General features: G+C 32.1%; 2 protein-coding genes and 1 long non-coding RNA gene across 3 annotated transcripts; all 3 read right to left on the reverse strand.

The window, feature by feature from the left end:
- Nucleotides 1-3,001: 3,001 nt before the first annotated feature.
- Nucleotides 3,002-40,807, reverse strand: LOC111629265 (integrin alpha-PS2-like). Its single transcript, XM_023373148.1, has 30 exons — nt 40,506-40,807; nt 39,565-39,686; nt 38,549-38,655; nt 38,330-38,450; nt 35,046-35,107; nt 34,921-34,969; nt 31,825-31,908; nt 31,663-31,751; nt 31,476-31,582; nt 14,596-14,719; nt 14,450-14,531; nt 14,284-14,381; nt 14,121-14,211; nt 14,005-14,050; nt 13,831-13,935; nt 13,691-13,746; nt 13,460-13,605; nt 13,252-13,380; nt 12,915-12,982; nt 12,694-12,841; nt 12,516-12,611; nt 12,354-12,433; nt 12,199-12,288; nt 12,026-12,128; nt 11,800-11,964; nt 11,597-11,725; nt 3,907-4,020; nt 3,611-3,712; nt 3,411-3,536; nt 3,002-3,312 (listed from the first exon to the last, which is right to left on the reverse strand). Exons 1-30 carry the CDS (start codon nt 40,670-40,672, stop codon nt 3,202-3,204), a joined length of 3,117 nt encoding a protein of 1,038 aa, XP_023228916.1. The 5' UTR covers nt 40,673-40,807; the 3' UTR covers nt 3,002-3,201.
- Nucleotides 33,541-33,906, reverse strand: LOC111629266. Its single transcript, XR_002757305.1, has 2 exons — nt 33,836-33,906; nt 33,541-33,755 (listed from the first exon to the last, which is right to left on the reverse strand). It is a non-coding gene; the product is annotated as an uncharacterized LOC111629266 (long non-coding RNA).
- A 316-nt stretch (nt 40,808-41,123) lies between the features above and the next one.
- LOC111629260 lies at nt 41,124-54,141 on the reverse strand. Its single transcript, XM_023373143.1, has 7 exons — nt 54,044-54,141; nt 53,562-53,686; nt 48,599-48,660; nt 47,117-47,136; nt 44,364-44,578; nt 43,617-44,070; nt 41,124-41,324 (listed from the first exon to the last, which is right to left on the reverse strand). The coding sequence occupies exons 1-7, from the start codon at nt 54,139-54,141 to the stop codon at nt 41,192-41,194; spliced, it is 1,107 nt and encodes a 368-aa protein (XP_023228911.1). The 3' UTR covers nt 41,124-41,191.
- Between the last annotated feature and the right edge of the window lie 17,948 nt (nt 54,142-72,089).

Here is a 72,089-nt window from a genome sequence, read left to right on the forward strand (position 1 = left end):
TTTATCTTTTCAGCTGTATTGATTATCTATTCGTTTGTATTATATTTAATAATACATTTTTGTTATTAATTTGACTTAAGCACCATTAAACGCCAATTCTTGGGTGCCATTTAGGCTATGTGACGCCAGTGTCAATTAATCGCGGCAATCCCTTTATATGGGCGGCAGAAGTTTCAATTTACCCGGCTTTACAGGCTGTCCTTACTTAATCGCTGTAATCGCATGATTAACCGCGTTAATCATGGCATACATGTACAGTACTGTATTATAAAATGGCAAAAAGCTTATTTTGAGAGTAGAGATGAGTTTTATAAAAAATTGTAATTGGTAATAACGAGTAAAATCGTCATTAAGTTCGACCATACAGGAGATACACTCGAGATCCTTTATCTCCACCCCTCTACGTTTAATCGTCAATATTTAATAGCATCGTCCCCCTAATAAACTTTCTTGCAAAATTTCAAAAATTTTTGACAAAAAGCACTGGAGTTATTAAGTTTCAAAGTAGGTGTACAAAACTGTGTCCTCCACACACACAAACATCCATACATACAGAAAAAAATCCCTAAAATTTTTGCATTTCTCGATTAACCCGAAAATAGAAATCTTGGAGGTCATTTTTTGACCGATGGCCATACTTTCTCTTTTATATATGTTCCCAGGAAAGGAAAAAGTGTTTCCCTCAAGCACGTGGAAATCTAATTTAAATAGCAAGGCCATGGTCGATTCTTTTGGCGACTTATAATAACGCCAGGCCATGTCGGCGCCACCGACTTTCTTTAACTTCTTTGTAATCTGTGTCAGACTCTTGCCCAGTCGCTTGTTCTGCAACCGGTGCAGTTATCAGTTGGAAATTCCGATTTGTGCGAAAACCGAGGTTTGTCTGTAATATAAAATTCATTTTTTAGTGATTTTTTCGACGTAGGTTTTTTCATTACGTTGACTACTTGTCTTAGTATCGTTTTCCCTACCGACCACCAGTGTCGGATTTGTGTAAAGCGAAGCCAAGGATTATAAAAGGAAACGAAAAGCTTTAGAATTATAATTTACATGTATTGTTTTTACAATTGTAATAAAATCTGTCTTATATAAACTTACTTTACAACCGAAATTTTGTCCACAGTATCCACGTACGGGAATGGACGAGTCGTTATTACTGTATAGGCTACGGTATATTCGCGGTAACGGATCCGTCGAAACCATGAACAAATACGTGGATTTGGTATCCAGATACAAAGGAAGCATCCGCCGACTGCAGATATTTTCTTCGGTCTCCTGGCGGCCCGTTATATCCAGCTTTTAATGTATATCGATACAAAAAATTATACTCTTAATTATGTAGTGTATAAAGAAACAAAACAGTCGTTATCACCAGGTATTAATGTTCGACCGAGACATATAGTAACAGATGTCGATATTTCTCTGTACTGTAGTTACAATTTTCTCCCGTAGATGGCGGACGTATTCCTATTATAGAATATTTTCTGATTTATAAATTTAATTTTTTTTCTTTATTTAGTTTTTGTTTCAATTTTTAATAAAAAAAATAAATAATTATTTAATAATTTTTTTTATTAAATTTAATTTATTTTTACACGAGACGAATTTAACTGCGTAACATCATTTCTGTTCGGACACGATTCCGAAAGAAAGTGTCTTAAATAAAGTGGCATTAACTTAATTAAATAATTTTATATAATTAATTAATCGGCTAAATGAGCGACATTTGTATTTTTATTTTGTTTTTTCGCCAGTTGTGGAGAGACCGAAAGAAAAGCCGGCCAGGGTTTCTTTAGTAGTCGCTTCTTTATCGTCATCTCCCGCAGTCTATTAATACAAAGACAGAAATACGGAGCTGCTTTCCTTTATATTTCCTCTATTCTAACCGTTATGTTTCTTTTGGCCCCTCTAACTTAACATTTACAACCCTGGTATGCTTTATTGATGATGCCGACGTTAGATCTTAATAAATCAAACTTTTGTTAGAGAAGTATGTCTATTCAGAAATCAGTTTTCTGGGTGACATGTTCAAGAGTTTTCCCATCCCTTCCGTTCTCTTTTTCTTTGGCTCGATTCCGTACGTGTCCATACAAACTGCTTCTTAGTTCGCCTTCCACACAAGCCCACTGTTTTCTACGTTAAGAATATCCAAAGACATATTTTTTTATCAGAAACACGCGCCGAATGGTTAAAAAACCATTTTTTTGTTATTTATTACGGGAATTTGATTTCATCCGAATGAATTCTAAATTAGATGATAAAGCGTCCTAATAATTCTTAAATGGTAATTAGTAATACATTTCTTATTGTAATTTATTTTTTAAGTAATTATGATAATTTTTTACTTTGGTAAGCAATAAAAATATTTAATTAAATAGACAATAGAAATAACTTTAAATTAGAATTTAAAATTTTTGACGCTTCCGACGGTAAGAATTTATTTAACTTGGCGTATAATTAGGGGTGTAGCGCGGTACGTAATGCTTAAAACAGAAGAAACCACAGTCTCGTATAACAGTTTGGAAGTTTTCTTGCACGGCCGATTACTCGGGCAAACAGGAAGAACATCCGGATATCTGATTCTGTTATCTAACGTCATTATCGCTTTTCGAATCCAAAAGGAGTCGCTTCTCCTGTTTTGTGCCGTGGTGTTTGTACCGATATCGATCTATCCGGACGCCAGAGAACACAAGGTCGAGTATACGGGTTAACAAAGAATACGCTTCGTCGTTTCTACCTTTAAACGTAAATTATAGACTACCAATTACTAAATAACACGGCGTTTAATTTGAGTTTTGGGGTTTTAAATTTCTGGTATACGGTAGGCCTTTTTAATTCTTCCAAGATAAATAGGATATTCATTTTTGGAATTTGATTTCCGTTTCCAGTACCCTGCCAGGATGCAATTACGTTATGGGAATTTATTAGAAATCATATTTTTGTATCGTGGAGAATTAATTATAAAACGTTTAGAAACGTAGGGGGATAAGCACACCACTCGGTAAAAAACAAAAAATTATTTATTGATTATTTTCGTCGGGATAAGTTAACTTCGTGGGACGGTACGGATTCTCTTCTGCGGTAAAGTGTTCCGATGGAGCATTTATCACATAATCTCAAAAATAGATTCGATTTAAATTACCGGGAATGTTTAAATCGACGGCGGAGAACTTTCACCCGTTCTGACACATCCTTCGTATTTTACAACATAACGTCTTCGGCCGACCACACGTAACCGTTCTTTTCGTACCTCCTCAAGGGCTCTTCGTCTAATAATTCGTTTCGAGGTCTTCTTCGTCGAAAGAATCCGAACTACAGAAACACGCGACAAGACTTTAGTAAATCTGGCTTTTAAAATGGAAAATTAACGTCAAAATTTAATTTTAATTGTTAATTGGCAGGTGTTTTACCTTCCACAGTAGTAGAGCTAATAAACCCAGTAGTAATAAACCGGATGTCACGGCTAAGATGAAAATCCATAGGGGTACAGGCCTTAACGATACGTCGCTCTCTTCGGAATTTAATCTGGTATATATCTGGATAATTAAAGTGTAAATTAATGTTAAACCAGGCATTAAATTTAATTGTTTCGAAGGAGAAGTGTACTTACGGAATACACTTTATAAGGATACGAAGACGTCTCCACGTCGTACGGTAAGGACGTTATTCTGGTCACTAATTTGGACGAAATTTGCACATCGCTAAAACCTAGCTGTAATATTTAATTATTATTAATTAATAAGTAGTTCGAAAATAATGGTATTTATTCTCGATTGGATTAATTCCCTACGACTACGACACTCGACTTACTTTTCGAAAATTCCATTTTCGCGGCTTTGCAAACAGATTTATTTAAAATTAAAGAAGTTTTATTAGATTTTAATTGTTAGATAATTGTTTTGTTACCTGATCGATGGTATCTTTCCACAGTCTCGAACGAATAACGAAGATGACGTGTTCGTTTTCGGCCAGTTCGTAGATCGTGCATCGAAAACGTGTGCAGAGTGTCGGCTCACAGATCTGTTCCACAATTTTTTAATTAATAAGTTGAATGTTAGACAGAATTTTAATTTAAGAAACTTTAATGAAATGGTAGGGGTTGTCTAGTTAGCGAGTCGTGGGGTAAGAACGGACATAAAAAGTACAGAGAGGTAAGGAGTTGCCCGGATAGCAAAGTTGTTACAAAGTATTTTAATTCTTTATCTTATATGTATTACTTTAGGACAATGCTGCAGAATTTACGAAAGGTTTTTTCCCATTTATTCCGTGTATAATATATAGAAGAATATTTTATGTGTGCAAAAGACAATTTCTAAAACAGATGTTAATAAGCGAACGAAAAAAGAATCGGTGGGAAAAAACCAGAGTTAATTAAAGTAAAGTATTCATCGAATGAAAATATTAATAATATTACAAAGATCCATAATCGGATGAAAAATGAGAAGAGAATTATGAAAAAAAAACTCTGATACGACGAAACAGGAAGAGGGAGAAACTCGGAGGAGGAGAATAAAAAATTTAAAAAAAAAGAAAAACTTAAGAGAAATTGATGAGGAAAGAATAAAAAAGAATTTGAGTGGGTAAAATGAAAACAGAGAGAAATTTGATGACAGAAATAATAAACAAAATTAACAAAAATAACTAACATACAAGCTTACTAATAAACATTTTTAAATGCATTAGAATGAATAAATACATTAATTTATAATTAATTAAAGCAAGTAGTTTAGATGTGTATAAATAATATAGTGTTACGTAGAGCTTAAACTTATGTACTGTATATGTGAACAGTATATAAGTTGTACAGTATATAAATACACTAGCAACGTGTTGCCCGGAGTTTTCCGGGATGTTTTAGATGTGAAATTGAGAGAGAGTGATAAAAACAACGGTCCTAGTAATTAAAATAGTAGTATTTATAATAATGAGACTGCAAAAAACAAAAAATTGCTCATGATTGCGGGAGAAAAATGAAAAATCATTCTCGTCCCATTGCATAACTTTGGTGATCTAAATTTCGCAAAAACATTACTGATGCTTCCACCTATAGCTCTAGGTTATGAAGAGGTAATCCAGCTGGTTCCATGGAGTTTAAAAACTCCACAGAGTACCATAGGTAACGCATTTTTTTAGATGCCAAATATTGCTTTTTCCTATATACATTTGTGGTTTATGTAATGTGTTATCAAATTAATATCTGGATCTTGGGTGAATTTGCCATCACCCAGACGCAAAAGTTATTTGGCAAAATTCTCTGCAGATTTGTCCCCTATTAAATGGACTCTGGTATTTGTTGAATGAAACAACTTTTTAACGTGATTCGACAGTGCCGATGCCTTTAGGCGGACATTAAACTAGTCGGCAGGCAAACCAACAATCAGCAATCCAAAAACCGACAATCTGTTATCATAATTCAAAGAATCAATTGTTTTTGGTGATCAGCAAACCAGCAACAATTAGCATTTATTTATTTTTGACAACAGATGGCGGCGGTACATTTAAAGGATGTAGAACTTATATACTCCCTAGTATTTTGGGGTAATATATAGCTTAGCGTCGATTCTACCGTGTTTCCCCGAAAATAAGACATCCTCTGAAACCACATTCCCCCGAAAGTAAGACCTAGCAAAGTTTTTTTTAGTCGTAACTGTCATCGACAGATGGTTGAAAGTGGCCGTTGGTTTTTTGAAAGTAGGCCTACAGCCACTGATTGGTTAGCAGACAATACACCAAACGGCATGATTTGCATAAAACTATGGCTTGGGAATCACAGATTTGCATAACGTTACGGCTGGTGATGGCTAATTGGTTGGTCGGGAATCACGCCACATGACATTTGCATAGTGCTACGGTTCAGTAAGCACTAATTGGTCATCGAGTCCGATGTTGACGCTATAAAAAGGCGACAGTTCGACACGACCGGATATACGTCACTCTCGTCCAAGTTCGACTTAGGAAATTTTTTGTTCAATAATAAATGTGAATTCTTCTTCGTGGAAAAAATAAGACCTAGCGCATCTTTCAGAGCAAAAATTAATATAAGACACTGTCTTATTTTCGGGGAAACACGGTAGGAGCTAAGTAATACTCATACAAACTTTGGCCCAGATCGGTTTAAGAATAGAGATTGTATAAAGGACGCACCAACAAGAATTGACTTTATATATATATATGTTACAGTCAAAACCCGTTTTTAGTTAGAACGCGTTTTAACTAGTTGAAACTAGTTTATACTAAATGTCTTTGTTAAAACCCGTTTTGTCTAGTTGAAACTAGTTTATACTAAATGTCTTTGTTAAAACCCGTTTTGTCTAGTTGAAACTAGTTTATACTGAATGTCTTTGTTAAAACCCGTTTTGTCTAGTTAAAACTAGAGCTGCATTATTGACAGTAAAAAAAAAGAAATTATACTCACACAAAATAAAAATAAATTCAATGCGATTTTGATATTGCCTTCCTTTTATAATATTGTCGATATCTACTTTTATGGTACTAGTATTAATTCTAAGAATCTTAGTTAAATGGGAATCACTCGACTTATTTCTTTCAGTAATTTTGATGTTTTTCATGCACGAAAAGAATTGTTCACAACAGTATGTACTACTCCTCGTGCATAACAGTTCTCTAGATCAGTGGTCTCCAAAGTAGGGTGCGCGTACCCAAGAGGGTACGGAAAGTGATACTTGGGGGTACGCCAAGTTTCCCTTCAAAATACTGTAATTCTAATTCAAAATGTAAATTTGTAATTTAATTAATGTATGTACTACGTATATTGTTTAAAATAAATAATAAATAATTTGATTTTTGACTATACACACATATAGGCCTATATTATATTATATTATATTATATTATAGGCCATAGGGGATACAACTTATAATTATTTTTGTCTTAGAGGTATGCAATGAAAACAAAGTTTGGAGATCACTGCTCTACATAAAACAGTTTTCTAACACCNGTACGCAAAGTGATACTTGGGGACACGCCAAGTTTCCCTTCAAAATACTGTATGCGTGTCCTATACAGTCAAAATACTGTAATTCTAATTCAAAATGTAAATTTGTAATTTAATTAATGTATGTACTACGTATATTGTTTAAAATAAATAATAACTATTTTGTTTTAATTAAAATGCGTTAAAATACTTATAAGGTACTGGATGAATTTGAGTACTTAGATGGAACGTCTTCGATAGGAATCAAATTGTCAATCGGAGTTGACTTACCCCGCGATCTGGACTCCGTCTCGTTACAATTCGTAACGAGGAGGGGGACCAATTAGAGAGCGGAGGCAGATCGGCATCGTCCTATCGGAATGTTCGATCTGGGACCCAGAAAAAACTTATAAAAACCGCGCAAAAAAAGAATGTGACGTTCTTGGTTCGTAGTTCTTGGCCTTTGGTTCGCAGTGCTCCTCTCCAGGATTCTTGTCATCTAGACATTCTCCCACGAGAACTTGTCAGATATTCGGAGAACTTGTCTTCACCCTCCCGTGCCATCAAGATCGCTAAAGTCCACCTTGTAGATAGAAGACCTCGGTTCAAATAGTATTGTGCAGCCCGGAGTCGACGTCTTCACGCCTCCATCGCCGGAAGAAAAACTATCGTCAGAACAGTTAAACTTTTAGTGTTACGAACTTGTTGCTCGACTTTGGATAGGTGTTACGCCGTTTTAAGAACTTGTTGTAAGAAAAATTTTTATATTTATTAAACGGTATACGATGGAGAACCTGTCTCAGTAAGTTTTTCAGTCCCACACGACAGTGCTGACCACTCGACTGTCGCGACACTTTCTCCCCAATCGGCAAACCTCACATATTACCCCAAATATTGAGGGTATACAAATAGCATACAGATTCCTTTATACTTAGCGCTATCTGTTGGCAAAAATAATAAATAAATGTTAATTGTTGTTGGTTTGTTGATCACCAACAACAATTGATTGCTTGAATGATGATAACAGATTTTCGGTTTTTGGATTGCTGATAATAGATTGTTGATTTTCCTGCCGACTAGCGTAATGCCTGCCCTAAAGACATCGTCACTGTCGAATCACGTTAAAAAGTTGTTTCATTCAACAAATACGAGAGTCCATTTATTAGGGGACAAATCTGTAGAGAATTTTGCTAAACAACTTTTGCGTTTCGGTGATGGTAAATTCACCCAAGATAATACTAATTTGATAACACATTACATAAACCACAAATATATATAGGAAAAAAAGCAATATTTGGCATCTAAAAAATGCGTTGCCGTATACAAATTCAATTTCTTTGTATATCCAAGCATAAATTACAGGAACTCGCATAACGTAGATTGATTCCGTTTTCGAAATAGAACAGGCAGTAATGTACTCTGTGGCGTTTTTAAACTTTGGAAGCAACTGGATTACCCCCTCATTACCTACAGCTATAGTTTGGAGCAGCAGTAATGCTTTTGAGAAATTTGGATCACAAAGTTATGCAATGGGACGCTCCCTCAGACCCGAGCATTTTTTTTTTTGTTTTTTGCAGTCTCATTATTATAAATACTACTATTTTAATTACTAGGACCGTTGTTTTTATCACTCTCTCTCAATTTCACATCTAAAACATCCCGGAAAACTCCGGGCAACACGTTGCTAGTGTATTTATATACTGTACAACTTATATACTGTTCACATATACAGTACATAAGTTTAAGCTCTACGTAACACTATATTATTTATACACATCTAAACTACTTGCTTTAATTAATTATAAATTAATGTATTTATTCATTCTAATGCATTTAAAAATGTTTATTAGTAAGCTTGTATGTTAGTTATTTTTGTTAATTTTGTTTATTATTTCTGTCATCAAATTTCTCTCTGTTTTCATTTTACCCACTCAAATTCTTTTTTATTCTTTCCTCATCAATTTCTCTTAAGTTTTTCTTTTTTTTTAAATTTTTTATTCTCCNAAAGAAGTGATGGAAATCTAAATATATCTAATTCTTATAATCTAGAGATTCTATAATATTTAATTGATTTTATTTATATTTAATTTTTTCATTTGCATTGCAATAATTATTTGCCACTGATCATTCATATCTTTTATCCCGAACATTTAAAAACAGATTTTATTTGAATAACAAAGTATTTTTTCTGGAGAGAAAAAATATAAGAATCAGATGCTTTAAAATGCTTCTGTGTTCGTACATTCATTTTCAAAATACTAGTAAAAATAATTTAGCCGAATTGTGCATTTGATACATTTATCTGGTATGGATTTATAGTGTAATGATTTAATATTTTTCTCGCATTTAAATATATCAAATATAATACAAAAGACTTAATATTTTTACAGTAGTTTTAATAGTAAACTTTAAATTTTATTATTAATGCGGAACATGTAAACAAAAAATTATGCACAAAAACATTAAATTGATATTTTTTGTTTTATTTAATTAAAGTAAAATTGACTATTAAATTGTAAAAAGAAAATTTTAGCATTATTTTGCTATGGCAACAAATATTCATATTTTGTTTGAATACATTGTATTCTATTCAAGTATTATTTGTCAGTTTCATGTTAAATAATTTAATTTAAAATTTTATTTTTGGAATTTTTTGAAAGCTATTTATAAATTAAAAATCTATTATTTATTATAAAATGAGCATTACGTTGACAACATTTATTAATAATACTATTGAATTTCATCTTAATTTTATAACCGATCGTGCTTTAAAAAAATTATAAATTTGTTATATTATATTATTATATTCTTTATTACTGTATACTTAAAAATTTTTTTTGATGTTATTGCATCACTTTACGAAGTGCCTATATACTTAATTGCATCAGTTTTAGCACCTATTTAATTAATTTCAATCACGACAGCTAATGATATGGATGATTGTTTCTTTTAAACTATTTGATGAAAACATTACATAAAATTGGGGTCGCGTAATCATCCTAAATTATTATTATATTTTTGACTGGAAATCACTGGATTTATACAATTTTAGTTTAATTAATGTCGTATAAAACTGACTATTCGTGCAAGTTTGCTTAAAACATGCGACTCAAAAGGCCCCAAAATGGCGGCTTAAGAAGTAGGTCACGCGTGTCCTGACCTTCTTATATAGACCTTGATATATGAGATAGCCCGGGACGCCCCCTAGTGGGCGTTCTAGCAGCAGCGGTGTCATTCCGTGGTATAAATAATAAATTCCTATTACAAATAAAAATAATAATANTCCTCTCCAGGATTCTTGTCATCTAGACATTCTCCCACGAGAACTTGTCAGATATTCGGAGAACTTGTCTTCACCCTCCCGTGCCATCAAGATCGCTAAAGTCCACCTTGTAGATAGAAGACCTCGGTTCAAATAGTATTGTGCAGCCCGGAGTCGACGTCTTCACGCCTCCATCGCCGGAAGAAAAACTATCGTCAGAACAGTTAAACTTTTAGTGTTACGAACTTGTTGCTCGACTTTGGATAGGTGTTACGCCGTTTTAAGAACTTGTTGTAAGAAAAATTTTTATATTTATTAAACGGTATACGATGGAGAACCTGTCTCAGTAAGTTTTTCAGTCCCACACGACAGTGCTGACCACTCGACTGTCGCGACACTTTCTCCCCAATCGGCAAACCTCACATATTACCCCAAATATTGAGGGTATACAAATAGCATACAGATTCCTTTATACTTAGCGCTATCTGTTGGCAAAAATAATAAATAAATGTTAATTGTTGTTGGTTTGTTGATCACCAACAACAATTGATTGTTTGAATGATGATAACAGATTTTCGGTTTTTGGATTGCTGATAATAGATTGTTGATTTTCCTGCCGACTAGCGTAATGCCTGCCCTAAAGACATCGTCACTGTCGAATCACGTTAAAAAGTTGTTTCATTCAACAAATACGAGAGTCCATTTATTAGGGGACAAATCTGTAGAGAATTTTGCTAAACAACTTTTGCGTTTCGGTGATGGTAAATTCACCCAAGATAATACTAATTTGATAACACATTACATAAACCACAAATATATATAGGAAAAAAAGCAATATTTGGCATCTAAAAAATGCGTTGCCGTATACAAATTCAATTTCTTTGTATATCCAAGCATAAATTACAGGAACTCGCATAACGTAGATTGATTCCGTTTTCGAAATAGAACAGGCAGTAATGTACTCTGTGGCGTTTTTAAACTTTGGAAGCAACTGGATTACCCCCTCATTACCTACAGCTATAGTTTGGAGCAGCAGTAATGCTTTTGAGAAATTTGGATCACAAAGTTATGCAATGGGACGCTCCCTCAGACCCGAGCATTTTTTTTTTTTTGTTTTTTGCAGTCTCATTATTATAAATACTCGGGTCAATAACTGCACCTTTTAATTACTAGTACCGTTGTTTTTATCACCCTCTCTCAATTCCACATCCCAAAAAGCCGAGTAACGCCGGGCATACATCGCTAGTATTAAATAAATTATTAATTAAATGAGTTATATAAAATAATTAAGTTCGCTAAGTATTCGGAGGTATTTGAGTATTCGAAATCCGGTTAATATTCGAATTCGTGATATTCGTCCATTTCCAATAAATTTTCGACTTATCCATTACATTGCTTACCAATTCTTTAATGTAAGGATCCTCCCCCCGTTGATCGGCTGTTTCTCTCTTCTGTTTCCATTGTATTAACTCTTGTTTGATGCTGGATTCGTTACCGGATTTTACATCTTTTGCTTTTTTACTTTCACTCTATTGGAAAATACGTTTAACGCAATTACTGTTATTATACGAGAAAGAAAAATGACGTCAAAAATAAAATTCACTTGTAGAGAAAGTGGATTAATGTCTGGCACTTGTTGACATTTTCCGTTTCCTTTCACTTGGGGCTGTTCCATCAGATACAGCAAGTGTTTTCCGTACAGTGTATAAGTTGGCCATAATATGTTTACTTCCGCTTCTTGTATAGTGCTCGGGCCGCGATTTCCAAACTGTGGTCGAAAAGAATTAGACTCGAAATGTTTTAAACAAGTAACTACAGCAGTTACTTACGGCATATATATGCGTGACTTCGGGTCCTGCATCGCTTTCGGTAATTTTATCGACTGGTGTTATCTCCGAACTATTATATTGGATCACTTTAGGGTCCGAAATGCTACAAGAAATTCGTTAAATTATTAATTAATGTCTTGCCGTTTACAATTTATTCCAAAAGATACACTTACCCGTTCAAAGTAACTTCTACTTTAACTTGAAGTGGAATCTTTAATTCTTCTCGATTGTCCATTATTGTTTCCTCTAATTCTTCGTTTGTACTGTAAAATATAATGTTAATTATCCAGAAAGTTAAGTTTGGAAGTAACGTAATTCGATATATTACCTGTTGACAATAAACAAGAAAACAAAATCTGATAAGCTGGTGATGATGCGCGATGGCTTGAGTAAAACTGTAAAGTGAACCTGGTTTTAAGGATAGGAAATATATATATATATATAATATTATATTATAATGATTGTAATAATAAATAGTATTGATATTTACTGTATTATTAGCAGGTAGAGGGTTACCGATATCGCATAGTATGTCATTAGTTGTCGTTAGATCCGTTTGAGCATCTGTACAGCTGACATAATTGGCCTGAAATTTTTGGAGAAAAGTCAAAATAAAATGTGATAAATTTCGAATAAAAACTAAAATATTTGAAATAAAGTTGACTTACATTTCTATTTTTATTGATATTTATATAATTTATGTCTAAAGGCATGAGCAGATACATTGTAGTTTCGAAGGCATCTTCACCGGTATTTACAATCGTAACATCTAAATCAATTCTTTTCCTACTTCCGATCATGTATACATCCGTGTTTCTAGATTATTTCAGTAATTTATTAAATAAATTTTCTCGTCAACGTATTTAATCGTTAATAAAAACATACTCACGCTGACACGGAAATCTGTAAGTCTGGTATGCAGACGTTATCTTTTCCGCAGTTCTTCCTTATCGACGTCTATAAAATTTAACCATCGATTATCATGTAAAATTCTCCCTTGAAAATTTGATACTCTCGATATATTTTAACAACAAATAATTATAAAAAAGGAGATTCTTTAGACAATGTCTTTCTTGTCGATTGCAAACTTTTTTCCATCATTAAATTATGTTTACTCAACGAAAAAGTTACAAGCGCTCAAAGTAGATAGGTCAAGCATTCACTGGAGTTCGATTACGTTTTCTGTACAAAGTACTGTGTATCGCGATAAAGAAAACAGAATCTACCTGTTTGGTCAAGACAGAGGGAATGGCCAGGTTTAAAACGGGCGCTATCTCTTCTCTATAGGGCGGTTGTTGTAGTAAGCCGTATTTAACTCGAACCGTAATGGGTATTAATTTATCTCTAATATCCGTCTGGAAAATATAATCACTTTTATTATTTTTCACCTCTTTTTTTTCTAGAAAAATAGGTCAATTTTCACGTTATACTTACCTCGACGTAGGCGTATATGCTCTTACAGTATAGAGAATTCTTCCTTAATCTGACGGAAACATTCTGTTGGCTGTAATTTTCGTTATCCAGAAAGTAAACGCGGGGAACCTCCTTATAAGCATCCAGTTGCATCTCGTATAGGAAACCTGTACCGGGTAAAATACGTACGATCCGTCAAAATTAACGATTTACGTAAAGCCTAGACGTATATAAACGCACAAAATTCCCTACCCAAATTAGGATTTACGTTTATCCCCGTGAATTCTAGACAGAAAGAGACCACCATACTAGAAATTTAAACGTCATTTGAATATTTATTGAGTCACACCGGTCGTCAAATTGTTTTTTAATTAGGAAGGAAAATCCCTCACCAAGACACCAAACTCCTGTCCTTCAGGCTACATCGTTTTTCTTCTAAATTAATATTTTCCGGATCGATTTTTAGACTGGCGTCCACCGAGACAATGGGACGAGATCTAGCAGACACAATATTTAAATACTAGAAGGGGAAGAGATTTGCTTTAGATCAAATCTCTTCCCCTTACCTTAAATACAAAACTGAGTCGGATTCGTAGGCTCCTATTAACAGATCTGCAAGGAGAAATTGTCATTTTATACTCTTCCGGGTAATTTATCCGGGAGATCCACAATAGCCACTTACCGGGATAACCGTTATTGTCTAAATCCATTCCACCGGACAAAGAAAATCCCAAGGTAGAAAGCGGGAAGGGGAAGCGCTGGGCGGCAATGATCTGAGAAATAAAAAAGTACGACTAAGTTTTGAAAATTTCCCAAACACAGACAGAGGGCCTGTCTGTGTTTACCTGTGACGGTTCCTTTACTATTCCTTCTTTACTTCCGTGATAGACGTAAACCACGCCGGCGCCGTCCGGGCCGCCGTATGGGGCACCCACCGCCAGGTCTGCAAAAGTATTCGGCAGGGCTATTTAACAAATAAAGGGATAGCGAAAGTCGCCGAGGATTTCTTACCTTGATAGGAATCCATATTCAAGTCGCCGGCGGAAGCCAGGGCCAGACCGAATCGTCCTCTGGAATATTCGCCATCCACCACCTGGTACTTCTCCCACGCGTACTACAAGAACGGCGCCGTTCATACCAATTACGTAATAATTGACCCGGTGTAGAAAGGAATTACGTACCCGTTGGCCCAGGTAGACGTAGACCCGGCCGTTTTCGTAGTCGCCGACTTTCGACGTCATATCCGAGTAGAGAGGAGCTCCCACCGCCACGTCGTCGTACCTGCAACACATCTTAAGTCTAAACGTGGCCAGCACCGTAACCCCCCGCAAACACCCGTAGATCCGGTAAATCGCTGCCTCCGCCGGGCCGTTTTACCGAATCCGCTTCTTCCTAGATAATTTTTCCCGTTTGCAGTACAAACGTCACTCCGCGGCCACCAAACCTAAATCTAAAAATCCAGCAACCGGTCCCGGCGACATTTGGTAGCGCCATATGTTACGATATTTTATTAAAGAGAAGTTTTTATATTTTTATTTATTATAAAATGGCAAAAACTTAATTTCGAAGGTAGGGACAGATTTTATAAAATATCGTAAATGCTAATAACCATTAAAATCGTCATTAAGTCCGACTCCACTCGAATACGACGCAGGACACCCGTTGACTTTTAACCACCAAAATTTAATAGCATCTCTAATACACAAATCTCCCTGCAAAATTTCAGAAAATTTCGACAAAAAGCACGGGAGCTATTAAACTTCGAAGAAAGTGAACAAAATCGTGTCCCTCCCCCCACACGCACTAACATCCATACATACAGATCCCCCTCCCCGATTTGTTTGCATTTTTCGACGTTTCGTGGTCGGGAGTCGAAAAAATGTAGAAATACGGAAGAGTCATTTTTTGGAGCGGACCAAGACGATTTTTTGATTTGTCACCGGCCGCGGCCAAACGACGGATCGCTCCAGACAAAAATTTGTATTCGGTAACGGTATAAATGTTGGAGAGAGAAGAGGTCCGAGGACTTTAGCCTCGGTCATCGGTAGGGTTTCTGGTGCGGGTGACCGTAACCTAACTGCCACGAATTTAAACTGTGAGTGTTTTAAGTAGGTCCCTTTTTCGGGGCCCTTCTTAACTATAACGAGACGTAGAAAATTTAAAATTTGGCCTTCTCGGTCCCAAATCGGAGTGGCTGTTCCCACGTGTCCTTAGCAGGATGTGGATAAGAGCGTCCGGGCCGAGAAGCAGGCCTTTTCTCCTCCCCTCCACGCGTCTCTCTTTCCCAAAATTTTCCTAACAAATGTCGTGGGGCTTTAGACATGGTCTCCGCCATTTTACGGCGTGACTCTCAAGTAGCCTCTCTCCGTATAGTTGTATTACGGCTCAAACGAGTTCGACCGCCGTACCGTTAGGTCGGTAGATCATCCCTCTGGCTCTCCCGTACTTCCCCAGTTATCCCCCGTGATACAAAGCTACCGGTGCTCTTTACCGGGAAAACACATCGATTGTAATAAAAGGGTGCTCGATAATCGAGAAAATCTCCAAGCGATTAAGATAGATTCGCGTAGACGTGTTGTTGTGTTGTCGTTGGTAATTTCGTGCCACGAAATAAACGCTCGAAGCAATGACGAGCGGTGCTGTCTTATCCATTAGACACGGCGCCTAGGGCATACAAACAATTAAGGACCTACGAAATTAAAAGTCGAGAGAATAATACAAGTTTTGGGAATTAAAATAAAATATTAAATTTTTGCTAAGTAAGTTTATATTTTATTCACTTTTTGCCTGCAAAACCTTTAATAATTTCCTCAACTGACAACTGTTTTAATATTTCAAGTACGGCTAAATATGATAATTTTGTTTGAGACATATTAAATCTTAAATCATTTTTAATGCGATTTAATGTTGAAAAATATCGTTCTCCTTCAGAATCGATCCTAAGATTGACGTGTACTGTACATTCTAAGAGCAATATTAGTATTAGGAAAGTTGGATACTAAATTCTGCTCCTTTTGCAGCAACAATAATTCTTGTACTGTTTTGCAATCCGGAAATAATTTTTTGAAAATAGTAAAAATTTATCCAGAAACACTTAAACCATTATTATATATTTATACTAAAATCTTTGCCTACTAATCACTTATCTAATCTAATTAGGCTAATATATCAATAGAATCTTTTTAAATAACTAACTCTTAAAACAACGCCTTTGTTGGTCACACACTATTAAACACACCAAGCTGTGCATATTTGATAACGTTATACGTAAGCACAAGACGACAGGATGCGTGACTCTAATCAACCAAATACTAGCCGTATAAAACAAAACCAAAACAAAACTTATCCCGAACGATCTTGACTCACGACGCGCGATAAAATACGATTCACCTTCTTTATATCATATTATAATTTATTGTTTAACTTAAAAATTGATGTTACGTATTCTATGTTGTATTCGTATCTAAATTATAAAATAAATAATAACTATTTTGTTTTAATTAAAATGCGTTAAAATACTTATAAGGTACTTATAAACGTTAACTTAAAGATTATATTTAAAAAATTAAAATGTGTCCGGGGCCTACGAAAAATTTAATGCGGCTCTGGTGAAAATCACTGTTGTAATTACAATCGATGCATTATATTCGATTTAAGCCTATACGAGTATCGTTTTTAAACTAGCATTTAACTAAAATTAGTAATTATTACTTAACTTTCTCTTCTGTTACGTTTAACAGAGGGAAGGTATGACGGTCGGTCAAAAAATGACTTCTCAAGATTTTTACATTTTCAGACTAGGAAGCTCGAAACACAGAGGAATGCAAAAAAAAGTTTGTTTTTTCCTGTATGTATGGGTATTATGTATGGGTATTATATGTATGGGTATTATATGGAAGGCATGGTTGTTTACACTCACTCACTTTGAAGCTTAATAACTCTCCTGTTCCTTTCGTCAAAATTTTATGAAAGTTTTCAGGGAGGTTTATGTATTAGAGGAAAATGTTTCTAGAAATTTTCAGAAAAATCGGATCATCGGTTAGGGAGATATTGAGGGGAAGGGGCCGTATCTCAAAAAGCTTAAGAGTTAGGACATTTGTACTTTACCGAAAAAATATGTAACTTATTTAACATTTTTAAAAGATCACCTCCATTCCCAATATTAACATATTTCTGGTTGCTTTTATAACTTTTAATAGAATAAATCGATTCAGTTCTTTTTTCCAATATGTATATACAGCATTGATAGAATAGTCGAAATAAATTGATATTTCCCCAACTCCAAACTCTAGATCTGGGTAATTTTATGGAATTCTTTGAGATAAGTCTATATATGTTAAATAATGTGTAAGTCCGGTAACTCATAAATTACCGGTAAATGTTCGGATTTACCGGTATTGCTTGGTAAAAGTCCGAAATCCCTGATGAAATGTTCACATTTCGAGCATTCAGGTTTCACATTATTTACGTGGCATGTGAGCTGATATAAAGATAGTTCGTGGAAAACAGAGGCATGACAGTCTCAGGGTCAGTCAAAGTTGCAAAACCAGGACATTGGAATTATGTCATAAACTTGGATAGAAATAAGTTAAACTTCAAAATGATCCGAAGACTTGAAATTTGTGCGTGCAAGAATAGAGCTTATCATAAGGGGATCAAATGTTTACCATATGAACCTATCTTTGGTGTTCCAATGAAAATGAGTACTTCCATCTCAGTTGTTCCACATGATTTAGTAAACAACGTATACACTGAAGAAGATTTTGAAAAAATGTTAAACGCCGGAAATGGAGGAACGCAGCTAGAAAGTACAATTGCAGCAGAGAACAAAACTACAGGAGGTCGGCAAGAAAATACAGTTGGAGCAGACTAAGCAGCAGCCACGCGGCAATTCACGTTAGTTGAAACTAACAGCAGTGACCCAGCATTATCTTCCGAGAATGTGACTTGGCTCCAACAGCTTATAACAGGATGGAAAAAGTGATGCTGTTTCGAAAAACGGCGTTTGAAATGCAAGCAAATGAAAACAGCCTCTTGTAACAAAATTACAATACCTTCTGTTGAACAGAACCTAAGAATCAAAGTACCGAATGTATACCGAGCGAAGATCGATCCAAAATCAATAATAGCTTCTGTCATAAATATTGAGGATGATGAATTTTATCAACATGGCACTAAGGTCGGAAAATTGAAGTCATTATATACTAGCAACCAATTTACACTGTTCAAAGAAAATTTTATCAGCATCGAAGAAGTAGGAAAAGTAATGTAGTGGAGGTTTCTTTCGATGGAGGCCAAGGGTTCAAAAAGAACAATTGTTTAAAAAGCATTAAACAAAAACATGTTTATGTTTATACAAGTTATCTTCTTTGCTGTGCAATTCTAAATGTCATAATAGTTAACCTTGTTGGAACCAGTGAATTTCTCTATTATCGCAACAGTTATCGTTCGTATATGTCTCAAATTATAAAAATTTTTTCTACTGTAGTATGAGCTAGTGTTTATTATATATGACAAGGTCTATATAAGAAGGTCAGGTCACGCTCCCGTGATTCTATGCGGCAGCGGCCATTTTGGGACTTATCGATAGACTACACTCCACACGTAGTTCCTGCGTGAGTCGACTATTATTACGTATATAAATACTCAAACCTTTAAACACTGGGTTATTGTGTGGCACCAAATTGTAAAAGTAAATCTACAGACATTCGATCGTTTAGATTTTCTGCAAATAAGCAGAGGAAAGCAAAATGTAGCGTAGACATCAACGGATGGTTCATGATGCAGTTCAAAGAGTTTATGTGTAAAGTTTGTAACAACACTTTACACATAAACTCTTGTAGTGGTTTAAACTAGTGGTTTAACCTAGTGGATACCAAGAACGAACTATACATGAATATTTATAAATGATATTGGCAATCCAGATCTAAAACAAATGTAATTTTTTTCATTTTTCTATCTGATGATAAAATAATTAAACATATAACTGTTTTAATATGACCATATTGTATTTAAAAATAAAATTATGATGATGATATTGACTTATACTCTCAATATTTATTAATAAAACATTGCAAAAAATTTAGTTTAATAGTAATTTATACTTAATTCAATTTAAATAAAATTTACATTAATTTTATTGTTAGAATTTTTATTTTAAAAGAAGTGATGGAAATCTAAATATATCTAATTCTTATAATCTAGAGATTCTATAATATTTAATTGATTTTATTTATATTTAATTTTTTCATTTGCATTGCAATAATTATTTGCCACTGATCATTCATATCTTTTATCCCGAACATTTAAAAACAGATTTTATTTGAATAACAAAGTATTTTTTCTGGAGAGAAAAAATATAAGAATCAGATGCTTTAAAATGCTTCTGTGTTCGTACATTCATTTTCAAAATACTAGTAAAAATAATTTAGCCGAATTGTGCATTTGATACATTTATCTGGTATGGATTTATAGTGTAATGATTTAATATTTTTCTCGCATTTAAATATATCAAATATAATACAAAAGACTTAATATTTTTACAGTAGTTTTAATAGTAAACTTTAAATTTTATTATTAATGCGGAACATGTAAACAAAAAATTATGCACAAAAACATTAAATTGATATTTTTTGTTTTATTTAATTAAAGTAAAATTGACTATTAAATTGTAAAAAGAAAATTTTAGCATTATTTTGCTATGGCAACAAATATTCATATTTTGTTTGAATACATTGTATTCTATTCAAGTATTATTTGTCAGTTTCATGTTAAATAATTTAATTTAAAATTTTATTTTTGGAATTTTTTGAAAGCTATTTATAAATTAAAAATCTATTATTTATTATAAAATGAGCATTACGTTGACAACATTTATTAATAATACTATTGAATTTCATCTTAATTTTATAACCGATCGTGCTTTAAAAAAATTATAAATTTGTTATATTATATTATTATATTCTTTATTACTGTATACTTAAAAATTTTTTTTGATGTTATTGCATCACTTTACGAAGTGCCTATATACTTAATTGCATCAGTTTTAGCACCTATTTAATTAATTTCAATCACGACAGCTAATGATATGGATGATTGTTTCTTTTAAACTATTTGATGAAAACATTACATAAAATTGGGGTCGCGTAATCATCCTAAATTATTTTTATATTTTTGACTGGAAATCACTGGATTTATACAATTTTAGTTTAATTAATGTCGTATAAAACTGACTATTCCTGCAAGTTTGCTTAAAACATGCGACTCAAAAGGCCCCAAAATGGCGGCTTAAGAAGTAGGTCACGCGTGTCCTGACCTTGATATATGAGATAGCCCGGGACGCCCCCTAGTGGGCGTTCTAGCAGCAGCGGTGTCATTCCGTGGTATAAATAATAAATTCCTATTACAAATAAAAATAATAATATATACAGTACTGTTATAAATAAATTATTATTGATGAATTTTCTAATGGAAGCTGTATTATGTGTTAAATAGGTAAATGTCTCTTCAATCCTATTAAATTATACTATTAATTTAAATAATAGCTAAAAATCATCGCCAGGGACACCCCCTAGTGCGCGTTCTAGGCATACCGTGACAGATATACAAACAGTGGCGTCAATGGCTTATATATATATAGATAACCAGAGCTCGAGGCATAGGAGTATTTGTTCGCCAGTGGCATTAGCTTTGTTAACCCGGAGGCAAAAACTACAGCCGTACAAGTAAAAAAAAAACTAAAAATATATTGTAATAAACAAAATTTAAAAAAATTTTTAACATTATAGACTGCTTGGCAAGAGTAACGAACCTCTGGCATACGTACCCAAATGGTACGTAAGGAAAAATCATCTGGTACGTAACGTATCATACGATTTCGATTTATCATTTGTGTTTTTAGTTTCAATCATCCTTTCGGTGTATCATCCGATAATCCTTTTTTTTCAATAAGATTTTTTGCATTTATTGTAAGTAAAGTATATTCGTTTAAATGCTTTAAATGTCGTTATTCAAAGGCAAAAACTTTGGCACGCATAAACATCTTTAAAGTTACGTATACTTACTATGTGGCCCACGGGCTCAAAAAGGTTTGCCTTACCTTGCTACATGGTATTAAAGTGTACGTATATCATTATAAAAATTACGTGTTTTTGAGATTGAATACTGTATTACAAAACAACAAATACATATGAATACTTTTTTACCCGAGCCAATCAGTAAATCCGGAATTTTACATGTAATTTCTAAGAATTATATGTATATATATTGTGTATTATTAACCATAATTTTCGTCGAAATTAGACCGAAAGATCTTTATATGTTGAAGAGATTGGTAAGGGTAATATTTTTAAAATAGTTAAATTCGACGGCCGGATGACCGAGCTTAGGGCTAAGGTGGCAATCTACTGCTCTGGGGGACCCGGGATCAGATCCGGACGGGTCGAAAAATCCCCAAAAAATTTTTCGGGGGTGGTCCGACCAGATATGTCGGCTCCCGTTCCTCACCACCCTGCGCCCCATTGTGGGCCTGGCCGAATCCTTAACGGGCTTGCTAAATGAGGCTCTCTTGGTGCACACGGGATGGAAGAGTAAAAATAATAAAAATAGTTAAATGACCCCGTTTTACGAATAATCTTTCGTATTAACAATTTACTATAAATCTGAAGACTTAAAGGTAATGGTAGCAATTATCGGAAATGAAAATAAAGAATGCCGAGAAAGTTCAGCAACGTTGCCAGAATTTTAAAGAAAATAAAATGCATTAATTTTAGTTTCTCCGGCTGTTATGTATACATAATTATGTATATTGGAATCGTGTCAAATTTGACCCTTCGAGTTTTTTGCAAATCTCCACGTTTTGAGACCTCCTGAACCGAAAAACGTCAGTGTGGATGTGTGTTTATCTATAACGTGATGTCTATTTCGTTTAATATATCAGAATGGGTCAAGGTTAAGAAACGAAATTTGGCACGACAGCATGTGTATAAGGGGAATTCATGCTATTAAATTTTGATAGTGAAAAGTCGAGGAGTGGGAGATAGAAAAAGAAATGTAAAAAGTTTTTTATAATAAAATCTCATAACAGATGGCGCCACATACAATTTTATTTATTTTGCTTAATAAAATAAAAACTCATAACAACCGGGAAAATCACCAAAGTCGTTGCTGGATTTTTTAAATATTTAATACGAAAGGATATATTATTTTATGGAAGAAAATGATGTCAACGTAAGGGCAGGATCAATTTTTTCATCCAACGTGCTGGATGTGTTCCAAAGACAATCTTCGCGATTACTCAATACGATACAAAATTTTAAAAAATGTTCCTAGTCGAATGTACAAAATTAATTTGAAAAGTGGTTTATATAAAACGATAAGTACGACAAAATATATTAAATGCGATATACAATAAATACACGTTTACAAATTACGAATTAAGAGGAATTTCCATGCGGAAGAAAATGTGTCCTCATCTCTGGCATTTAAGCATTCTCCCATAATTTTTTTGGTTAAATTCTCGTTCGACATCGCGTGGACGCAAAGAGCCATCTTTATATCTTTAGCCCCATTACGTAAGATTTCGCCAATTGCCCATCAGCGACCGAGTGGAAAAAAACCACCGAACACTGGTAGTAGCGGAGTTTTTCGGGTTTTCTTCACGTTAGTAACACCTAAATAGGGGCCAGTTTGCCATGAAACACCTCCCAGGAGGCACCCCTTTCGGCAGATGATCTGCCGAAGGGAGTGCCTCCTGGGAGGTGTTTCATGGGAGGTGACAAGTAGGCGATCTGCGGCAGATCGCCTACTTGTCGCGTTGCCATATACGAATAAAATTAAATTTTCCCAACTTTTTGATAGACAAAGCCTGCCAAGGCCGTGTTGCTAAGTCTAATACGTAGGTTTGTGTATACGGTTTTTCAAATTAGTTTTGTACTTTGGACCCCGAAAATTTTTAAAAATTTGCTTGAAATCTTTTATTCTGAGAATTAAATAATCCCGAAGATGGCCTACGGAGCGACGCCCGTTGGATGCCCGTTAATGTCGGTTTTTCGGTTTTTTAAAACTCTTTCCGCCCTGTGGGCACAGAGAGTCTCTTTTTTGCCAGCCCATTATGGATGCCAGGCCCACAATGAGGCGGCCGGATGATGAGGGACGGGACCAGACATATCCAAACGGGCTAACCCCGAAAAATTCCTGGGGATTATTCGATCCCGGGTCCTCAAGAGCGGTAGGCTGCCACCTTGATCACCCGGCCATCCGGTTAATGTTGGATGCAAAATTAAGCTGTCTGAACTGGCATGATTTTTTTGTTTTCCATTACGATAGCGCAAACTCGTATATCGTTTCGTAAACTATCTCGCTACCTAGCTTAAAAGTTATAAACTTTTCAGCTTACTCCCGTTTAAATTTGTTTTTGCAGCCTAAAATTAATTCGAAATTATAGAGGTTATATATTATCTTCGGTATGTTACCAATTTATATTAGTGAAAATTTTCTCTATTCTAATGGAATATAATGTAGTCGCATAAGAACAATAACAAGTTTAAATATATTAATTGGAAAGTGTCTTTCGATTGGTGCGTTTTTGCACAGTGACCCAAAAGTGAGTTTTATGTTCCAGGTGTGAGGGCGGTGGAAAGGGTTGGTGGACATCAAGTCCGGGACCTCACGGCCTGGCTACGCTTTCTGTCGTAATTCCCTCGGTTTATCTCTTACCTCCCTTTCAGTGCGTGAAATTACACCGATCGATTTTCTAAGTCATTATTAAAGTTTAATTGTATAGATTCGGATCGAGCTTTGGGCTACAACTCTGGCTTCCCCACCCTGTAGTTGAGTCTGTACTTGTACTAAATCGTAAATTGAATTTGTTAAACCCGTTATAATTTTTTAACGCGAAGGGTGTTTGGAATAATTTCTATAAAGTCCATAAGTACTGTAATAAAGTATGCGTAAGGCGGCAAGTTAGCATTAGTCTTTATCATGGTTAACTGACTTTTAGGTCACCCTGTAGCCATAACGGATCAATATTTCCGAATTCAAATTTCGATATCCGTATACAGCCTAGTTTCATAATCTGATTCGAAAATCCGAGGTTCGTTTTGCTACGCAATACCTAAGAGAAGTGAAACGAGAACCGGAGCCCTCGCAAATGTCAGACCCCTTTCCGACAGGCATAAAATATAAAAAATATGTACTACTGACCAAGCAAAATGCAACACCTGCAATATCTAGAGTCCTAAATGGTGTTACGTTTTACTAGGCCAACAATGTACGAGTATAAACAACACCTAATCACTTTGCCATCGTACTATTTTCATATGTGACTAAATTTTGGGGCTCCTGTATGTTCGGAACTCAGTTCAAATAGCCTTCCTCTATCTACACCAGCTACAATATAAAATAAATGTAAAAATTTTTAAATAAAAACAAATCTTTACCCATCGCCATTGATATCCGCAGTTGCAACAGAGTAACCAAAATAAGAACCAATTTGTTCGCCGGTAATGTTTTGTAATATATACAAAGTCGAGTTGAACAACAAAACCTGTTAAATAAAAGTATTTAACGGTAAATTTTCAATGTAAAATACTGTTAGATATAAATATCAATTACTAAATTATTTACCTTTCCAGTTAAGTTGTTACCTCTTGGCATGCCTACTGCTACATCATAACCACTACCATTACTAAATTTTCCACTGCATATTGAATAACCTGGCAGGAAAATACATAATAATCATTAATAATTTGGTCGAAATATTAAAATATATTAGGAAAGTAATTATACCTAAATAACTATCGTCGTTATAATCTGGAGCTTCGTTGGTGCTGTATAATTGTTTATCGAGTACACTCTGCGAGAAAACTTGGCCTAAAATTAACAATATTAATTAACTAAGTTATATAAAATAAATTAATTAATTTAAATAATAATGTGTAAGGATTTGTAATAACTCCATTTCTTTAATAGGTATATGGAGTGAATATGTCCTGACTTTGAAAAGTGCATTTTATGTTACATTTAACCTTCTACGAGTTGAATATGACCATTAAAAAATATATTTTTAAAGTTTACTATTTATTTACAGTATTCTTTTAAAGTTTAAAACTTTATAAGCGTTAAAAACTATATAAAACGTAATTTAAAAACAGTTTTTATTCAAAATAAAATGATATTAGAAACAGTATCATAAAATTATTATGACAGACATTTTGATCATAATGATATTACTGAAATTATTTTCCCCATAACATTAACAAAAATATTGNTGTGGCACCAAATTGTAAAAGTAAATCTACAGACATTCGATCGTTTAGATTTTCTGCAAATAAGCAGAGGAAAGCAAAATGTAGCGTAGACATCAACGGATGGTTCATGATGCAGTTCAAAGAGTTTATGTGTAAAGTTTGTAACAACACTTTACACATAAACTCTTGTAGTGGTTTAAACTAGTGGTTTAACCTAGTGGATACCAAGAACGAACTATACATGAATATTTATAAATGATATTGGCAATCCAGATCTAAAACAAATGTAATTTTTTTCATTTTTCTATCTGATGATAAAATAATTAAACATATAACTGTTTTAATATGACCATATTGTATTTAAAAATAAAATTATGATGATGATATTGACTTATACTCTCAATATTTATTAATAAAACATTGCAAAAAATTTAGTTTAATAGTAATTTATACTTAATTCAATTTAAATAAAATTTACATTAATTTTATTGTTAGAATTTTTATTTTAAAAGAAGTGATGGAAATCTAAATATATCTAATTCTTATAATCTAGAGATTCTATAATATTTAATTGATTTTATTTATATTTAATTTTTTCATTTGCATTGCAATAATTATTTGCCACTGATCATTCATATCTTTTATCCCGAACATTTAAAAACAGATTTTATTTGAATAACAAAGTATTTTTTCTGGAGAGAAAAAATATAAGAATCAGATGCTTTAAAATGCTTCTGTGTTCGTACATTCATTTTCAAAATACTAGTAAAAATAATTTAGCCGAATTGTGCATTTGATACATTTATCTGGTATGGATTTATAGTGTAATGATTTAATATTTTTCTCGCATTTAAATATATCAAATATAATACAAAAGACTTAATATTTTTACAGTAGTTTTAATAGTAAACTTTAAATTTTATTATTAATGCGGAACATGTAAACAAAAAATTATGCACAAAAACATTAAATTGATATTTTTTGTTTTATTTAATTAAAGTAAAATTGACTATTAAATTGTAAAAAGAAAATTTTAGCATTATTTTGCTATGGCAACAAATATTCATATTTTGTTTGAATACATTGTATTCTATTCAAGTATTATTTGTCAGTTTCATGTTAAATAATTTAATTTAAAATTTTATTTTTGGAATTTTTTGAAAGCTATTTATAAATTAAAAATCTATTATTTATTATAAAATGAGCATTACGTTGACAACATTTATTAATAATACTATTGAATTTCATCTTAATTTTATAACCGATCGTGCTTTAAAAAAATTATAAATTTGTTATATTATATTATTATATTCTTTATTACTGTATACTTAAAAATTTTTTTTGATGTTATTGCATCACTTTACGAAGTGCCTATATACTTAATTGCATCAGTTTTAGCACCTATTTAATTAATTTCAATCACGACAGCTAATGATATGGATGATTGTTTCTTTTAAACTATTTGATGAAAACATTACATAAAATTGGGGTCGCGTAATCATCCTAAATTATTTTTATATTTTTGACTGGAAATCACTGGATTTATACAATTTTAGTTTAATTAATGTCGTATAAAACTGACTATTCCTGCAAGTTTGCTTAAAACATGCGACTCAAAAGGCCCCAAAATGGCGGCTTAAGAAGTAGGTCACGCGTGTCCTGACCTTGATATATGAGATAGCCCGGGACGCCCCCTAGTGGGCGTTCTAGCAGCAGCGGTGTCATTCCGTGGTATAAATAATAAATTCCTATTACAAATAAAAATAATAATATATACAGTACTGTTATAAATAAATTATACTTGATGAATTTTCTAATGGAAGCTGTATTATGTGTTAAATAGGTAAATGTCTCTTCAATCCTATTAAATTATACTATTAATTTAAATAATAGCTAAAAATCATCGCCAGGGACACCCCCTAGTGCGCGTTCTAGGCATACCGTGACAGATATACAAACAGTGGCGTCAATGGCTTATATATATATAGATAACCAGAGCTCGAGGCATAGGAGTATTTGTTCGCCACTGGCATTAGCTTTGTTAACCCGGAGGCAAAAACTACAGCCGTACAAGTAAAAAAAAAACTAAAAATATATTGTAATAAACAAAATTTAAAAAAATTTTTAACATTATAGACTGCTTGGCAAGAGTAACGAACCTCTGGCATACGTACCCAAATGGTACGTAAGGAAAAATCATCTGGTACGTAACGTATCATACGATTTCGATTTATCATTTGTGTTTTTAGTTTCAATCATCCTTTCGGTGTATCATCCGATAATCCTTTTTTTTCAATAAGATTTTTTGCATTTATTGTAAGTAAAGTATATTCGTTTAAATGCTTTAAATGTCGTTATTCAAAGGCAAAAACTTTGGCACGCATAAACATCTTTAAAGTTACGTATACTTACTATGTGGCCCACGGGCTCAAAAAGGTTTGCCTTACCTTGCTACATGGTATTAAAGTGTACGTATATCATTATAAAAACATTACGTGTTTTTGAGATTGAATACTGTATTACAAAACAACAAATACATATGAATACTTTTTTACCCGAGCCAATCAGTAAATCCGGAATTTTACATGTAATTTCTAAGAATTATATGTATATATATTGTGTATTATTAACCATAATTTTCGTCGAAATTAGACCGAAAGATCTTTATATGTTGAAGAGATTGGTAAGGGTAATATTTTTAAAATAGTTAAATTCGACGGCCGGATGACCGAGCTTAGGGCTAAGGTGGCAATCTACTGCTCTGGGGGACCCGGGATCAGATCCGGACGGGTCGAAAATTCCCCAAAAAATTTTTCGGGGGTGGTCCGACCAGATATGTCGGCTCCCGTTCCTCACCACCCTGCGCCCCATTGTGGGCCTGGCCGAATCCTTAACGGGCTTGCTAAATGAGGCTCTCTTGGTGCACACGGGATGGAAGAGTAAAAATAATAAAAATAGTTAAATGACCCCGTTTTACGAATAATCTTTCGTATTAACAATTTACTATAAATCTGAAGACTTAAAGGTAATGGTAGCAATTATCGGAAATGAAAATAAAGAATGCCGAGAAAGTTCAGCAACGTTGCCAGAATTTTAAAGAAAATAAAATGCATTAATTTTAGTTTCTCCGGCTGTTATGTATACATAATTATGTATATTGGAATCGTGTCAAATTTGACCCTTCGAGTTTTTTGCAAATCTCCACGTTTTGAGACCTCCTGAACCGAAAAACGTCAGTGTGGATGTGTGTTTATCTATAACGTGATGTCTATTTCGTTTAATATATCAGAATGGGTCAAGGTTAAGAAACGAAATTTGGCACGACAGCATGTGTATAAGGGGAATTCATGCTATTAAATTTTGATAGTGAAAAGTCGAGGAGTGGGAGATAGAAAAAGAAATGTAAAAAGTTTTTTATAATAAAATCTCATAACAGATGGCGCCACATACAATTTTATTTATTTTGCTTAATAAAATAAAAACTCATAACAACCGGGAAAATCACCAAAGTCGTTGCTGGATTTTTTAAATATTTAATACGAAAGGATATATTATTTTATGGAAGAAAATGATGTCAACGTAAGGGCAGGATCAATTTTTTCATCCAACGTGCTGGATGTGTTCCAAAGACAATCTTCGCGATTACTCAATACGATACAAAATTTTAAAAAATGTTCCTAGTCGAATGTACAAAATTAATATGAAAAGTGGTTTATATAAAACGATAAGTACGACAAAATATATTAAATGCGATATACAATAAATACACGTTTACAAATTACGAATTAAAAGGAATTTCCATGCGGAAGAAAATGTGTCCTCATCTCTGGCATTTAAGCATTCTCCCATAATTTTTTTGGTTAAATTCTCGTTCGACATCGCGTGGACGCAAAGAGCCATCTTTATATCTTTAGCCCCATTACGTAAGATTTCGCCAATTGCCCATCAGCGACCGAGTGGAAAAAAACCACCGAACACTGGTAGTAGCGGAGTTTTTCGGGTTTTCTTCACGTTAGTAACACCTAAATAGGGGCCAGTTTGCCATGAAACACCTCCCAGGAGGCACCCCTTTCGGCAGATGATCTGCCGAAGGGAGTGCCTCCTGGGAGGTGTTTCATGGGAGGTGACAAGTAGGCGATCTGCGGCAGATCGCCTACTTGTCGCGTTGCCATATACGAATAAAATTAAATTTTCCCAACTTTTTGATAGACAAAGCCTGCCAAGGCCGTGTTGCTAAGTCTAATACGTAGGTTTGTGTATACGGTTTTTCAAATTAGTTTTGTACTTTGGACCCCGAAAATTTTTAAAAATTTGCTTGAAATCTTTTATTCTGAGAATTAAATAATCCCGAAGATGGCCTACGGAGCGACGCCCGTTGGATGCCCGTTAATGTCGGTTTTTCGGTTTTTTAAAACTCTTTCCGCCCTGTGGGCACAGAGAGTCTCTTTTTTGCCAGCCCATTATGGATGCCAGGCCCACAATGAGGCGGCCGGATGATGAGGGACGGGACCAGACATATCCAAACGGGCTAACCCCGAAAAATTCCTGGGGATTATTCGATCCCGGGTCCTCAAGAGCGGTAGGCTGCCACCTTGATCACCCGGCCATCCGGTTAATGTTGGATGCAAAATTAAGCTGTCTGAACTGGCATGATTTTTTTGTTTTCCATTACGATAGCGCAAACTCGTATATCGTTTCGTAAACTATCTCGCTACCTAGCTTAAAAGTTATAAACTTTTCAGCTTACTTCCGTTTAAATTTGTTTTTGCAGCCTAAAATTAATTCGAAATTATAGAGGTTATATATTATCTTCGGTATGTTACCAATTTATATTAGTGAAAATTTTCTCTATTCTAATGGAATATAATGTAGTCGCATAAGAACAATAACAAGTTTAAATATATTAATTGGAAAGTGTCTTTCGATTGGTGCGTTTTTGCACAGTGACCCAAAAGTGAGTTTTATGTTCCAGGTGTGAGGGCGGTGGAAAGGGTTGGTGGACATCAAGTCCGGGACCTCACGGCCTGGCTACGCTTTCTGTCGTAATTCCCTCGGTTTATCTCTTACCTCCCTTTCAGTGCGTGAAATTACACCGATCGATTTTCTAAGTCATTATTAAAGTTTAATTGTATAGATTCGGATCGAGCTTTGGGCTACAACTCTGGCTTCCCCACCCTGTAGTTGAGTCTGTACTTGTACTAAATCGTAAATTGAATTTGTTAAACCCGTTATAATTTTTTAACGCGAAGGGTGTTTGGAATAATTTCTATAAAGTCCATAAGTACTGTAATAAAGTATGCGTAAGGCGGCAAGTTAGCATTAGTCTTTATCATGGTTAACTGACTTTTAGGTCACCCTGTAGCCATAACGGATCAATATTTCCGAATTCAAATTTCGATATCCGTATACAGCCTAGTTTCATAATCTGATTCGAAAATCCGAGGTTCGTTTTGCTACGCAATACCTAAGAGAAGTGAAACGAGAACCGGAGCCCTCGCAAATGTCAGACCCCTTTCCGACAGGCAAAAAATATAAAAAATATGTACTGCTGACCAAGCAAAATGCAACACCTGCAATATCTAGAGTCCTAAATGGTGTTACGTTTTACTAGGCCAACAATGTACGAGTATAAACAACACCTAATCACTTTGCCATCGTACTATTTTCATATGTGACTAAATTTTGGGGCTCCTGTATGTTCGGAACTCAGTTCAAATAGCCTTCCTCTATCTACACCAGCTACAATATAAAATAAATGTAAAAATTTTTAAATAAAAACAAATCTTTACCCATCGCCATTGATATCCGCAGTTGCAACAGAGTAACCAAAATAAGAACCAATTTGTTCGCCGGTAATGTTTTGTAATATATACAAAGTCGAGTTGAACAACAAAACCTGTTAAATAAAAGTATTTAACGGTAAATTTTCAATGTAAAATACTGTTAGATATAAATATCAATTACTAAATTATTTACCTTTCCAGTTAAGTTGTTACCTCTTGGCATGCCTACTGCTACATCATAACCACTACCATTACTAAATTTTCCACTGCATATTGAATAACCTGGCAGGAAAATACATAATAATCATTAATAATTTGGTCGAAATATTAAAATATATTAGGAAAGTAATTATACCTAAATAACTATCGTCGTTATAATCTGGAGCTTCGTTGGTGCTGTATAATTGTTTATCGAGTACACTCTGCGAGAAAACTTGGCCTAAAATTAACAATATTAATTAACTAAGTTATATAAAATAAATTAATTAATTTAAATAATAATGTGTAAGGATTTGTAATAACTCCATTTCTTTAATAGGTATATGGAGTGAATATGTCCTGACTTTGAAAAGTGCATTTTATGTTACATTTAACCTTCTACGAGTTGAATATGACCATTAAAAAATATATATTTAAAGTTTACTATTTATTTACAGTATTCTTTTAAAGTTTAAAACTTTATAAGCGTTAAAAACTATATAAAACGTAATTTAAAAACAGTTTTTATTCAAAATAAAATGATATTAGAAACAGTATCATAAAATTATTATGACAGACATTTTGATCATAATGATATTACTGAAATTATTTTCCCCATAACATTAACAAAAATATTGCTGTCAAAGTATTCTTACGAAGATTGTATCCTCATATTAATACTAATATCCGTGATCTTTCCGAGAGTACAACAACCAAGTAGAGTCGACTGCGGTGTATGTGGAATAGCCATCGCTGTCTCCTCAGCATTTGGAGTGAAACCCGATACAATTCGATATGATCGTAGATAAATGAGTTGTAATTTCTTGAAAACATTTAATTTCTCTAAATTACAGTATTTTCCACAGATACTATTTAAATGTGTTGGTAGAAAAAAATAAATCCTTAGCACTTGCTCCGAATAATAATTTGAAAAATATTTAAAGAATTATTTTCAAATTTATCTTTCCACTTATATTCTCACTATGCACTTGGCGGTGCGTTCGTTACACGTCACAATTCCTTTTACTGTTGTTTAAAAGTGAATAAGTTTAATGTGATAATAATTCCTTAAAACTGTTTATAATAAAATAAACTTTGGAATAATTAGTAATGAAATAAATCCGTAATGCACCGCCAAGCGTGCGTTTGAAAACCGAAATACTGCTTTATTAAAAACGACATTGGCACTGATACTAAAACTGCATATAATGAAATATCTTGATACCACTATTACGGCTTTTGACGTCAGAACGATTACTTGAGTCCCCAATATCACGAATTCCCATAGCGAAATAATTACGAATGTATAACGTAGTCATTGAATGAAGGATTCATACTTTGTTGTGTATCGTGTACATCTGAGATAGAACAGTAATATTTTGCAAACGATTAATCTATGCATGCTTGATGGCAGTTTCGTACCTGTAATGTCTACGGGTATGTTTTCGTGTATGTCCTTTGTAGACAATTCCAATAAGAATTGCTTATTATCATTGTGGTAACTACGGTACCTTTAGAGTCTACTCTAAATATTTGTCCTGGAAATTCTGATTTCTATTAAATCATCCATATTAATTATGCAATCTGGTTCAATGCCATCCGATGTATGTACCAATTTCTTGTAAAACTCTTCTGTATTTTCAATAGAAATTGTACCTCTTCTTGCTGTGATATTAGCGGATGTTCGTATAGCTAAATTTTTATTGCATTGTAAAAATTCTTTTATAAAATCATATCCAGGTAAATTATCACTAAAACGACGAATCTTTTCTCCTTTATGGTCCAAATAATCCTTTATGACATGTCGTAATTCAGTTGTTGTAATTGGAAATCAATTTCTGATGCCATAATAAAATGGTAACTAATGATTGTCTTCTCTTCTGTGGTCAAAACTGCCTGACCTCCTTTCAAAAAATGGTTTCCATTAATTTCATTTTGTAAAGTTGTTCGTGCAATGTTGAAGCAAGAACTAGCTGCGTGTTGTGACATTCTACCAGATTTGACAGCTTTAACTGAAGCTTGCTTGTTTACTTTGAACAACATATCGTCTTGTCCCACTTTTAGGCATGCAACGCCTTGGCATTATTTCTAAAAATATGACAACATTGTTTTAACATAATGAATATAATAATTCATTCATATAATGCTCAAAACAATCAAAAACTAACCTTTTCTGTGATCTGTTGATTACTTCTTACTGCAGGATGCTAAATGGTAAACAGCGCTGTCTACACTGTAAGGTGAATGTGGCCAACAATGACCACATTCACCTTACAGTGTAGCTTTCGTAATACAATAGCAATTAATGAAAAACTAATTATGTTTCATCTTTTTAAATTTTTTCAATTGAAACTAGAGGCATTAATAATTGTTTTTGTAAAACATAGACTCAAATGCATTCACCATTTTTTTCTAGATCAACTTCTCAGAAATTAATTTTTATCATCATCATGATTAAATATAAAAACTACTGTATAAAAATAAATGTATTCAAAAATATTTTAATGTATTTTTTTTTCTATAAACCAAATTGACATCCAGTTCAAAAAATTCAATTACATCACAATTTTTTTTTATATTCCGGAAATTGTAATAATTTGTTATTGTTGTTTAATATTTTGGCTACAATCACCTACATGGGCCGAAATCACTTTTTTTTTACAATATACTTTCTATTTACATTAGTTAACATCAGATGGCACCACGAAACGATTCACTTTCGCCATTTTTTTTTCTTGTTTTTTAACCATATGTCGGTTTAGATTTCATTATAACTTCAATTATTTTAAAATTTCAAATTATACGAACTTTTTAAATAATTTATTCAATACGTTAGGATTTTTATCAGATAAATACGCACAAAAGAACGTATATTTTTCTGTCTACATATATGTTATTATATATGCATTTTTTTTATTTCCTTATATATGATATCTGCCAGTTTTCTAAATGAAATACTTAAAAATATATGGAGAAATTATAAAAAGAATTTTAAAAGATTATATAAATTCTATGGGGTGCATGAACTTGTATGTGTATATACTGTAATTTATGATAGGCGTTTATAAATAACAATCAGAACTTTCACTGCTATTAAAGTAATGCGAAATTTGATACTGATAATTAGAAACCTGGTATAATATATGTTTACTTGTTAATGTTGTATTAAAACATCTTAAGTGCTGCGTAACAAAAAATAAAAATAGAAAAGACGTTACATTTAATTAATAATATATGTAATTTTTAAACTAACCTTGCCAATACCAGCTGCCGACTGCCCCGATAAATAAGTTTTTACCATCCTAAAATGGTATTAAAATATATTTTTTTAAATATGTAAATTTATTTTTAATACAGAATTTAATTATGTATTGATACCTTAGATACAACAGCAGAAAATCCTGCTTGACAGGAACCTTGACGATGATAACCCCATGCAGCTAATTATATTAAAAATGATTAAATAAATAAATAAATAATAAATTAATAATAGTTAAAACATAAATATTAAGCATGCTATTTTAAAATTTGTTATGTATATATTTAAATTTGTATTTGGATGTTACGTAATACATACGTCACATTCAACGAATTTGAAGTTATGCTTGACGCTTATTGGTCCAGATTTGTTACGTCAATAGATTTCGTCCACGTGATTGGACAATTCAAATTTAATTTTAACGTTATTTTTTAAAGTATAATTTATTTATAAAGTTAGATTTAGTTATTTTATTTAAATAAAATTAATTAAAACATTAGAGTTGAATCGAAAATTAAAGATTAAAGACAAATTATTCTTAAAATATTTTAATTTTATATATATTATTTATCGAGTAATTAGTCATTGTAACAAATTTATTTGAATTTTAAAATCGTCTCGAACATATAAGTATGCTTTTAAACTTTATTAACAAAAGAAGAAAAGTAATTTAATATTAAATGTTTAAAAAACTTATTTCCAGTTTAAAAGGATTAAAAAACTTATGGAAGAGAGCGGAACTTTAATACTTCCTCATTTAAAAACAAAAGAATAAGTAAAAAGCAATTGACACCGAAATTAATGTCAATAATCGCAATCATCGCTCGATTCGGCATAAAGAAATTCCTATGACGTGGCATCACGTGGTAAAATCGCAGCCACTTTGTCTCATAAAGCGAATTGTTGCGAAGTGGCAGCTGTTGGAGTCAGCTGTCACTCTACTGTATAAAGATGATATTAATATTAGGAAAAGAAAGAAATTTCTATTCTAAAATGGAAAAATGACAATAGAACCGATCATTTTTATATCGTCGAATGCTATTTTTTCTATACACACGATGTCTTTAATAAAAACCGCGCTAGGATTCGGGGGGGATGTTTTTCAAAAAAATGGTAGTCGTGTGTAGGGTTGTAAGAGAATAATAATTCTATTACCACCACTATTAATACACCAACATACCGTTTCTTCACCATTAACAGCGCCACAACTACGAAGCAACCAGCGGTGACAACTCTTGTAACCGGACACCGCTTTGACACTGGTGACCCTCCAGAATACCATTTCCAGGAACACTAACTTCATTCATTTGGATTTTTAAACTGGAGATGTTACAAATGTACGACTAGACCAAAGTAGATAACGCTTAAAGTGGTTACAGATTTCCGAATAATTTTAAAATTCTGCGTAAGTAAGACAGGGAGGTCGTACGTAATTTGACTTAAGGCAAGCGTCGATAGAGATGTTCCAGACTGTGCATCATACAAAGGGAGTCTGGATAGTTTTGGGGTGTAGAAGATTGTTTGTTTAGCAAAGATGCGAAACAGGCAGCAAGAGGCACCACTCTCGTTTACCCAATTATAAAAATTTTATATAAATAAATTCACTGCTTTCTTTTTTTACTTCCTTAATAAGCTACAGGTGCAGTAGAGATTAATAAGATTATTAATTTTAAGTATCGGTAGCATAATCGGCTTGTCGTGTGTTAAGTGTTCTGCTCCCCGAAACATCCTGCTATTAACCTCTAAGGTCAATCGATCCCCAAAATGTAAGGGGGCCTCAGGAAGAAGTTTGTCTGTCGACAGCTCGCTTTGCAGGACATCACTAAGACAAACACGACCCTTGCCTTGTTTAATTATTTTGGAAGTTTTAATGATGCTGCTTTCTATCCATTAAAATTGTTTATTCTCCAACCATTGGAAAATCTTGGAGCAATCGAGTTGCAACTCCTCCCCTTTCCAATCTAACCCGTCAATACGATACCCTTTACTATTATGCAATTATATTTTTAGAACGATTAAAAAAACAAAATGAAATATCTTTCGTCAGCTGAAGATAAGCTCAGAGAAAGTCATGTTACTTTATTGTTATCTCTAAGGCTACTTAGATGTTAAGGAAAAAACCCGTATCTTAATTTTTTGTGGTGTATGCGTTACATATCTTTTGTCGCTCTTTTTTAGGAAATGTGAAATATTAACTGCAGCATTTTCCTGGAAGGAATTATAGAAGACGCATTAAAGACTAATTTAAACTGAACGAAATACGAAGTTGATCCTCGCCTGCTTATGTTCCATTAGTAGCTGTACAAGATGACCTGTAGCGATAGAAGTGACTCTTTTATCTAATCAAAGTTTATTATAATGCCTAGAATTTGCTAATGTAACACGGTTTGAGTAAACTTTATAAACTTTTCCGGACGAATTTTGCAATAAAAACTTCCTCCATCCCTATCTCTTAGTTTTTAAACCGTCTCCGCTAAAAAATACACCCCTCACACCGATCGATTACATGTCTTAACTGGAGTCTATTTAATAAACCAATAAGAGTTGACATCTCAGAACCTTTTATAGACAAAAAAATTTTAACATTAAAAACATTAAAAAAGGACCACTAAATTAACATTTCCTTAAAAAAACAAGCTTCTTGCATTATAAAAAACACGACGAAATCGATTATTGGTTAATATTTAAATATATTTAAATGTTTAGCCAATAAGAAGTGCCTTTTGCGAAAATACTAATTTATACCCTAGTGACAATCTGTTGTTTTAAACTATCAAATTACAGCATAAACTCGTTCAATGTATTAATATTTATTTATCAAAAAAAGTAACCTTTACTCAAAGTAAAACAAATGCTGAAGATAGTGTTAGTTTACCAGTAAACAACTTCCTTCCAACAGGATTTTTTTTTTTTTTTAATTGTACAAATTACATTTAAAATTATTATTATTATTATTTATTGATAACTTGTTATAACTCTGAATAAAATAAATACATTTTTTTAAAAGTTTGTTTAACTTGTTGCGATTGGATTTAATATTATAGAATCAAATGCATTAACTAATAAAATGATTCGTTACAAATTTCGTAGGTAGTTTAATATGTGTCATTGAAATCTTTACTAAATTAGTCAGATATAAAGAAAACATTGTTTCATTTGTTTAGGCGATAACGTAGATAAGGTTTACTAAGAATATTGAATATATACGAAATAGTTTACATGAGTAATCATGGTAATAGAATCCCATAGGATATTGGGTGTGTTAAATACTGTAGTTTAATTAAATAAGCAATTACAATAACGTAGGTTCAATGCAATACAGAACATTCCTTCAAACCCTTTTCGTAAAGTGAAAGGAAAGGATTTTTAACATAAAAAGTATAAAATAATTTAATAAACTTACACGTTCTGCAAGGGGAATATTCTTTAAAATCAGAAAAATCCGATTTTGCTACCCAACAGGTACCGATTGGTTCTCTTCTCTTTAAATTTGACGAGAAGTAGATGTAACGAGGTGCACACGCCTGTAATTATTTAAAGTTAGAATGTATTACAATGTTTGGCTAGTACTAAACTAAGTTATTTTCCTTTACTTTTTATTTTTCTATTTTTTCACACTTACCACAATAACTCCGTTTTCCCCCGAGCTATGGATAGTCGCACCGAACCATTGGTTAGATTTATCATCTGTTTGTTTAGGTTGACTGAGATAAAATATTTTACCGTGACCTGTAAAGAAGTTAAAACAAAAATTTATGTGATTCTTTATCAAAATAATTATTTTCATAATCTCTACTATATATTCTCTCTTGCTCTTTCCTAACGGTCCTTTGGGAGGTAGCGTGCTGGGTTTTGGTAAGGGTCAAAGCTATAAAGGTCACCGTGCCCACTCGAGGTCATTTTAAAGTAGAAGTTTTGTAACCTCGTAGATTTTTATGAATGGAAAAGATAGATTTTAACTCGTTTTTATCACAATAAGTACTGATTTTGTTGTTTTTTTTTAAGCCGAAAAATTATCGACAAAAATTATCTTTGTGACGTTTAACGTCTTCTTAAAAATCACTAATATTAGTTTATAAATAATTTGAAAATTCGTATTAAAAGTCTAATAAAATAATGAATTTTATCTACATTGACCAATGAATTGCTCGAAATTTTAAAAATAAAAAAACGTATTTTCAAATAAGTGTCGTAGTAAAATATTAATCCATAGAAAAAAATGGATAATTTTGAATCTTAATAAAATTGATAACATTCTATGTAGCAAAGAAACAAGTTTTAAAATAAAGCTAAATCTTAATTACAATTTTGATCATTTGAAAATAAATCATTTAAAACTTTGCATCGTTTAGAATTTTATTGAGTTTTTAAAGATTAAATCCAAATAAGAATAATATAACACGATGCAGTTACATTGAACTAACATTAAATATTAAATTAATACAGCGAAACCTGTTTAAAACGGTACCGGCCAAAACTATCCGTTTTCTAAAGGGTCCATTTTAAACAGGTTTTTTTTTAAAACAACCTACATTAACGAAATTTTCACCTGGAATTTGCTTTAAAACTTTTAAAATAATGTAAAATAGCGATAACATAAATATTAATTTAAAAAAAAAGTATTAATATTTGACTCACCAGCGGTATCGAAGTGAATATGTTCACAGGAATCTGAGTATATTGTGCTGCATCGATATACTGAACCACCCCTCACTACACCCGGTTGATCGGTTTGATCCTGAGGCGCACCAACTAGTAACCTGTTAAAATTTAATTTATTCCAATGGAATTTTTTTCTAAAAGGTTAAAGATTACAGAATTAAACTCTAACGTAGACAGAGTTTGATTTTATGGCATTTGAATAGGATAAATATTACTTTGTTATGAATACTGTCGTAACTTGGTCTTGTTTTGTATGTTGGATCTTCCTGTTGTATATTTCTGTTTTTTATTTTATCATTTTTGGATCGTCCCGTAATCAAAGGAATCGAACAAACGCATTAATACATTAACAAAGTGGATAACATTGAAACGAGATGAGAAATCATGGAACGTTTCTACGAAAACGTTCTCAATTCGACGTTTGTGTAAATAAATGCGCTCCTTTAAAATATGAAGGAGAGGGGAACAAGCAACTTGCCCGTTGATTTAAAAAGACAATTTTCTTCCCTTTGTAAACGCCACTAATTTGTATAAACGCGTCCCTTTAAAATAAAGGAAGGAGAAGCCCGATCCTTTATTTTAAAGAAGCAAGTTTCTTAACCGAGTTATAAACCCATTAACGATAATATTAGGAAAACAAGTGTTTGTTTCTATGTATATATAGTGAACTGTTCATTGAATAACTTCAACGGGGTCCATTGATAAATTTTCGAATAAACAAACAGTAGAAGGGATCAAGAAACTTTTTTGCTCTATAAAGTCTGATAGAAAAGATGAATGTAACCTTTGTATCCCGAGTGACTAACTAGGAAATTTACAGAATAAAATCGATTTGGCGGTGCGTCAACCTGTTAATACGTCGACATTTTTGAATTTTCTGGCGAGAAGGTATATATAAAATATTTTGAAAAACTTACCAACTATAACCTCTGTTTCTGTGTAACGCAACCGAAAAACCGAACATGGTACCGGGATGACTTCGATGAATAACTGGCGAATGCAAGTCCAAATTGAAGCCATCGCAACGATAAAATATAAACAGAATTAATAAAACTCGTTGCGATATATCCGTGTCCGTTAACATCACTCGGAAATTCGGTCTAATACATGAAAATTTCAACTTTTATAACTCGAAAAACGTTGACTTTCGCAATCACATGGCTAAGGGTTACACCTAACTGTTTTCTCCAACATTTCCAACTAGACACAGGCATACAGTTACAAAACATAACTTTTTTCCTACCAACTATCAATCGGAAGAGCGCCATCTGTCAACTACTATGTTAAAGAAATCTTCCAAAAATTCATAAATCATTTTAAAAATATACAGTATTCAGCTAATAAAAAAAATCAAGAAAATACACCGTATTTTTGTATAAAATGAGCGCGTGTTCCTGGTGAATTTTTTTTTTTAAAAATCGAATAAATTTTATAGTAAATTTAATAAATTTCCAGAGTAAAATTAGCGTATTAAATTTAAATGAAACTAAATTTTTTAATAAGAAATATATACATATTTGAATGAGTAATACGTATTGCGTAGTTTCTATAAAAGATAAACAAAGAGAACTTTTGAGTAAAGAGGGAATTTTTTTTTTATTTTTCAGTTGTCCATATGTGCACAAAAGAAGCGATTACACTGCCCTTGGCGACGAGTTCCGTAAATAGCCGACAGCTTCAAACGTTTTTTGAAAGTTTGGGGAATGAAAGGATTTTTCAAGATGTGTCCCAGCAATCTGCAAATATTGAAAAATACATTAACATTTATAAAAAGAAAATTTTTTAACAGGTGCAAAATATATAAACTATACAATATAAAAATAATAATAATAATATTTATTACTATATTGAATAAGGATATTTAAAAAAATATTTTAATTATTAAATTGCGGGTAGACAGGGACTAACGAACTATTAGAAGGGACGTAAAGGGGCCCAAAATTTAGTCAATATAATTTTTAAAAAATTATAGGAATGACGAAATCGTTTATTTACATCGGGCTTCTATCAAATATTTATTAGTAATCGAACTAGGGAATTTTTAAAGTGTTTTTTATAGCGCCAATATTGTCCGGTCCAGATTGAAGGAGCTAGCGGAGTCATTTGGCTCGAGCCTAGTATACTACAGGAACCTAAAATGTAATAAGACATACGAGGCGAAAACTATTTTAAAAAGTTCATTATGGGTCCGATCTTCGTCTCACCTCTATTGGATTTTCAGACGATAGAGAGCCCAAAAGGGAATACCAGCGCTTTCTTTCGAATAATACTTTGAGCGTTATACGAAGTTACTGTATTTTGTTACAAATGTTATTTTCTATTATACGTTATATTCATTAAATCCATAATTTATTGTGCTCGTAATAATAGACTATCGTATCCTAAATTCTTTACTCCAATGTGACACAAATCGGTCATAACGTTACATCTGTGTCTGCATTTACGTAATAGAAACTCACTACGATGCTGTTGATGTATGCACTAAAGATAATGTTATATTTAAGCCGATGCCAAACTTCCGTTTATTTATTATACAACTAATTGGTATAAACAGATATCACTAAACTGGGTAATTCTTGTTGTAGGTCTAAATGTTCCAATTGTAAAATTTAAATTATAACGTCATCAATATGGATATATCGAGCGCTTATACAATGCACTCGATACAGGATATGGCTATCGATATTAAGCGATATAACGCGCACCATTAAATAATTTTACCAGTTAAATCTAAATATAATAAGTATTTATTATATTTAATTAATTCGTTTAAACCAACGGCTTGCGACAGAGCGAAAATATTCAAAATAATAAAAAATATTAAGCTGTTATTAAAAATAATTTAAAGAAATTTATATAAAAATAATTAAACATAATAAATTTACGGAATAAATGGTATTAAAATATTTTAAAAGATTATAATTTTTTTAAAGTTTTCTTTGATCTAGGCCGTGAGAATTAACAGCTTGAATTTTTATTATACTTTATTCCCTGCTTCTTTTTTTTACGTAGTCGATACAAAATTCTTCGCTATCCTAAACTTCTTTTTATAAATTTAAAAAGAGCCTAATTTTTAATCACGGGACAAATTCTATTCTGTTTTATTCGTTTACTTTTTATATTTTTCAAAGCAGCGAAAGAAGAAAAAGCTGTTTTCTTATACAAGAAAAATGGTATTTTTCTTGTATAAGAAAAATACCATTTTTCTTATACAAATTTTTCTTATACAAATAAGGAACAAATTTATGGATTTTGAAGAAAATGCAAACACTAATTTTACATATTATATTTAGGAAATTTCCTCAGAAATTTTGCAAAATTTCTAGATACAAAGAATTCATTCAGTTATAATTTCCCCCATATAAATAATTTAATCACCATCACTCTAATCATAAATACTGTAAACAGTGATAATAAGTCAGATTTAATTTAAAAATCTAAACACTTAGAATCTTATCTCGATTGTTTAATTAAAAAATAACTAGACCAGTAATTCTACGTATAAATTGTAGACCTAATACAATTCTATCAATTTTCTTCGTACCTCTTCCTGATCATTGATCGGATCCGCAATGGATGCCGAGGAGGAGGCTTAACATTTCTAAATACGCATAAAACCCGCGGATATTTGGCTGACTTGGTTATTTCGAGCTACCTCCTTTATTATCGTGAGTGGTTCGGCCACGGATTTATTCAGATTCCCAAGAAATCCACTCGCGAAGATCGGACCCGGATACGAACTTCGCGGTCAACTTCTCTAAATTTGTACGACTGACCACGTATAGAAATCGAATATTCGTTACACCTCGATATAGCGCTAAGTTGTTAGTTAGTAAATATGTAACATTTCTCCGTCAAGTTCGACGTCCTTATTTAGGTTTTAACAAAGACAAATGACATCGATTTAACGTAAATGTGCACGATAATCCCATCACGTTAACGGCAGGGAAAATACAATAGATGTCGATTTAATAAATGCCTGTATATTACGATTGCTTACTGATAAAAAGGAATTAGTGGTTACTAACATGGAGGTGACCGTCTTTTCTAGTTCGGGAGCGTGGGCATTTTTCGGATCGGCAAATTCGCAGGACAGTCGCTCCATGCAGTGATCCTCGGGGTCGAGTAAGCCGTTACACTGCAGATAATTGGCGACCAGACGGCCCTGCTGATTCTCGTCGTATCTAACTTTATGCAGATAATGGGCTACGGATTTAATTTCTTCTTCCCTATTACCGATCGGTGGTTGGGTTGCTCTTTTCTTCCTCCCCGAATTAACGGATGGTAACAGAGGTTGCACGGCCATTGGTAAAATAACGGGTAGAGTAAAGATTAAACTTAAAAGCGGTGCCAATAATATAGGTAGAGTAGCGACCAACAAACGAGTCCTTCTCTCTCTCTGATTACGTCGAAAACCGTAAAAGTATTGACCTCTGTACTCCCACACTTCCGGACGTTTTCTTCTAGACGACAATCGATTACCTAAAAAAGGAAACGATCGATCGGATTAAAAAACGACGCTATTATCTAACTTGACTATACCGAAACTCGACAGATGGCGACACTATAAAATAATTTTTTTTTTTTTTTTTTACAATTTTAAAGCAGACCAGGATGTAAAACCCTCAAAAATATAACAACAAAGGATTACATTTTGATATATTGAATTTTAATAAAATATTTACAAGTGTTATAAATGTAATATTTTAAAATAGTGCCATCTGTTGAGCGAAATTATGACTAACATGTAATATAATATATATATATAGCCTCACCCGGTCTTCGATGCGTCACGGAATACAAAGCAATAGGGAAGTATCGACCCGCTGGCCTTTCTCTCGTATTTAAGGCTTCTAATCCCAGAGAACGTTTGCTTCTTAAAATTTTTGTCGAGTTATCGGAAAATTTGGTCACTACGGTTACTTGTGACATCACCATCGTGATGAATAAGCAAAAGAATGCCAGCCAATAACAGTTCGACATTATTAATCTGTAACGATTTTCAAAAATTTAAATATGTTTCTTTAAAAATTTCCCTCACGTTTCATGTAATAAAAGACAAAAACCTCATCAAAATTTACTATAATATTTACTAATTTTTTATTAAGATTTTCAGAAAATTTCGTGTCATTTTGTACGGTCGCAGGCTTATTTATTCTAAACAACGCGCTGCCACAATATAAGTGCGTTTGACAATAATTGTAGTAGAAAGAAGCATTAATTGATGCTACTTTTACCAACGTAACCTACGGTGTGACCCCCCCCCAGTTACCTAACACTTGAAAAACGAAATTGCCGCCTTATTCAAATATTTTATTGCTTAAAAACCTAATAGAAATAGCTAGAAATACGATCCTCCGTGTTAAATACACAACTAACAATGCTTTAATGAATGAAATTATAAATTTTAAAAATCCTCTGACTTTCGACTGACCCGTATTTGTGATTAAATAGTATATTCTATTTAAAATTGGAAGACGACAGACGTCCTTTCTAATTCAACTTTCAAGCCTTCACTTCACCTTTTAAGTCTTTTTTTTTTTTTTAATACCTTAGCGAATTTAATTAGCCTATATATAAGAAACAAAGATTTTACATCGTTTATTATGCACTTAACTCGTACGTACCGCACGATAGTTTTAAGAATAATTATTGCAGTTATATTTTAATATTAATTAATACGAACGATTTGTTGAACTTCGATGATAAAAGGCGACGTGCTATCGTTTTAAACACTCTTTTATGAATTACAATAGAAGAAAAGTAAGCTAGTTAGTGTTCACTTTCGGGATCTCCTCGTTTAATCGGATCTCCGATAACTGGGATTCTACCGTATTTATTGAATACGACTTTCCATTGATGATAATTATAAAATGTTTTATTTACAGAAATCATAAATATTCACTCGATTTTTATTTGTTCCTTTCTACGGCGCTTGTCAGAAAGTGACAAGTGTTGTGGAATGGAGCGTTAGTGCGTAATAAATGGATGTCTCCATTGACGTAATTGTCACAAATACATTTAGAATGTTCTGTTTATCTATTTATTTATTTACGTGCGGTAGTTGATACGAAGTGGATTTTCCTTCATATAAGATACAGATTTACATTGCGAATATAACATTGGCTTGTATACGCGAAGAGTGTTAAAGAATTGAAAGCAGACCGTATAAACGTAGTCTACTGTTGATGAATGAATCTCAAGCACTGTGTAGTAGAGATAACAGAGACTTATCACACTGCAACTGAGGACATCAAAATGACACTTCTATCGACGGAATTCAACTTAATTACTGATATGCACTTCGGTCCAAAAGACTCTCATCAGCCATACGCGAATACATAAAAATTCTTATATACAGATAAAAATTCCTTTTCAAATTTTTGAAACTGACCTGTTATAGATCCATACCAAAGGTCAATCAATGTTTATCAATTAGAATGTTTATTATAAACAGAATCTACACAGTGTTTGAGAATCGTTCATCAACACTCATTGAGACAAGAAGTTTTTATACACAACATAGTTTACTTTCAACAGTATATTATAGTTTTATGATGTTTATTGGGCTGCAATTTGAAAAAAACTGTAGACCTACAAATTCCAAATGTTGTCCGTCTGTTCGCCTGTCTTTCCTTAATCTTGAGAATGGAGTCAGACAGATAAAAGCTGAGACCAGATATGGAAACCTTAGGAACAGGAAGGCCCGATTAACTATATAAGAAGTTCCGTTATTTCAATTCAAGACTTTTCCCCTGAAAGCAGTTAATAGATGAATAGATGAACGACACGACTCTATTGTTATAGGAAAAGTATGATACACCGGGCCAAGAGAGAACAGTATTAATTTGAAGCAGCGAGCATATATTTTACATTAAATAAATAAAATATATGATTAAAAACTGCAGCCAGGTATTGCAATCAGGTCACAATAAATAATTGCTTGTTTGTGTTTAAAATGTTTTGATAAAATGTTTTAAAACTTCTATATTTTCGGTCACAAAATAAACCAGTTTTCTAATTAGAAGAATGCATTTAATTACTTTGTCATTTATGACTTTTATTGATTTATATATTTTTAATCGGTAAATCAATGCAAATTTTCAACGATATTTAGTTTATTAAGTTATTTTATTTATCTAGAAATTACATTATATTATAGAATGAAGAGACATCAGTCTGTAACGTGCCTTACTATACGCCATCATTTATTTTTGACTTTTTAAACGAATCGTATTTAATTACAACAGAATTAAAAGGATTTTAATTGAGAATCCGTTAGGCAAATTGTCAATCTATTCAGTTAGACTACTAAATTAGGTATTCGTGTTTTAATAGGAACTGAAAGAAGCGAGACGGAGCCCAAAGTTTCACCCCATTTCGCCTCTCATTCGTATCTTTATGTTTTTCGAGAAAGGGGATAAAGTCCCCCTATTTGTTGATCCCACCCGCTTCACATCATGTTTTTACATTTAAAAAATAATAAGTAAAAACTAAATTTAAAGAGATTCATTTTCAAAATACTTACGTTGTGAGAACTCGATGTTTCTGAAAAAATAATCGATACAGTACACAGAATGTTATTATTAAAGTATTTATTGCTAGATTATAATAAAGTATGATAAGCTGTTTTAAAGAAGATAGTTACTTCGTGATACGATTTGTATTGTGAAAGTTAACTAAACTGCTATACATTTTTTTTTTAGTTTTTAAGGAATTTTGTGGTTAGTTTTCTCCAGAAGTGCTGTGTTTTACAGAATTTTTTTCATTTCTATTATTTTAGTACTGTTCAATTTTGAAAAATTGGTATATTTTATTAATACGATGAAGGACTTTTTACAGGCCTACATTCGTTCGATAAATAAATAAATAAATATATTGTTTATGTCATGGCTCAAAACAATGCTTAACTATCTTGGAACTATGTCAAGAATTGGACTCTAGAAAAAAAACAGTGAATTACATTTGAAAATCACTAACGTAAACATAATTACAAGATAAAAATAGCTCTGTTCAAGTAAATGTTCAAGAATAATTAAACGATTATACAATTATTAGTCCATTAGTGTAATGTGCTTTCATCAAAATTGTGCACCAAACACACTTTTATCTGTTTTTCTTCACCACTCCAAAAGACATGGAAAGTGTCTTTTTCATCGGGAACCGATCTTTACTCGATGGAAATTATTTATTTTCAAATAAATCAAAGTTTCTTTTCCCACTTTGATGACCCCGAACTTCAGAAAACGATTAACACCTGCCAGCAATAATTCTTCCCGATAGCTCTGAAAAGCCGAAATATAAGTTACGGCAATGTGAAATGTTCTTGTTGCAATATTATTCGTATCTGTTGTAATATATTAGAGCTAAGCTTTTCTCAAAACAATGTTATCGGCCAGATTAATGCAGTGTTTTCCACTATCTATTCTTCAAATTGGAAATCTTCATTCGTGCACTGTTAGCCTTAGTTAACATCTTCACCAATAAGTTTTACAAGAAAACTACCCCACAATAGGCTTCTTCAACGATTTAGACACGTTTATATTTTCGTAAATAGGCAGAATTTACAGCATTTAGACTAATGCATTTAACTGCGAATAATTTGAGAAAATTCACTGTTAACTTCTCAAAACAGTGTGTTTATATCCTGTTAATTACGACGTCCGATGGCTAATTAATTGGCTATTTATAAAATTAATTACGTTCTTTGTACAGGCTACGTATGTACTGTACCTACAACTTTCGTGTATACTTTTGACTTTACCAAGTTAGTTTGTGCATTTACTTTATTTCTCGACACTTTAACGCAATTAAAAAATTGCAATGTTACTATTTAAAAAATTCGAATGATGAATCTGCTCATTTAGATGAAACTTAAGTCTAGCACATTTAAGTTTATACAACATTATAAAATTAAATTTACACTCAATGAAGTATCGCGAAAACTTAAATTAAGCGTTAAATTTAAACACTGTAAAAACAATATTAATTAAACATAATTAATACAAACCTTCTTTCCATGCTGACATGACAATCCGGATAATTCCTGTTGGGATCCTGTTTTTTTTTTAGCTGTGTTAATGCAGACTTTGAGTGCTAATGACTTCTACTGTAACAAGCTTCTTCTCATCTTCATAAAACATCGAAGGAAAAGAAAAACTACCATCAAGAACCCTTTAACTCATGCGTAACGCACTGTTATAATGAAATTGTCACGCTTAAACGATATATCTGGTCAAATAAAGGACGTGGACTCGTCGCATACGAAAGCGTGACTATAAATAAATGGTCCACTTAGTTTAGAGAATATAAGTCCAAAATTGTCTTCTATACGAAATACTAACATTAGTAACGGTCGACGGATACGAAAGAGTATTTTAAGGTTACAAATCTTAAAATACTCTTTTACATCGTTTTTATCCTATTTTAGAGGGTGGAGATGATAAATGATAAATATCTTCGCCCGCTTTAAATTCGTTTCTGTAACAAATTCCCTCCGTATTTTATGTAGATGTTCTTACTAGTTTGTAAGGGCACAACGGCATAAAATCCATAAAAAGTATAGTTTCAGGCGCTATGTATTTATAATATACAAACTACGACTTACAAATTACGGATTAAATAAATGCACGTTTGACCGAAGCTATCATTTCTTGAAGCTTACAACCAAATACACCAATCAAAACCTTGAAAATCCCAGTAAATAATTTCATGTAAATATGAAAAACGTTTTCGATCTTACACAAGATTTTGAAATCAGCTTCTATGTATTGCAATTTAGAATGTTATTGACCCGAAACAGATCTTCCGTAAGATCGAAAACGTTTGTCGAATTTACATAAAATTATTTACCGGGATTTTTATCGGTGTGTTTAATATAGTTTTCGATCCAATTAATCTGAAGAAGTTAAGCTTATGTTAAGCGCTGTGAAAATTATAAGCGTATGCGTGACGTCTGTCCATAAATACGGTACGTGGAAGCAGTAAGTACTTACTTATCAAAGTTATGTACTGTACTACGTATCGATTTTATTTATAACTTAACTTACGTACTCGAGTATCATTCATCTCTATAGGTACTGCACGTACAGCAAAACTTAATAAAAAATAAAATATTTACATATTACTGTTTATTAAATTACTACACTTCCCAATTGTTAAGTTTTATCAAAGCTATTGTTTCTACTAAACTTAGTAACAATTACTACAAAAAAAAAAAAAAAACAGCTGGCAACGGCGTTGCTGGACTTTCACGACATTCTTTGTTTTCATCCCTAATAATTGCTACCAATACCTTTAAATCTTCAGATTGTATCGGGATAACTTATATTAAGTGGTGAGTGTCATATCTCCCGTAGCATTGGTCCGATTTTTCCGAAAGTTTCTACAAACGTTTCCCCTTAACATACGAACTTCCTCGCAAGATTTTACATATTTTCGACAAAAGGTACAGGATCTATTAAGCTTCAAACTGGGTAAAAACTCCTGCCCTACGACTCTATACACACAGAAAAAAAAAAAACCCTCAACTTTTTGCTTTTCTCGACGTTCCCCGAGTCCAAAAAATGTAAAAATCTTGAGAGGTCAGTTTTTTGATCGATCTGTACTTTAATTTTTAAAAAAGATAAAAAAGTTTTAAGCTCAAACAAAGCAATTTTTATTTATTCAATGCCCATGACTTAGACGTATTGTTTTAATGCATTGCATAAATTATACACTTAATATTAATTAAAATAAACTCATTATCGTACACATTATCGTATACAAAAATGTATTTTTAAAAATATAATAAATATAACGGGTCATTTATTAAAATGTTGACCTTCGTGAAAAATTTCGGATGATATATTTATCGATCTATAATTAAGACATTAAAGAAAGATAAAATAAATAGCAAAGTTACGCGGCGGAACATTTTTCCTAATTTCTAAAATTAAACTCGGGATCCAGGAAGAATTTATTATTAACAAGTGTATGTGTCTGTCTGATAGTAAATATGATACGTGACCAGTTCGTGATCTGTAATTAATTAATTTCTGTTTGATGTAGTTAAGAAAGAAATTGTTCAATAACTTATTAAATAACTTACCTACGCTTATTTTCGTATTTCAATACCTATTTATATGCCTAAAATCGAGGTAGTGCTATGTGATATTGTATCGTTTACTTTTTAGGTGGATTTATAGAAGTGAATTATCGGCTCATAAATTGCGTGTAAAAGAAATGAATCTGAATTTATTAATTAATTTTAATTGATAATTACGAAATTATTTACTTTTAGAGAAGAGTTAACTAATCAGATTTTAATACAGTATATTCGTTACTTGAAATGCAGCATATTACTGTAGTTTGTAAAAATTATTTTTTTGCATTTAGGCTAGCCTGTTTTTGTCTAAACAAAGTTAACAGGTAAATTTGCTATATTACGTATATAAAGATTCGATTTTATCTATTAAGGTTACGTTTGTATTCGAGTGAAACAATTGATAAAATAGACAAAAGATTATTATTTTCTAGTCTCGCGACAACTTTCGGTAAACGTACAAAGATCCTATATAAAAGGCCTGTGATCCAGTGGATCCACTTGATTCGGGTCCCAGACAAAGAAGGGATCCAAAAATTTAGACTTTTATACAGAAAACATAATACGAAAGTAATATAAGGTAGAGATTTAACTTTTTCGGCTGTTATATATAACAAAGTGATAGTGTATGGCGATCGGTCAAAAAAAGACCTTCCAGATTTTTTCATGTTTAGACTCAGGACAGCTTGAAACGTCGAGGAATGCAAAAAAATTTCGTGGGTTTTTTCTGTATGTATGGATGTTAGAGTGTTTGTGTGTGAGCAGGAATTTTGTTTACCCTTTTTGAAGCTGTAAGACTCAACATTGTGCTTTTTGTCGAAAATTTTTGAAACTTTGCACGGAGATTTGTTTATTAGGGGTCCATGCCATCAAATTTTGGTAGTTAAAGGTCGAGAGGGTGGGGAGATAATGGGAGTCGTATGTATCTCCGGTAGGGTCGGAATTAATGACAATTTTACTCGTTATTAGCATTTATAATTGTTTTTTTTTTTTAAATAAAAACTCATTCCTACCCTCAAAATTAAGCTTTTTGCCGTTTTGTAATAGTTAAAAATATAAAAATTTTAAAAATAAAATATGATAACGGATGGGACCGCCAAAATTTTAAATATTACCGGGAAAGTTAAGCAACTAGTTTCGTGGCAGTGGAGGATTTCCGAACAGTCGTATGCCTATTCTTATATGGGTCTATCAGTTCATATTCTTCCTCACGGAAAGCTATGGTTTACGATTAAATATTTTAATTATAAGTTATGTTATAATTTGCAAATATTTAGTCAATGTGAAAGCTTTAATTTTTAAATTAAAATGTAAAAAATAAAAACAGAGTGCTATTTTTTTCACTCTATGAGTACTAAGAGGGCTTTTTTGTCAGTTTCATGGTGAGTTTGGTCGGGCCCACAATGAAGCAGCCGGATGATGAGAGAGAGACTCGACATGTCCGGGACAGACCATTCCCCGGATTCGATCCTGGTGCTGAGGATCCGAGTGTTTTGGGTTAAAGCCGGATATCCTCACACTAGATCACGTGGAAACACAGTGTGTGATTGTTAACTAAAAATTCATTTACTTTTACGTTTTTGGATAGGACGGAGTGAAATGTAAATTAGTGATAGCGTTAATCATCTTTAGCTACCCTTTAATCTAGCCGTATAAAATATAGCAACCCGAACTATATACTGTATTACTTTTTTAATTGCTTTTCACGTGTCTACGTCTTAATACTAAACATTTTGTTTTTTTAGTTTCGTGAATTATAAGAATTAATCTTTTACATTTTGAAGTGTAGTCCTAATACTAGGTCAAGTATACTAATTATTTACGCTTTCTCGATTCCATGACTCTTATTGTTTCTTTCCTATCTAGTTTACTAGAATTTGTTTAATTTTCACCTGCATTATAGTTTTCGCTAAAATTTTAAATTTAAAACATTATACGGAGACTGGCCCAAAACTTAGTTAACCGTTATTTCACTTTGTGTATTTCGAATACATCTATGAATATGGAAGTTTTAGAAAATTGGTAAAAACCCAAAGAAAAATTTGTTTAGTTAATTAATTGCAATTTAAAATAGTTTACTGACTTTTGGGCCACTATATTATTAAGGAATTTACAATGATTGTATTAAATGCAACCGTATTCAACGTTTTGAATTGCTCCTCGACCGATTAATAGAATTTAACAATAGAAACATTATCGAAATTATACAGTATAAACAAATGATAATAAATAGGTGTTAGAGCTTTCAAAAACATTTTCTAATTGAAAATAATGGAGTTCAATCCCACATTTTTAAGGTTTTAAGTCGAGCCTTGTCACACTTTTAACTAAAAATGAGAGNAAAGGCAAGAGAGGTGAGCTGCATTCCACTTTACGCGGAGGAAACACATCAAAACTTCTAGAGATGGATGATGTCTAACTTTATAAAGAAAATATATACGAAAACTTTTAGAGATAAATGATGGTGGGCTTTATTATATAGGCCTATATAGGCCTATATATTTATTTATCAAATTTACAAATTAGAAAATACAGGATGGCACAAAAGTCAGTTAACCGAGACATTTTACAAATGGCTAAAACCAGTTTGGAGTAATTGCGTGCTGTGGTTCGCTATTCAGCTTATCCCAGTCTCGGTTAACTGATTTTTGGTCGCCCCGTAAATATTCAAATTTATTAGTAAAATATTCAATAATAAGAATAAAATTTGATTAATTGATCAAGAAATAAAGAAATAACATTATATTTATTCGTTAATAATTAAATATCCATTATTTTTAAATGAATATTTTCCATTTATTCGTAAAAAAAAATGCAGTAAAGACCGTTACAGAATTGAAATTTGTTATTATTAATTAAGTAAGCCTATAATAGCGTTGACCGTTATAACTTGTTCTGGTGCAATAATATCTCCTGCATTTTCCTGGATGATCTCTTCCTGTCAATGCCGCTTTTTTCATTCTGTTTTTGAAGTCGTCGCTTATAAATCTGTTGTTCAGGATGGTGTATATTATCCTATTTAAATAAATACAACAATTATTTTTATAAGATTTGTCTTTACTTAGTTTTATATTTTGCTTACTCTCTTATTTTCGAACACGATTTAAGCAGAATATTTACATCGTAAAGATTCAATTTTTATTTGATAAAAATGTTAGAAAAATGATTGAACTCTGATTTCTCTACTGCGGGGAAACAGTTCAATGATAACATATATGAGTTGAATTCGAATGAATTTGTGAGCGGAACAAGATTTTAATCTTAAATATACAATGCGTAATTACTAACTCTGAAATAATTACAGTCGTTCTTGTTAATTTATATTGACATATGTGAAATTTTATGATAAATAAAATGATTTAATCAACTTACAACGACGATACGTCCTTCTCCAGCTGTGACATAGAACTGGTATTATCGGAGAATTGACATACTAACTTTTCCAAACAGTGATTATTACTGTCCAACATGCCACTACAACCGAGATAAGTCGCTAATACTTCTTCATTATAGTCGTCGTGGGGTTTAACTTGTCTTAAATACTTCTGAATGATGTCTAAATCTTGGAAATTTCTCCTGGCATCTCTCTTAACGGTGCGGTTTGCAGCCTGTGTCAACGTCAGGAAGAGGATGTGTTCGACGTCCCTCTTTCTCCTACCCATGGTAATAGGCCTATTTTGAGATGTCATGACTGGAAGAATGGCTGCTAAGCCGGTAAGTGTAGCTCCCGTTATTATTGGTATGGCGGCAATAGGTGCCAAAAACGCTAAAAGCCCATCGATACTCCTCCTTTCGGGTCCTGGAGTCTTGAATCCGTAATGTTGAAATCTTTGATATTCCCATACGTCGTCTTCATTGTTGTAATCGGCGAAAGCTCTGTATTCTGGTGCTAAAATACGAAGAAATTTAATTAGAAACGCCTTGCTAGCGTGTTGGAGTAGATTAATTTAATTAAATTTAACAAATTCAGTCAGAAAGTTTAAACTTTAGCTTGCTTTTCTAAATTAATACAAGTTTTGTAAAAATTTGATAAGATAAGACACATATCATAAAGAATTTTCATGTAAAATTGAATATTAAAAGTATGATTGATGAGGAATTACCGAATTCTTCTCCGGTGATCTGAAGAGCCAAGAGCATCAGAAAAAGTATCGATGAAACACGCAAGAAACTCATTCTTCAAAAATAAACAACAAGAGATAGAAATAAAGTAATTCGATAGTTAACTTTAAGCATTAGGCTAAATATACTTAAATGACAATCGGTGCTTTCTTTCCAACTTATCAATAGTGAAAAACATGATAGTTCCTCGGGTCCATTCGTAACTTTTCCTCAAACTACAAAATCGCTTGGGCAAGAAACGATTTTTGTATGCCTTTTGCAGCCCAGGTAATGCCCTAATAAATAGTTACAATAGGCAGTATACCATTTAAAATAAAGTTACCTCCCCTATCTTGTCATGCGTAGAGTTCTGCATGAGTTATGAAATTTTGTCGATATAATTTTAAATAAAAAAAAAATTATTCATTTGTATTAATCGATAATCGGCTTATGTTCGTGTTTTATTTAATAAATTTGTAAATTATTGATATGTTTAAGTCCATTACTTTTCATTTGCGTGAGTGAAACTCCTTGGAAAATATTCTGGATAACGTGTATGATTGTTTCACGCAATAGGTTCTATAGAAGCTGTGTTTATAAAGATACATTTATTTTCTTCCGAACAGAAAAAGTATATAGGTTATATATATATAAATACTGGTATAAAGCGAATTAGTTTTTTTTGTAATTATTTAGTGCAATCTTTTAATGCGAGAAGTGCTTAAAAACTCTTTGAATTCCTTATGAAACAGTTTTTAATTTAAAAAAAATCTTTTTTTTTTTTCAGAAAATGTGTTTAAAATTATTTTTTAAAAATTAAAAAATATTGTGTTTATGTCCGTATTTGCAAACGTTTACATACATTTTCTACACCAGAAATACAAAGACTGTTTCTAAGAACTTTTATCCTTTCAATTCCAAATGAATTCTTTTATGAAAAAAGTGCTATCGTTTAAAATATATAAAAAAGGTACAAACTATTGCATACTTTTACATAATTTTGTTCATATAAACGTAAATCCATGTACTTGCAATCCATTTACTGCGCTTAGAGTAAACAGTTAATATTATGGTGCAAGAATCTGTAACGTATTGTTTAGTGTTTTTGGTCTAACAAAGGACGAAGTGACGTACGAAATATTAAAATTGCGTGGATTTTTCACTTTAAAAGTTGAATTATTTTGAAGAACAGCTGCAGCAACGATGGGTAAAAGTTACGCTAGAGTAATCTTTGCATGCAACATTAGATCCTAAGTCAATGTTTACTCATCTAATAAAAAGTTTTGAATAGGTTAATTATTGAAGTCTAAATCAATAACACTATTCAGTGTCGTAACTAGCCATTCCTGTGCCCTGTGCAAGAATTTGCATTTAGGCCCCTTAATTAATTAGGTTTGGGAAAATAATAAAACAAATACTTGCATTTTTGGCCCCCCTTCCAAGTGGGCCCTGTGCGGGTGCACCTGTTGCACCTGCCTAGATACGGCACTGACACTATTTAAAATATTTTTAATATTGTTACTACAGTAATAAAGTTACATATGTATTAAGAAGAGAATTAAAGATACTGTTTAGTCGCTATAAATTTTATACTTAAATTTGAAGCATTTTTAGTATTCGCATTAAAATTTATGCAAATACTAAAAATATATTTAATGTTCTGCATAAATTTGAGGAAATTTATGTGTTTAGGTTCAGGAGGAGAGAAACTCAGTGTAAAAGCCATTAGGCTAAATAGAATAAGAATTATCTAATGACCGATTTAAGATTTATAAACAAGTGTCATTATCACAATGCCGGGCTGCATTTTTTAATTATATTTTTAATTTATTTAATTTTGTCCAACATGCCACTACAACCGAGATAAGTCGCTAATACTTCTTCATTATAGTCGTCGTGGGGTTTAACTTGTCTTAAATACTTCTGAATGATGTCTAAATCTTGGAAATTTCTCCTGGCATCTCTCTTAACGGTGCGGTTTGCAGCCTGTGTCAACGTCAAGAAGAGGATGTGTTCGACGTCCCTCTTTCTCCTACCCATGGTAATAGGCCTATTTTGAGATGTCATGACTGGAAGAATGGCTGCTAAGCCGGTAAGTGTAGCTCCCGTTATTATTGGTATGGCGGCAATAGGTGCCAAAAACGCTAAAAGCCCATCGATACTCCTCCTTTCGGGTCCTGGAGTCTTGAATCCGTAATGTTGAANCATTTTTTAATTATATTTTTAATTTATTTAATTTAAAATGCTCTCCTCAAATTAGTACTGTACTTTCTTGCCCCGGTACATCATACTTTTCCTTTAACAATAAAGTCGTGCAGGTCATCTATTAACTGCTTTCAAGGGAAAGTTTTGAATTGAAATAACGTGACTTCATGTTCGCATCGGAAGTTCCTATATAGTTAATTTGGGCCTCCTGTTCCTACGGTTTCCATATCTAGTCTCGGCTTTCATCTGTCTAACTCCATTCTCAAAATTAAGGAAAGACAGAAGGACAACAGTGGGAATTTATAGGTTTACAATTTTTTCAAATTGCAGCCCAATAAACTTACGTCTATAAGCAACTCACTTATCTAGTGGTACTAACACTAGCAGTATGATATCCAATTATATCGGTCTAGTGTTTGATTCCTATAGTGCTACAACTAGAAGTTTAATAATATTGCTACAGTGGCATTGTGCTGAAGATTCTTATAATATCATGCTTATAATTTCTTAATGTAATTTTGCAACAGTAGGTTTATCTCTTAATTAAATAGATTAATCAGTTTTCTTTTAACAAGTAAATGTTACTAAGCTTATAATCTTAATAATATAATTCAATAGGGCTGCTACATCATTAATGCAGATTGATTTATGTACAGTATTAGAAAAGAATTAATACCCAGTGTTGCCCTAAGTTTGAATTAGGGGCCCGTGTTCAATGTTGACTTCAAATATTTTTCGAGGGAATCCTCGGTAACCTGTACAGAATATTCACTATAGTAGCACCCAAATTCGCTTAATTAAAGTCAATTTTATAGGAAGATTGAGATTTTATACGAAAATCGTCATCAGATAACGATAGGACTATTGCACGTGCTTTTATAATGCTTGAATTCAATTTTGATCAACATCCAAGAAAGTAATTACAATTAACACAATGTGCTTGTTCATAATCATAATTAGCGATTTAGTTCAATAATAATTGTAGCGTGTAACTTTCAGTCTCGAGTAACATCCACTTAATTATTATTATTAATAGACAGTTAATCGTTAAGAGAAAACTCCCAATCTCTGTAGACGATTTAATTAAGATAATCGACAGTTAGTTAATTGGTATGCATTAATCGCCATTAAATCTTAGATACTTAAAATGAGTTGGACCTCTAAAATTGTTGATATATTATAGTAAAATATAATTAAATAAGAGGAGAAATAAGAAATTTAAGTTTAATTATGTAACAACAATTGGATTATAAAAAATATAGATAAAAATAATATTTAACATTAACACTATTCAGTGTCGTAACTAGCCATTCCTGTGCCCTGTGCAAGAATTTGCATTTAGGCCCCTTAATTAATTAGGTTTGGGAAAATAATAAAACAAATACTTGCATTTTGGGCCCCCTTCCAAGTGGGCCCNTAAATAATAGTAATTAGATTATAGGAATATTAATAACAATAGCATTTTGATTTCATTACTTTAATATTATACAAATTAACTCTTTTAATTTTAATTAAATTTAATTACAGTTGTGAATCTTAATTGATTTAATTATATTTAAAAACGTTTTATAAAATGTAATTAGAATAATAAAAAACAAGATTCGTTATTTATTTAAATATTTAAATATCTTATTTTAATTGCAATTATATCTTCAATTAATTAGTCGTAATTGACATTATACATTTACTATTAGTAATATTAAATATTAATAAAATAAGATTATGTAAATACGAGTAAATTGCGATTAAATTCCAAGCTTTAGCGTAATTAAATTATTTTAATCAAACGACTTGCTTTAACAATTAAATTTATTGAGATTAAAGGTTCGCCTTTAATAATAATAATTTTCTGTAGAAGATTCTTATACTCAAACATAATGATGAGCTAGAAAATTAGCCCTTAATTATAATTAAGTGCTAATGCTTTCTAGCTGTAATTTTATAATGGTAATTAATAAGTATAAAGTCAAAGATTGAAATCGGATGTATTAATTTGTAATTATAAAACTTTCTTCTTAAATTAATTGCAACTAAATAGTAACAATCCAATTAATTTTAGCGAGATTGACTGGAAAACGAAGCATTTGTTAGCACCGTTCTAATGGAAGACACTTTACGTTCACTAAGAAACTCCATTAAAACATCTCCGGATACGTAGCTGACAAGAAAAGACACGGATCGTAACCTCTATAAGGGGAAAAAGAAGACAAAGACATTTACGTCTGTGTATATTTTAAATGTAATTGGGAAGCTAAAAGATAACGCTTAATTACAATTATTTAAGTTTAAGTTGGTAGCTTCGAATTAGGCAAGTTTTGTATAAATTTTGCATGAAAATCCTTAATTACATTTAGAAAAATAATCAAAGGCGATGGCTTAATCCAGTCGACGATCGAAAAATTTTAAGATTTAAAGACGATTATTTGGTAGAAATGAAATAAATGATTTTCGAAGAGACTAAAAGTCAAGCTTTTCATTTTACATTTTCTCGTTTCCAGATTACTTCACCATAATTTAATAACTCGAAAGGATAGAAACGAATAAAAAAATTCCAAAAAATTACAAGAACAGAAAAATAAAACAAAAATTAAAAAATAAAAAAAAAATTCGCCATTTTAGCGCATTTCCCCTTAGTTACAGTTTCGTCCGGCAGGCGTCGCAGCTATGACGGAAGTCGGTCGGTGAAGGAGAAATTGTCGTTGGTTCCGGTGAAGAGGAAGAAAAGTTCTCCAGCATCCAAGGGAAAAAGATAAACGAAAGTATATTGGGAAGGAAGAAATGTGCCAGGAAGTATTAAAGTATTAATGCTATAAACTATGCTGTTTCAAGATGCTCTGGTCGTGTCTGCTGCTGCTGCTCTTGGTCTTTCCATTCTGTCTTAGTTTCACCATCATCGATCCGGCCAAAGGCAAGAGAGGTGAGCTGCATTCCACTTTACATCCGAAAATTATGCTACAAATATAAATAATAACGGGAAAAGCTTTTCATTGCGTTTTTCATTCTCTTCTCCTTTGCAAAATTCAAGATGATTCCTTTTTCTCCTCATCTCCGCTTATTGCCGGCATTCTTTTCATCTCTCTGCAACTAATCAGCAAATATTAACGATTTTTTTCCGACTTTAAGTTTTACTCATCCGTTTTCGTTGCGTAATTTCCATTTATTTATTTGTTTCTGTAGGATTGCAATCCTACCAAACCTATTGTCGCCTGCAAAATTGTAACCTATTGTCGGATGCTTCTCTCTAATCTCACCATTACAGTCCCATATATAACAAAAAAATAATCGTGCGTGTATTTTTTTAAAGCTATGTACTGTACATTATATATTACATATATATAGTTAATACAATAATTTATACTTTTTTTTTTTATTTACATAAAAATTGATAGAGTCTGATGCATTGTAATTGCATTTTAAAGAAGGAAAAATCTGAATGAAATTGAAAAAATATATTTCCTTTATATTGATATTACTACTGTATTATTTAAATGTAAGGAGACGAAAAGTAATAATTATTGGAGAAAAACATAAAATTGGAAGACGAAAAGAATTGTTTTAATTGATGAATAAACTTATAAAAAATTGTAGTATTTTTTAGTACCGAACGTGACTTTATTATTGATTGCATTTTATATTTTTACTGCCTTTTTATTTTTCCAATAATTATAGATTTCCACAATTATAACGAGCAAAATAATTTAAAGTATTTTATATTTAAAAGTTAAAATAAAAATTTTTGTTTCTTCGTTTTTAATTTGTTAAGTTTAAAAATAACCATTATAACTGGATGATTTAAATATGTGACTGCTACGTACCCAAAAATCCAGCAGAGAGTAAACAGTAAGCGAGAATGAATGCTCTGTTATTGGGTCGTTCTACCTTCGAAAGCCCGCTCAGAACCGAAGATGGTGGCTTAAGACTGTCGAAAATGTTCATTCTCTGCTGGATTTTTTGGATGTGTAATGGTTGTGTGTGTAATTGATTAAATGTTAATCGATCTTTGACGTAAAACTAATAACATCTCACTAAAATATTTAATCAGATTGATTTGTTGTATTTAACTGGTCAATGATATATGAAATGAAAATAAATTCATAATGAGCACTCTTCATTATGTGATGTAGAGTTTAACCAATAATAATTTAAAAACAAATTTTGCAGAATGTTAGTCTAGTAAATTACTGTAGAGAATTAGAAAAAATAAATCTATTTTTTACTTTTTTCTGGTTAATGCTTAATAAAGCAATCTTTGTTCTAAAGTAAAATGAATGAAGTTTTAATGTAATTTATGTTTCTATCAAATAACTTGATTTTAATTTATTTGTGTTTTTTGATGCAGAGATGATTATCAGATACTTTTTATTAGATATTTTCAAATTATGCTTAAAAGATGTATGTATATAATAGTGAATTCATTATTTGAATCAAATTCATAATGTATATAAGTAGTTTATTGATAAAAGAAACTTTAGAACCAAAAATTTTGGAGTTGTTTTTGAGTGAAATCAATTAATTTGAAGTGTTTGTCCTCATACAATACTTGAAAGTGTGAATACTTAAAAGTTGTCTTTTTGAATGGGTTTTCTATTAAAAATGTGTGAATTTCTTTTTTCCCTTGTAGCTCTATAAAAATTGGAAAGGTTAGGAAATAGAAACATCAATTTATGTTTTAAGTATGTCCCTGTAATTCAGTAAATCAAATTTAATAGATTCATTCATCTTCAGATATTTACAAGAAATATTTTTCTAACATAATTTAAAATTAATTAATTTTGTACATTAGTTTAATTAACTGCAGATATGTAAGATTATTCAACCTAAATATTTATTGATAATATATATTTTTGCATAATAATGCCAAGTTGTGATTACTTATGCTAAATTAATGAATATTTTCTACATTTTGGATTATTTAGTGTCTTTATAAGCTTTTAAGTTTTAATTTTATTTATATATTTAATTACTTTTTAATGTGTATCTATAAAATGTCTATTTTTTTTTGATACAACAAAATAAAATATGTTTTTAATGAAATTTCTTAAGGAAAATTAATTGATTTTGAGTTATCAGAATAGAACTGAAGATTTCTTTTTTTTAAAGTTATAATAAATTCTTTTATAATGTAAATTGGCTGTGATCAATTATCATAGTATTTGCACATGATAGTTCTCATTTATATTTAGGATGACCTGTATTGTAATGCAATGGGAAAGTGTAATGGGTTTGCTTGTAAATTTTAGAATTGCAAAATTTTTTCTCTGAGGTCAAATATTTAAATGTGTGTTAAAATTGAAATTGAACTGCATATTTCTGTATAGAAAATGTCTGCAGTTATATTCCAAATGTAAAATTCTAAAAATTTGTGCAGTTCTGTTGAAGAATTCATTTTTAAATGTTCTCATCTGATTTGCTAAAGTTGACATTAGTTAACTTTTCTTGAGATTTTTGCATATTTATTAAGCATGCATAATGAGTTTCTTTAATCTTAAAATGTCTCTGAAAATACTACAAATTCTATATTATTTTTCATCAGATTTGTAAGCTCTATATACAGATTGGTCCAAAAGTCAGTTAATTATTGTAAACACTGAATTGCTGTCTGATGCTTTCTTATTTAGAAACTTTACAAAAATAAGATCCTTTTTGTTTAATTGTTTAATACACAAATTATGAAGCTCTAATACTAGTGATGGAACAATACCAAAATTTCTTCTGATTCTGATAAGATTTCCAATTCTGATTATTTTCAATAGTTATAAATACCTCACTAACCTTAATAATGCTTTGCAATTATTTTGTAATGTACCACAAAATGTTTTCAGAAAAAGCCTTTTTCTGGTGTGATTATGGTACATTACAAAATAACTGCAAAGCATTATTAAGGTTAGTTAGGTGTATTTATGATCAACGTTTTGTTTATTGGATGGATTTTGAATAGTTTCTAAAGTTTATTTTAGTTTAGAAAAATGAATGATTTACATTAGGAGCACAGTACATTCATTAATAAACATGAAGCTTAAGAATGGAAAATAATTGGGAAATCCAGAATCAATCTTTCGAAACAAACCCAAAAATTTTCCATTTATGTGGAAATACATGTTTTTATTGTGTACTTAAAAAAAGACAAATTTGTAACCCTATTTTACATAAAGTTAATATTGCAATACTACTCCAAAGAAATTACAACTAATTAATTCAGTTTTACTCAAAGAACTATCCCATCGTGTCACTTAGAGTTGCCATCTTTGGAAATTGCTTCATTGTTTGATGCAATGACCAGGGCAGGGGGAAGGTAAATGAGAAGATGCACTTCTTTTTTATGGTTCTCGCAATTGGCATGCCTCGTAAAATGCTTTAATTCCATCAATTTAACACTAAATGATGCAACGAGCCAAACAAATATCATCATAATCACAAGTTAATCAGTTTTTGAATTCATTCACTGAAACTAGGTTTTCTAAAATGTACAATTAAGTAAACTTTTTTGAGGAAAGAAGAATGAAACAAATGCCTAGACTGATTCATCTTGAAAAATACCCAATTTGGCTGACCCAATACATGCCAGGTAACAACCCTGATGTCACCCTATCTCTCCTAAAATAGAGACAATACAGTAGACCCCCCTATAACGCTTAGATACGTTCCACGCTAACCGAAAATTACGTTGTAAGAACGATTAAATACATGAGCCAATCGCAGCCCGATAGGTGGGAACTTTACGGACTAAGGCTGTTCGAAAGGTTTTCTTCTATAAAATTAACCGATTCTAGACTAATTCCACTCAACATTTCCAAAACACGTATAATTTTTTGGGAATAATCCGTATAAACTATGCTATAAACAAAAAATTATAGGATTACTTACCGAGTGTGTACCGTTCGACTACGCCGTTGCTTAAAGCTGGTTTTCATCGCGGAACAGCACATGAAACGGCGGCCGCGATTTCTAATAACGAATTTTTCGCAGAAAAATAACTTGACCTTTGGAGACATCATTAATATAAATAATTTTTATGGCCGTTGAATAAGAAGTGTTTCTTTCACAAGAAATGTATAAAATTAGTGCTGTATTAGACTTACGGTACCTAATTTACATACTGTGCAGACGATAATAAACTCAACTTACTAGCCTAAAATCTCCGTAGCGTGTTGCCAGGCGGCAGAAAGCATATATATAATTATAATAAAGTTACAATAAATTAAGTTAATATATAATTATATATACAGTACCTAATTTATATATAATTAATATATAATTATATGTACAGTACCTAATTTATATATAATTTATATATAATACTAAACAGATGATAGCAAACTCAATTTAGCCGCTCCGTAGTGTGGCGCAGGGTCGGAGGTAAGTAGTTCGGCTGCTCATCCACTATTGGTCCAGACTCTATCAGTCTTCTCGCTAAACGACGTTATAGGAGGTACGTTATACGAAAGTTTCTACAATTTTTTCGCTACGTTATAGGAATTGTCGTTATAGGAACGTACGTTATAGGGGGTCGACTGTACCGAACAAGTGCAATCTCTCAATGCTCTGACTACACAAAAGAAAAGTTTGCCACCGCAGACATCACTCTGTGTACGGGGCATTGCGTGCTCTCTGCTTTGTTGATGTGAAAGCATCCAATAAACTAATACTTAATTGTTAATATTGTGATTTTAAAACTTTTTAATCGTTGACAAAAACAAATACAGTAATACCTCGACTTACGCTACCCCGACTTACGCGAACCCTGAGTTACGCGATTTTCAAATCTCGTCAATTTGTCTCTTGTTTGAGCGCCACGTAACTGTTGATTACTGACTCCCCCCCACACTATTGTTCAGCTTACATGTTCGGACGTATCGCGCGGAATTGACACATAGCTACAATTTATTTTGTTATTTACTTCTGTCTTTGTTATATCTATGGAGCCTTGAGAGACTCTATGTGGTGATTTATTGTAACTGTAAACGAATCAAAAGACGAGACAAGATTAACGAGAACATTTATTAGCTTACATACATCCGACTTGGATTTTACACAGATTGGGAAATTATACCCCGACTTACGCGGTTATCGCTCGGTCCCACCTATCGCGTAAGTTCAGGGTATTACTGTAATTAATTTTCTTGTTAAATGTAGAAGAATTGTTTTAAGAATTGTAAATTGTGATGAGATTTGCTTGCTGGAATCAGAGATGAGCTGCCATGACGGTATACGTATCTGGAATTTAACCAATTAATAACTAATAATAATGATATATATATACTTCAGGTAAACGGCACATGCCCAGTGAGAACTTCTTAGGTTGCCAGATAAGTTTTATAAAAAGTAAAGCAAATTCCTCAAATATAACCCAAATTATTTTTAAAATAGCTCAAAAAGTAATAACTTGTCCAAATGTAATATCCTATAGCCCTACAAATATCTAAATCTACTACTAGTAGTTCAATCTTGAAATATCAAAAACCAGCCGTATTTTATTAGATAAGAGGAAAAAAAAGGCAGTCCATGGGTAAGATGACACCAAAAACATGTCACTGTAAAAGCAAAGCTATATTGACCAGATTAGAGTTGTTCTTGTTATATTGTTCTCTTTTAATATGGAGGCACTTTGATCTAAACAAATGAGTTAACATACCCATATTGCAGTTTTGATAGAACTTTCACTTTGAATTTTGAAGTAGCCGTATGTTAAACTAACTGAATTCCTTAACGTGTAAATCCCTATTTCCTGGGTCGGGACAAAAGGTACAGTACATTTATGAATAACATGGTTTTGAACTGAGTTTGAATTAACAAGGATTTCCTGTAATAATAACATATAACATAATGAAAATAATAATGTTAAAATGAAATTTTTATTATGTTAAATATTTTTAATAGGCACATACTTCATAATCAGTATCATTAAAATTTAATTTTATAAGTTATAAATTATGTTAAAAATGCTGTAAGGAATGTGTTAAATTCTTGCTTGTTGCATTTAGGAATTAAGATTATTCAGTTAATCTCTAAAAATGTCAATATTATAAGGAAATATTTTAAATTTTAAATTTAAAAATAAAGTTAAATTTTAACTTGAATGAATAGTATGAATATAAATCTATGAGTACTAAGTTTTTGGAGGTCTTATCACAGTATTAATGTTGTCAGAGTAATCACACAATGCTCATAGATTCCTATTGTAATATAAGGACAAAAATCAAATCACCAACCATGAATGAATAGTCTTTTTGTTACCCAGAAATAACAATTTAAGCACAGATTATTATAGTCTTTTATGTTGTTAATTTTTTTATAAAGTTGTATAAAACCATGAATTTGTTCTGGTTTAAAAAATTTTGCTTTGATAATTAAATTTTTGTCTTTAATAATAATATATTTACTGTGGACATAATTTTATATATACAGAAATTACCAGTAGTTTAAGAACAAGCTAATATTTATTCATATACAGAGGTTTTTTGTTTTATAAATAGTTTTTCATAATTTTTTTACAATATACGAGGGCTGTTTTTTACATAAGGTCTGTTTGTGAATAAGAGTGAGAATGACGTGCGATTGCAGCAGTGTGCATGAGCATCTGCTTTCAGCATGCTTTGCACATATTTAGATACCATTTNCAATTTAAGCACAGATTATTATAGTCTTTTATGTTGTTAATTTTTTTATAAAGTTGTATAAAACCATGAATTTGTTCTGGTTTAAAAAATTTTGCTTTGATAATTAAATTTTTGTCTTTAATAATAATATATTTACTGTGGACATAATTTTATATATACAGAAATTACCAGTAGTATAAGAACAAGCTAATATTTATTCATATACAGAGGTTTTTTGTTTTATAAATAGTTTTTCATAATTTTTTTACAATATACGAGGGCTGTTTTTTACATAAGGTCTGTTTGTGAATAAGAGTGAGAATGACGTGCGATTGCAGCAGTGTGCATGAGCATCTGCTTTCAGCATGCTTTGCACATATTTAGATGCCATTTGCAGCTGTATCGTCTGTCTGTGTGCTGAGCTGTAGAAGTTTATAATGTTTAAGAAAATTGAGTCACCCACCAACTAAGATACGATCTGTTATTCAAATTCAGCACGAAAGATCATGGTAACTGTCTTTTGGGACAGGAAAGGGACTTTGTTAGTGGATTTTATGCCAAGAGGCACAACAATCAGTTCTGATGCTTATTGTGTGACCTTGAGAAAACTCTGCTGTGCCATACAAGACAAGGGGCGTGGCCTAATGTCTTCTGGCGGCAGGCAGTAGATTTCTTTGAAGTCGGAATTTAAAAAACTTTTTAGCAGTATGACAAATGTTTGAACAAAAATGAAAAGTTGATAAAAGTATGTAGAAAAGTTGATAAAAGTATATAGAATATGGGAAAAATATATTTTAATGATATTTACAGTATTATTATTCTTATTAAAAAATGGACCTTATTNTTTGTTTTTAGGACATTATCTCAATATTGTCTTGAATAAATACTCCAGTGAAGTTCTCGAAATAAATAAAACATTTAATACATTTTCCCTCCAAAATAAATGATAATTTCCGCAACTTAAAAGCATTTCCACTCGGTTTTTTTTCTTTTTCCCTCTTACAACCGGTGGGGATTTATCCTTGAAATTTTATTCTTGTAACTTTTCCCACTTCAACAATTTAAATAAAAAAAGAAACGTAATTTTTTTTATATAATTTGCTTGTTTTAATGTTTTTTTAAACTATTTAAATCTATAAAAATCATTTCAAAATAATTATTTATACGTTTTTTTATTTTATCTCCCGAAAAAACGAGTAGAAAATTACCTTAAATGTTACTCCAGCGCATTTTTATATATGTGGAAACAAATTATCTAGAACAATTTTATTTTAAAAAAATAATAATTTAAATATTTTTCCATTCATGTAAAAAATTCTTTCTTTTAAAATATTATATATATATATATATTTTAAATTTTTGTTTTTTGTTAAATTTTTGTTAACAGGGTTAGTTGTAAACTACATTATGCAGTCTTTTATGGTTTTTAGTGTGGCCTGACAAATACAACATGATATAATGAAGTAAATTTGTATACAACTGTTTAACACATTGAGACAATAGAGCTAGTGGAAGGAACAGTGAAACTAGATTGAAGCGCTTCTAGCGGTGGGTAACGAAATCAGGGCTACAAAGGCAGCACCAGTGTTGTTCCACCTAGTACTTTTGTACTAATCTAGTATTTTTTTACTTGTTCCAGTACCAAGATGCCCAACACCATTTTCCTAGTACTATTCGTGAAATCCTAATACCTTTCCTTTCAATTTAATACCTTTCAAGACATTCATTTTTATTCTATATTTTTTTACTTTACTTTAGCAGTAAATAGATGTTGTTATTGTTTCCTCATTCAAGTGCAGCAGTTGAACGTATTTTTTTGCAATTAAATTTAATAAAAACTAAACTATAAAATTGAGTTCTTACCAATTCCTGTGAAGCACTGTTATTAGCAAAGGAGCTACTTAACAGCAACAATGATATAATGTTACACTTGGAAACCATCATCTGCTTCAACCATACAAAAACATTCTAGTGAGGAAGATTCTGATGATGATGATGATCTTACCAGTGACTTTTCAATGTGATAATTTTAAAGTTTAGTACTTCATGTTCATTACTTTTGTTTCAACATTTTGTTCATTTGATTGTTGTTGACGAATAATAACATTCTTGCAGTACAGGTAACCCCCGTATAACATGGTAGTTACGTTCCAAAAAATTGCCGTGTTATGCGAATCCGTGTTATACGAAACAAAGAACTAATACGAAAAGGAGGGTTAGGTTCCAAAAATTAAAAAACATGCTAGTATATTTTCATAATTAAGATAAATATCTTCATTAAAATTTTTTTAAGTGATACATATTAATATAAATTAAACAATGTTTTCTTCGTCATCACTAAAAACACTATTAATTAACCGAGAGCGTTTTCTTTTTGGCAAGTTATCCTTATCCTCTGAGCATTTTTCTGCATTATCTTCAGATCCATGCTTTACCTTTTGCAAAATGTATGTAATTTTAGATTGCTTGCTTCTAGTTAAAAGGTCTTTATAAATTTCCTTATATGGTGCTAAGCACTTATGAAGAATAAAGCAAGTATGGAATAAGGGAAAAACATTCGGCAACATCAGAAGCAGAAGCGTCGCGATCTGGCAACATTGAAACAAGTTTCGAGAAGGACCATGTGTATCGACAGAAGGCGAGAAGAGAAAATTTACATACTTAAGTACTAATAGTTCACGAAAATAATAATTTTCGTGAACTATTACTTAAGTATGTAAAAATTTATTACATTTCATGTTGTACGAGGGTTTTACCCAATTCTCGAACCGTGTCAGAGTAAATCCGTGCTATAAAAGTACCGTGTTATATGGGGGATGGTACCAATTCTCGAACCGTGTTAGAGTGAATCCGTGCTATAGAAGTGCCGTGTTATACGGGGGTTACCTGTATATGAATTTATCCTGTAGAATTTTGTATGTTACATGTAACACTATATATATTTTAATAAATAGAAATTTGATAAATTATAAATTTATATATTATTAGTATATATTTAAATAATATATAGTATATACATACATTCAGCAGTTTACGGTCAAAGTAATGTCTGCATTAGTCAATACAGTCACTTCTTGCCTTACGGGGTTCGGTTCTGCAACTTCGGACGTAAGTCGAGAAGTGACTGTAGATCATTTTGATCTAATGTATTGATTCTGCACATACGTATGTCGTATTATCAATATTAATATTGATTTTTTTAAAAAAATATTAACACACATTACTGGTCAATTTTTTAAAAAAACTTAGTTCCTTTTTTGTTATCTAGTACTTGTTTTAGTACTTTTTTTTAGTAAGGCTTGGAACAAACCTGGGTAGCATGCGCTTCTTCTTTTCGGAATGAACAAATAATGTTTCTGAGAGGGCAGCGCGGTTTTGATGCAATCTCTACCAAATTCTTGAGAAAAGTAATTTAAAAAAAAAAAAGAGAGAAACTGTTTAAATGTGGACACGTTTCCAAACTAATAGAAATTTCCTTGGACTAGAATACAGATCCAAATGTGAATCGAGGTTCAACTATCATCACTGGAGAAGTTGTTTCCCAAACCAGTGTTTCCAAGAAGCCCTACCACGTTGAAATTAAGATATCTCTTTCAATACTTGCATGGTTATCAATACGAGAATGAATGACATGCATTTACAATTAGAAACAAGTAAGGATACAAGGCGTTTCCATTTGTCATGTAATCAAATTTAAAAAAATTGATATTTTAATTTTGGTTTTTTGAAGTTGTTTTATAATGTTTACATATTTAAATAATTTGCTAGCAATTTGAACACAATAAATTTATAAAGCAACACATAATCATGTACTTTAGTGGAATGCATAATAATATAATGTGTTTAATGCTTTTTTGCCAGGGTATTGTTCAGTTGGGAACGAATAAAACTTCATACCTGGCTGTGCAGTAATATAGGGAACACTACAACTGACCACACAACAGTTATTTTTTGAAATTTTGTGTGGCAGAAAGCTGTGGTTCATTATCACAGGAAGAAAACAAGCACTGTGTTTCAGTGTGTATCCAACCAAAGACATGCATGTTTTCCCAAAGCAGTTTTTTTTGCCTGTGGACAGGTGGTGATCTACTCAGTTTTACTAGCTCTATAGAGGGGCATAAGATATCACACCAGGCCATGCTCATGTTATGGACAAAATAGCACAAAAATTATGGTCATTAATATAATTTTGTCTTTATTGTTGAAAAACTTTTTTTTCTCAATTCTTAGGCATGTTGTGGAATTGGAACACGTGGCCTGAATGATTTTTTTTTCCTGATTGTGTTAGGCCATCTTTTACGCTCATCAGGTTCTAAATTCAACAGAACATCTACCATATAAATGAATAAATTATAGGTTGCATAAATGAACCACTACAAATCCAACAAAAATAGAATAATCACTAAAATAATATACTTAGGCCTACTGTTGTTTTACTGTTTTCATTCACTAAAAGAAAATAAAGATTGCTTCTCAATTATTTGTTTTTGTGCTTTATATTTTCCTGATATTGTACTGATGTTCATAGTGCAAGAAAATCATCAGAAAAAACAAATTTTGCATATTTCTCATAGTGTATAGGGAAAACAATTAAATTTCTATTAGCACTCTATCATAAAAATTTACTGGGCCAAGTGCAATTTCCATTCTCACAGGCCATGCTCTATTTCTATTATGTTTATATGGCTAGTGTGTTGCTCTACAGAACAGATTTTAATATATAGTGTGTGTTGCAGAAATGCAATGCATGGCCTGGGTGAATTGCTGGCTGTGTTGCGTAGACTGCGTTTCTTTATGCAGCGAGAGTGCAGCGTAAATGATGTCACGAGCAGCTATCGCTACACGTCGCTGCATCATAGTTTAGAAACGCTTTCCGCTCGAGCGAAACATGGACGTCATAATCTATCCTTTAATTCCAGTTACAGCCGAAAATAGTGCTTTAGTTAAAGAACTACAATATTTAAATAAAGAGATATAAAGAATCGAGCATTTATCTTTCCATAAATGTGAACAAAGTAAAGAGATAAAAGATATATAATTATATTTAAAATATAGTATTTTCTTATTCTTTAGATAACTTTCAGAGTCATTTCATAAAATTTAATTTTTCTTAATCTTTCCATAATATTTTTATCAACAGTCACTTTGACTTTTTTATTTTTACAACATAATATCATATTATACACATAAGCATCCATTTTGCTTTACACGTGTAGCGGATGTAAAAGCTGCTTTATCTTCCCTGCAGCGACCTCTTGCAGCAAACGTTTAGAAACGGTTCGCTACATTGCAGTGCTACATTTAGAAACAGGTTTCAGAGGGTTCGCTGTAAAGCACTTCTCGAGCGCTGCATAAAGAAACGCGGCCATATTTGCAACATTGTTTAATGTGTTATACAATGTCAGAATTTCACATAATTAAGTCTACTACTTAATGTATAACACAAAAATTATAATAAACCTTTTGTAACAAAAGTACTTTTGTCTACTTACATTTTATTTAATTAAAGCTTACTT

The sequence above is a fragment of the Centruroides sculpturatus genome, unplaced genomic scaffold (assembly GCF_000671375.1).
Source record: "Centruroides sculpturatus isolate CEXI.00-Female unplaced genomic scaffold, Cexi_2.0 scaffold514, whole genome shotgun sequence".
In the NCBI taxonomy this organism is placed as follows: domain Eukaryota; kingdom Metazoa; phylum Arthropoda; class Arachnida; order Scorpiones; family Buthidae; genus Centruroides; species Centruroides sculpturatus.

Bases quoted from the DNA above. Each gene is read 5' to 3' on its own strand.
- LOC111629265 (XM_023373148.1), bottom strand. From the start codon at position 40,672: ATGTTAACGGACACGGATATATCGCAACGAGTTTTATTAATTCTGTTT. The intron at 38,451-38,548 runs GTAAGTGTGAAA...AAATAATTACAG, and splicing joins GGGAAAACGGAGTTATTGTG to GCGTGTGCACCTCGTTACAT. The intron at 31,583-31,662 runs GTAAATAATTTA...TTTATTTAACAG, and splicing joins GTAACAACTTAACTGGAAAG to GTTTTGTTGTTCAACTCGAC.
- LOC111629260 (XM_023373143.1), bottom strand. From the start codon at position 54,141: ATGTTGGACAGTAATAATCACTGTTTGGAAAAGTTAGTATGTCAATTC. The intron at 48,661-53,561 runs GTTATAACGGTC...GCATTAACACAG, and splicing joins ATATTATTGCACCAGAACAA to CTAAAAAAAAAACAGGATCC. The intron at 41,325-43,616 runs GTTAGTAACCAC...CAATATTTGCAG, and splicing joins GAAAAGACGGTCACCTCCAT to ATTGCTGGGACACATCTTGA.